Below are 72089 nucleotides of genomic sequence, written 5' to 3' on the forward strand. Positions count from 1 at the left end.
TACAAATTCACAGTTTGCACTGGGGTGTCATTAACACTGTATTGACACCTGCAGCGGTTCAGAGGGCAGTGTGAAATGCCTGCGGGAGAGATTTGATGCGTAAACCGGCTACATCGCTACAGTGTGAACCTAGGCTAATGGTGGGAAAAGTTCTGAAATTATTTAAAATTATTTACTTTTTTTGTCTCATATATAGATATTATGCTAGGTTTGATCTAGGAGAGTTTGGGTCAAGTAAGGGTCAAAGGTCACAGTCAGTATATTTTGGGCAGGATTATTTTTTTCTAAAAGCATTTTTTAAATTAGCATTACTGTCAGTGTGTTTTTAGGTAGGGGTAAAAAAAAAAAAAAGCAAATTGCACACATGTGGCATCCCTGCAATAGCTTGAAACAGGAGAACTTATTTTGGGTTGTTTGATAGGTTATAGTAGTAACAAAAAATAATACAGCTACATTTTTTATTTTTTTACTATTTTGGGCCAGTCTTCCTTTGATAATAAAGAAAACAGGAGATATCCATTACCATTTATCACCAAATGAAAGCCCAATTTTTCCTGAAAAAAACAAGGTACAATCCAACTTGATGCACAGAGGGTGTGATGACATGTACAGTTTAACGGACACGTCAAAGTTGCTAAATTCTGCCTTAAGCATTTACATTTGTTTTTAACCCTTAAATGTTATGGGGCTACATTTTGTAAATTCATCATTAATTTGTTACACACAATATAGAGAATACCTATAATATACAGTCTTACTTTTTAATGAAGTGTAAAGTTTTTTTTGTTTTTTTTTTTTTTAACTATTGGGCCCGATTTATAACAAGGAGCGAATATTTCTCTGTTATAAATCAGTTTTGGAGCCTGCTGTGTCCCACAAAGTTCTCTCTGCGACAGAGTGCCGATCTTTGTGAATAGACTGTCATTTGAGTTTAGTCAGGTGACCCAGACTCTTCTCCTGGCTTTTTTCCCCCCTACTCTGCCATTCATTTTTTATTGCTGTGCACCGACTTTGGACTCTAAATGCAGTATACTTCACAAATGTGCTTCGCACTCTGCTGGCTTTGGCAATGCAGTAATTTTTTTTCTATTTTATAGCAGCAGTATTGGACCCCTTAGTTTTAAATTTCTAATTCATTGGTGTGCATTTGAAGGTTTGCTGTTTTTAGGCTGTGTTGCTGTACATTTAATTAGTCTTCATAACCAAGGCTACACACACACACACACACACACACACACACACACACACACAATGGCTCTGCTGCTGCACAAGTGCCACAATTGACAGGGCACCCCAGAAAAGGTACTAATGTTTGATCACTGCAGACTGCTGAGATTTCAGGTGTAAAAGGAAAGCCTGTTGTGAGACTTGTCATTTGGAATACGTCATCAAGAATCTCTAAAAGTTTAGGGAATGTAGGGGTTGACTTACTAAAACTGGAGTCTCCAAAATCTGGTGCAGCTGTGCATGGTAGCCAATCGGCTTCTAACTTAAGCTTGTTCAATTAACCACTTGCCCATTACCCATTTCCAGGATTTACCCATTTCCTGACCGCCCACTTCTGGTCAGGTCCTGCGACGTTGTACCCAAATAAAATTTACGTCCTTTTTTTTCCCACACATAGAGCTTTCTTTTTCTTCTTTCAAATACCACATTTGATCACCTCTGTGGGGGTTTTTTTTGCGCTATAAACTAAAAGAGCGTCAATTTTTTAAACTTTTTTTTTCTTTTTGCTATAATATCCACAAAAATGTTTTTAAAAAACATATTCATTGGTTTGTGCAAAAGTTATAGCGTCTACAAACTATGGGAAAGATTCTTGGCATTTTTATTATAATTTTTTTTTTATACTAATAATGGCGGTGATCTGCGATTTGTGGCGGTACTGCAACATTGCGTCAGACAGATCGGACACACTTGACACATTTTTGGGACCATTGACATTTATACAGCGATCAGTACTATAAAAATGCACTGATTATGGTGTAAATGTCACTGGCAGGGAAGGGGTTTACACTTGGGGACGATCAAGGGGTTAAATGTGTTTTCTCTCATGAGTGTGCCTTACTGAGGGGGGATGGGACTGACTGGGGGAGGAGACATATCGCTGTTCGTAATTATTGCAAACAGCAGATGTGTGTCTTCCTGTCAGAACAGGGATTTGTGTGTTTACGCACACAAATCCCCATTCTGGCTCTCGTGCCGGTGACCGCGGGTGGCCGGCGGCGATCTCGCTCCCCTGGCCATGCGTAGCGGGTCCCCTGCCATGCAGCAGGTGTGCCCCTGCTATGGCTCTTAAAGGGGCAGACGTACCAGTACATCGATTTGCGGTGACAAACTACTTTGCAGACGTAAATGTGCGTGAGACAGTCGACAAGTGGTTAAGGTTTGACAAAAAAAAACCTGGAAGCTGATTGGTTCACCTTTAAAATAAATAATGGCACATTTTTTTGCAGATTTTTTTTTTTTAGTAGCCTGGAAAGCAATCCACATAACACCATTTATAGAGTAGAGCATGGAGGTGGTAATAGCCTTTTATGGGGGTGTTTCTCTGCAGCAAGCACTGGAACACTTTTCAGGATAGAAGAAAAATGGATCGGGCAAAATACCGTCAAATTCTTGAGGAAAATCCGCCCTCTGCCAGAAAGTCACCAATGGGAAGAAGGTTTACTTTCCAACATAAAGAGCCAAAGCACACAGCAAAAATGACCACACAGTGGTTGAAGAACAAAAAGGTGAATGTCCTTGTATGACCTAGGCAGAGCCCAGACTTGAACCCTATTAAAAATCTGTGGAATGACTTGAAAACTGCGGTACTCAAACAGTCGCCATCAAATTTAATTGAACTTGAGCAGTTCTGCAAAGATGAGTGGGTAAATATTGCAAAGTTAGTAGAGACATATCCCAATAGACTAAAGGCTATCATTAAAGCAAAAGGTGGCCCAACAAAATACTGACATAAGGGGGTGATCCTTTTTCCAACTCAATGATTCTTTTTTTTTTTTTTTTTTCTGACTTGGTGTTATACTGGGCTTTTTTCAGCCCAAATGTGCCAGAACAGCATTTCGGCACCTCTGGCAGCCCTCTCCTCTCCACCCTGTCATTTGACACAGAAGCCAGTAAAGGAAGTTTTCTGTACAGCTCACTTCCTCTGCTGGCTTCCAGCACTGGGCACCCAGGGCTGCTGCCGTCAAGTTCCCCAGGTCCCAGCTGCCTGTGTTGATTAAGAAGGCGGCTTCTATCCCCACCTCCCGCCACTACTCACATTGTAGCACAGAGCTGAGGAGCCCTGAAACTCTGCCCTGGTCTCAGCTACAGCTCTTTGATTGACTGAAAAAAAAAAAGCCCAAGCATTGCATATGGAGCGGTGACAATGGAAGAGGTGAGGGAGCTGTGAATGAATGAAAAAGGGAAGGGGGAGAGAGTTTAACAGATTGCGTTCACGGAGAGAGGAAAACTATGAAAGAGTGTGTGTGGTGTGGGGAATTCTGCAGAGAGGAGAGCTGGGCTGGGGTGGATTTGTGCAGAGAGGAAAGCTGGGAAAGTGTGTGTGTGTGGGGGGGGGGTTGTGCACAGAAGAGAGATGGGAAAGTGTGGGGGGGGGGATTTCTGCAGAGGAGAGACCTGGGAATGTGTGTGCTGGGGGGGGGGGGGGAATTTGTGCAAAGAGGGGAGCTGGGAAGGGGAGGATTTGTGCAGAGAGGAGAGATGGCAAAGTGGGGGGGTTGTGCAGAGAGGAGAGCTGGAAAAGTGTGTGGGGGGGATTTGTGCAGAGAGGAGAGCTGAGAAAGTGGGGGGGGGGGTTTGTGCAGAGAGGAGATCTGGAAAGGTTGTGGGGGGTTTCTGCAGAGAGGAGGGCTGAGAAAGTGGGGTGGGGGGGGGGTTGTGCAGAGGAGAGCTGGGGAAGTGGAATGGAATTTGTGTAGAGAGGAGAGTTGAGGGGAATTTTAGCAGAGGACAACTGAGGGTGGAAATTTGTGCAAAGGAGAACTGGTAAGGGGGGAGCTTTGTGCAGAGGTGAGAGCTGCAGAAGGCAGGTTGTGCAAAGTGAGAGCTGTGGAGGGTGGTGGGTTGTGCAGAGGTGAGAGCTGTAGGGTGGAAGCTGGGGGTGTGGAGATGAAACATGGGAGGTGGCAAAGGTGAGAGCTGTGGATTGGGGTGAGCTTTAGAGGGGGGGGGGGGCAGAGATAATATGGATGGGGATGCAGGGGTGAGTTGTGGACTGGGGGTATAAGCTGTAGTTGGAGGGGTGCAGGGGTGAGATGTTGATGGAGGGGTGCTATGGTGAAATGTGGACAGGGGAAATAACAGGTGAGCTATGGATTAGGGTTGCAGGGGTTAGGTGTGGATGAACACAGTGGTAAGCAAAGAGATAAACAGAGGTGAGGATTTGATGGTTATTTTTTGGGGGGGATACTTGAGGGAAGGGGGAAGACCAGGGAAAATTGCTGGGACAGTAAAGCACACAGAGTTGGTGACCAAAAGTATGTAATGTATGGCACAGCATACTCAGAACCACTATACTCTGTGCTGTATGTTGCATATTAAAGGACTCTGGATGGTACTCCTTAATTCTGTACTCTGTTCAATGGGTTTTGTGTTGCATACTCCTGAACCCTGCACTCTGTATGCTGGACTGTATATTACATATGCTTTACCGCTGCTCTCCATGTGCTGGGCTCTGTTACATATTCCTGACTCCTGCACTCTGGAAACAGGGCTATATGCTGCATATTCCCGAATACAAGGGATGCTTCGCATTGAATGTGTAAGTACTATCATTTTTGCCGATTTTTTTCTTTTTTTCTGCGCCTTGTGTCACGCACTGCTCACAACTGCACAATAAACACTCCTGAGCCCTGTGTGTTAGTTATGAAGTCCTGTACTTTGTGTTACACATTCCTGAACCATGCACTTTGTGTGATATGAAGTTCTAAGACTTAACTTATTAAAGTTTATATGGCGCTGCTGTACTTCTCTTCTCTAATGAGGTTGGGGGTGGAGTTTGGGTGTGGTTGGGGCGGGGCTTGGGTGGGGTTTGGGCGTGGTTGGGGGCGGGGAGTTGGGCAGGGAGGGTGAGTTTCTGCGCCTATTTTCTGAGAGAGAAAAAAAGCCCTGGTGTTACATCTTTCACTTAGATGTTCTACGTTGCACTTGTAAATACAGCTGGATAAACCAAAAACTGAGTCTGTCTTCATTTCAGGCTGCAAAGCAACAAAATGGCATTAATTTATAAAGGGGGGGGGGGGGGCGATTATTTTCAATACCCACTAGACATTACCTGGCACAAAAACACCAAAAGTCTCATGGGTGGCCAAAAACATGCAAAATGTGCAGACTAGGCATTCGCTTCCAGGTGCATTTTGGGAGATTGATGTCAGGTTTTCTCATCTAAGCTGTACAGCCCTCTTTCACATTACAGAAAAAATTCTCCTAAAACTCTGCATCCCCTAAATCACCCATGTCCAACTTTTTTGTGATATTTCCACTACTGAAATCCATCTGGAAAGCAGTCAGGTCCCTAGGCTGCATGTGACCAGGAACTGATCTTCATAATGTAAGAATTCTGTGTACCATAGGTTACAATTGTTTATCATGTTGGAATGTAAGTAGATGGGTATGTGGGTCTAGTATATTTCATGACAAGTAGTGTACTTAAAGGGCCTTTCAAATATTACCTTATTTTCTATGCATTTACTGTATAGTGAAAGCATTTTAAATTTTCCATAGCTATAATTTTTTTGGAAGCTACCATTTTCTGCTTGGGTAGACTCCATATCATTCCCCTAAAATAGCATGCAGTCCAAAATTCAGTGATAAGAGAGAAGGAAATATGGAATGTAGAGGTAAGCTGTGGTTTACTTTCAGTGGTCCTTATATATTGGGCAATAAGGTGGCATAAACTGTTACCATTACAGGAAACTTTTGCAAAGGAAATAATAAAAGCTTCCTTTCCTTCTAAAAAAAAAAAAAAAAACGTGAGCTGCCTGAATGTTATACTCCCCCAATAGTTTTGAGTCACAAATACCGAAGTGTACTGACCAGGAAATCTAACCTAATCTACTACATGCTCTATCCAGGCTTGTAACTAAGGCTCCCTTTACACTTGTAGAACTCCAAAGTTGCGCCGACTTTGGAGTGCAACTTTGACATAACTTTGGATGGGTGCAACATGGCTTTGGCTAGTGATAGTGGATAACTGTTGCACACAAGTTGCATTGTATAACATTCAGGTATGACTTTCATGCAACTGTTGTAGAAATGTTATTAAGTCTTCTTCAATATGTATTGTCACAGTGTCTCCCAGTGTTAGTTCTGCTGCAGCCCAGTCTAAGAGCCCTTTCACACCGGGCCGCCCACAGCGTCGGCGGTAAAACGCCGCTATTTTTAGCTGCGTTTTACCGTTGGATTAGCGGCGCATTTCGGCCGCTAGCAGGGCGCTTTTACCCCCCTGCTAGTGGCCGAGAAAGGGTTAAAACCGCCCGCAATGCGCCACAATAGCGGCGTTTTGCCGGCGGTATCCCAGCGCTGCCCTATTGATTTCAATGGGGAGGAGCGGTAAACACACCGCTCCAAAGAAGCTTCTGGCAGGACTTTTCCTGACGTCCTGTCAGCGCAGCGCTCCGGTGTGAAAGCCCTCTGGCTTTCACACTGGAGACAATGCTGCAGCTGTTTGAGGGTGGATTGCAGGCGCTATTTTTAACGCTATAGTGCCTGCAAAACGCCTTCAGTATGAAAGAGGTCTAAAGAGCAAGTTGGGGCAGACTGATGTCGGTTTAAGGCCCATTTGTTAGTGGAAAACTTCCTGTAAGATGTAGAGAAGTGTTTGCAGAGTGAGGATATGTCCCCCAACAAAGGGCCCCAGTGCAATGCACAGATGATCGTCTAGGGTGAGTGTGTTCACTCTGCGAAGACATTACTGGTTATGGGGGGGATGTATGCTCTTGTCTCTCTGTGTCTGATCAGTACATGGAGGGGCTGTGGCGTGTCCCTGCAGATATACTCCCATTTATAGGAATGGTAGAATAATCCGGGTATGTGGTGTTATCTTAACAATGCAGAATAATGATTCACGCCAATTAAAACGGGAGTCTTTGAGTGCGTTTTGTTCAGGGACAGCGTTCATGATTTCTAAGGCCAGTCATGTGGCGTACTTTGTCTAGCTGAAGAGCATGGCTTAAAGGGACAGGGGGAGGGAAATCATGCACAGACATGCCCAGACACTCCCCTAGTCATTTTTAATTGGTTGAGATATGTATAACTCTTCCTGTTTGCCTGTGCTTGGTTGGCCTATTGTGAAGCCATCAAGCTCTATTGTCATCGCTATTATATATAAACAAAAACGCAGGCTTTTCAGACAAGTCTGCCTGTGGAGCTAAGGATGAAAGGATGGTGGTTATGTCTGTTTTACTCGGAAAACAGGGTTGTACTAAGATACATTATACCAAAAGGCTGAAAGGGTGCTTATTAGCGCAGGAGACATGGATTACGAATAGCGTATAGAGAAATCTCCACGTCAGCAACTTCTGAGGGTTAACATTGAAGTCTATGGCCCTCAAGTTGCATGAAAGTCAGACCAAAGTAGTACATGAACTACTTTGACGTTGCTGCAACATTAAGTCGCGCATATATGAATGGGTATCATTGGAAAATATAGGGAATGACTTGTCATGCAACTTAGTCGCACAAGTGTAAATGGAGCCTTAGTGTTGGTGCGAGACAATTAGTATTCTCTGGAGGTCAGCAATGGAAGTGTACATATTTCTCAGTACTATGTGTTATCTTCAGTCAGGTCAGACCAGAAATGGAGAGGTGAGTAATGAATCACAAGCATGGTGTAGGACACAGTTTTATATATATAATAAACCAATATGGCTGCCCCAAAGTACATATATATTTACAAACTATACAGAGAAAAAAAGAAAAACATTAACACTGATAAGATTTACATAGAAGTGAACCTGTGATCTCCTAAAAAGTGCTAATCGGGCAGCAGACATTGAAAGAAACGTGGTGGTGCCCACATATATGTACTATTTTATCTCCAAGCTACCTGGCAACCCAGAAACCAAGAATGTGCTAACATACAATTGTCAGACAGCCCATGTTTCTGCCTTTGCCCTATCCCTCACTCCTCTCTGTCTAGCCAGCCATCTTAGAAGTCTATATAAACGCAATTTTTTTTCCCATTGTGGACAGAGAAGGGGAAAACTAAAACCACTACCGGGCAGCCCAAAATTTTTGCTGTTCGCCCACTTTCATTCCTGGCAATACTGCTTATCAAGATAATAAGGGATAGAGTGAATCTCTTAGTCCATGTTCACATTAATGCTGCAGCATAATCCTGCTTTTTTCATGGTTGTAACATGTTTGTGTAGTGCTGATCAGATGGTGGTTTTCCAGCATGTCCCTTCTACAAAAGCTGGTCCTTAGACACGCTTCTGGTGGATTCACAGCTGTACATGCGTGCCGAATATTGGCCAGTTCCTGCTGAACTGGCCGTTATTCAGACTGTGTGTACTCAGCTTAAAGTGGATGTAAAGGTAAAGAACAAGTTACAGCCAGTTGCTCTCTTCTTTTAATCTCTCCTACACTGTGTAATTGCTTTTTTAAAACGATGCCTGTAAATACCTTATCTTTGCTCTTTTATGACTGATCACGTAATCTCCGGCTCCTCTATTCCTCCGATCTATAGGTTGCAAAGGGAGGGGCTGAGTTCCCCCTCCGATGTCAGCTTGGAAGCTTGGAAGGTCATGTGACCGGCAAGAAGAGATCAAAGATGAGGTATTTTCAGGCTTCGTTTTACAAAAACATTTACACCGTGTAGGAGAGATTAGTTTAACAGAGGAACTGGCTGTAATTGTTCTTTACTTTTACTGCCAGCTAATAATAGCGGCAGGAGGGGGGTGGTTTTGAGAGGGGGAGAGATGCACAGGAGCTAACAGGCAGGGAGGGAGAGAGAAGAGCTGCAGATGATGGAGGCACGTAAACTGACCACGGTAATCAGGAATCAGCAGCCATGACTACTGTGGTCAGCACACAGAGGGGGACACAGGAAGTGGCAGGATCAGCCAGGTTTTTTTACAGCTTAGAGAGGTGCAGCTAAGGTAGCACAAGCATTGTGCTGTTTAATCTGCTATAAGCGAACAGGAACTCCCTTTTTTTCTTTCTTTTTTTTTTTTTTTTTTTAGGGTTACAACCACTTTAATATGATTTCTCCTGTGGTGCAGATGCATGACAACTTACACCAGTATGAGCAGGGTCACCACTCTATCCAAATCTAAAATGAGGTTTACCTTCATACTTTAAATTTTGGACAGCAGTGAGATGGGGAATGTTTTGCATGATGGTGTCCCCTGAGAGTTCCAGGGCTGCTTTGCTAAGTATGTAGGGTGCATGCTACACATGATTACTGTCCAGTTGACACTTTTTAGGTGACCCATTGTTTAAGTTGATCACGTTCACATATATCATGAAGTCTGTAAAAAGACTACAGTTTACAGTGTTACAGAGCTGCAAATTTCAAATAGCTGGAATCTACTGTAAGGCTTTACAGGAATAATGTTGAAGTGGAACACTTGGCAAAAATGAAATGCCCAGTTGCAATACATATTTGCTTGTTTACCTGCAGCAAGTTTAGAATTTTGTCCAGACATTCTTGCAATATGCACAAATCTCTGCTGGTCAGCCTGCTGCTTCCAGAGTCAGCTCATGCTTGCTAGACATAGGTGATGATGTAGATTCTCTGCCCAGAGAAAGGGCTGGAGATGGACAGATAACACAGCTGCATTACTGAACCAGGAAGATGAATTACTTAATTTGTAACTACATTTTTTTTCCGGTTTGGCTGGGCAGGGTAAAAAATGTGCATAAATTACAAGACTGGCTGAATTACTAATACTACAGAATTACTATAGGTAAAACTGTAAACAAATATGTATTTCAACATTTAGCAGTTTGAGGTTTTGCCAAAAGAAAAGATTTACCTTTTATCTAAACAAATGTCAACCCCCCCAGCCATGAGCTAAACTGCACTAATACCTCTGCACCTGTTGCAGCCCACTCCAGAGTTTACTACTTCTGCAAAGAGGCTTGCGTCTTCACACCTATTACCAATAGATTTGAATGAGACCATACACCAGTCTCAGTGTATGGTCCTATTCAACTTTTTGTGGCCAGGGCTGAAAAAGAAGGCAGACACCGGCGTGGGCCACAACTCAACAAAAAAATTTTAAAAGTTTTTGTCTAGGGGTGTTGGTGTTAGACCCCATACACACTATTAGATTTTCTTCAGATTTACCAAAACCATATAAAATAGGGTCAAACCTTAAGAGTTTCAATTTGTATGCAATCAGGCAGGCCCTTGCACTACATAGTTTTGGTAAATCTGAAGACAAAAATCTACAGAAAATCTAATGGTGTGTATGGGGCCTTAGTTTAGCTCAGGAGGACTGGAGGGATGTTGGTTCGTATAAAGGTAAACCTGTAGTGTACCTGGATACGTGAACTTGTATTGACTCCATGCTTTCCTATTCTCCTGTTTGCCACAGCTTAGATCTTCGCGATGCCTCACCTGACACAACACATTCTCCCACATGACATTTTTCAAATTATGGATACGTTGCTATACTCATATACTGTATCCATGTCTTAGACTCTATTCAATCCATTGGTAAGCGCATTGATGGGCTACTCTGTTGAAGTGGAATCTGCAGCTTGTATACTCTGAGATTGTGAAGATGAATCTGGAAAATGATGGGATAAAGGCTGTGAGGTCCCAGGTTGGACAAGGTGAGGGTCTTAGAGAAGCAGATCCATACATGTCTTGCCCTGAAGAAAGCCAAGCCGTGGTGTTCAGTTTATTCAACACTTACTGAACATGCTTCTATATGCTGCTATTATGCATGTACATTTTATTGAGCTTTTAGTGTCATTTGTCATTTAGTGAACTTACTACTAGCAGTCCATTCATTTCTGGTCACAATTGACATTTATGAAAGATATAATATATTACATATTGTCATTCTTCATTTGTGGGATGAAGCCAGTCTAGTCTCATTTTTCTGACAGCATTGTCACACAATGTAGTTTAGTCCAAAACAACAGTAATTTTCTTTGCGCAGAAATGCTTCACAGCTCACCAGTCCCTCTTACTGCCGGAAATCAGGACAGGTTTTGTTTGAGTTTCCATCTGCCTGTAGTGGGTAAGAGAAGTATTGTGTGGAGACCAGAAAGGTAGACGATGGATTCAGATGGATGGAGTGTGCGGAAGAGTATGGAGGAGGTGGTGAAGTTACAAGGCAGCCAGGGTCTGTCCTGGAAGACGAGAGTCTGCGTACTGATCCTCCAGTAGATGTGGAGCTAGTGGCAGTGCTAGACTGTCTTGATGGAGTCCGTAAACCAGTACCAGTGAGAATCATAGGAAGAGACTCTGGGGGGTAAGTCCGCAAGGTGAACCTCATTGGCTGCTGAGAGCTCTGTTTTGGCCTCAGGCATGTGCAGCAGTAGACGGCCACCAAAGAGCCCACAATGATGAAGGCAATAAATATGGACCCAACGATGAGGAATGGAACATAAACTGGTTCTGCAAAGCAAAATGTAAAAAGGTTAGTAGGATTCTCAAGTAAAATCTTTACAGGTCTCCTAGATCTATTTAACTGTTATCCCAAAATGCCAGCCCCCCAAAAAAATAACGATTAGTTCAAAATATACCTTAACTTTGGTACACAAATGTGTTATTTTTTTGTGGTTCAATAAAAAGATAGAAAAAAAAAACCTTAATGCAAAAGCTAAGCATGCGAACATGTCTTTTTGGTGGATGTAAAACCGATTCATGAAATTTGACCTAGGCACATATATCTGTAGTGTTTTCTTGTCTCTCTCCAAAGCCCTAAGTCCCGTGTCTTTCTGCTGCTCTGTTCTGTTATCAGCATGATAACTTCTGACATGTTCTCCTAGATGGGAAATAAAAGCAGCTGAAAAATTGTGTTGAGATAGGTTGCTATAAATAGATTAGCAGAAAGCTTGTCTTGTCACAGCACAGCTCTGAAAGTATCTTTGTTCTGCCAATATGGAGGGGTGGTGTGTGCCTTTCCTCTAATCAGCTGTCTCCCAGTGTAAGCCAAGACTACACTGCTACTGCTGAATGAGGAATTGAAAATTCTAACCCGTTGTAAGAATTCTAAAGAATATAGCAAGCTGAAGAGCACAGATATACGTATAAAACTTATGGAGGGAGATTTGTTTCATCTCTGTGTATCATCTGAGGCTGTTCACTGCACTGGGTATATGAGGTTTACATGCACTTTAAAGAAAAAAAAAAGATTGTCTTTCAGGGTCTGTTCACACATTTACTGGTGTTTTACACTGAAAGAATAACAGTCACTGCTAGGGCACATAGAAAACCATTGCTTTCTATGTGTCCCATTCGCACTGCAATGCAGAGTGGAGGTGTGATGCAATGAGCTGCGATAAAATGCAGGCGTGCTGTATTTTTCTGTAGGGAACTGGGTACTACCACATAGCAAAGTACTGCGCTGCTGTGTGGTGACATGAATAAAGTGTCATTTTGAATACTTCAAATAAAGTTGAGAAAGAAAAAAAAACTGTGTGATGCGCCGAAACCCGCATCACACTGCCCCCTCACCGTTTCTTACTACAGCCAAAACAAACCGTTTGGTTTAGTGTGCAGGCAACGAAAATGGGCCCTTAAACTTTGACCTAAAAGCCAGCTTCTCTCATGTCTATGGCGAACGCTGTATATTGAGCTCACATTGATAATAGCAGGAATTAAGGCATCTATTTGGTGTGGCATTTTTACCATTACCAATTCCACGCCAACATTTACCAGGCACACGCAGTGACTTAAAGTTGTTGTAAACCTTTACATATACCCAGAGAAGTGACCTCGGGTGATAAACCGAGATGAAACAAATCCCCCTACAGAAGTTGTACCTGTTTATCTGCAGTTTTCTCTTCTCTACATCTGTTGAAAAGCCAAAATTGATCAAGCTTGTCTGAGATGTCAGAAAAAAGGGAGCTGGGAGCTGAAGTCAATCTGCAGAGCTCAGTGAGAAGAGCTCTGAGAGCTGATTGGGGGGAAGGGACACCCACCTTCACACAGGAACAGAGCTGAGGCTCTCAATCAGATGGCGCTCCTTCCCTGCCACCATTTTTCTCTTGGTGTCAGGAAAACTTGACACTAAGTACTCCTAATTGAGACAAGTGCACACTATAGAGGGGATATGTTTTGTTCATATTTCATGTCTGAGGTTTACAACCACTTTAAGGAACCTTTCCTAAAAGAAACATGGGGACTGCCCTTGCTAACTTTTCATTCTGAAAAAAGCTAGATACCTGTACCTTTGACTTTACCTACTGACTTTCCTGCCTCAATCTTTTGAGTTGCTAACCCAGAAAAAGTATGTGGCTAAAGACTGACTTCTCTGAATCTGCTGCTTCAGCGACTGATAAAATACTGAAGCCAGAGGGTCTGTAAAGCAGCCAGGTAACTAGCACTTTTAGGAGATCAGCAACAGCAACCCCGTATTTCTCCTAGGAAAAGTTTTCTTAAAGTTTACCATACTCTGAAAATAAAATAAAAAAAATGCTATTAGGTAGAATTTTTGCCAGAAGAGACATACAAAATATTTTCTAAAAATAAAAGCTTCTTCCCCTTTCCTTAGCATTTTTGTTATCGATCTATACTTCATTACATAGGTGCTGCGTGCATGAATGCTGTCCATTAGGTGCCATAATGTTCAAGAGCCACCCAGTATAAAGCAGTTTTATTCCCCTTTAATATGTACTGACTGAAATATGTAGGCTTACATTTCTGAACCACTTTTAAGGCCTCTTGCACACTGCAGCTTGAAAAAGCTCAGTACAGCCCATTAATTGTAACATGCCTATGCACACAGGCACATAAACAAGAGCCGTGCATTCTACAGTAAAAAAAATAATGGATTTTGCATTTTTGGTCAGTAATTTACACCTCATGCGTGCAAATGCCCATTTACATATCGTGTAGAACCTAAAACGTGAAAATAAGTTTTCACGCGTGCACGAATTTGCATGAAAATTGCATGAATGCATATGCATGCAAATACAAAAAAAAAGTCTGAAAAAGTAGATGTTCAAACAGGAGTATCGTATGCAAGATGCCAATAAATGCAGGATGCCCTAGGCCAGTGATGGTGAACCTTGGCACCCCAGATGTTTTGGAACTACATTTCCCATGATGCTCAACTACACTGCAGAGTGCATGAGCATAATGGGAAATGTAGTTCCAAAACATCTGGGGTGCCAAGGTTCGCCATCACTGCCCTAGGCCCCTTTCACACAAGCAGTCCGATTTGGGTCTGCCTGTCCATTTTTCAGGCGGGACCCTATCGGACCTTCCATTCTCAATGGGCAGTTGGATGTAAATGGACTTGTGTCACACCCAGCTACCTCCAATCTGGTCTGGTTTGGCAAAAACAAGCGGAATGGTATCCATTCCTTTCCATCTGGCTGGATCATAGTGGAGGTCAGTTGGGTGTACATGGACAGCCGGTCTGTTTACATCCAACCACCCGCAGAGCAGACTGGGTCCGCTCTAAATAAGCAGAGCAGACACACAGCGGTCATCCACCTGCTCCACTATGCTCAGTGGGGGACCAGAAGACAGATCCCTGCTGAGCAAGCCTGAAAAAAAACAGATTCCGCCCCTTATGAAAGGGGTCTGTCAGCCTTGTCCAGTAGTTTGACTGACCAGGAGCATATAGATCAGATGTTCTGCTCATTCTAATGGCCCGTATACACGATCCGAATATCGCATGGAAACAGTCGTCCGAGGAAGGATCGTACGATATTCGGATTCTGTGTACACTACTTTCGACAGCTGATCACGACCGTTCATCCAATATTATTCGATCGGAAATACACGAAAATTTTCCTCGTACGATTCCAGATCGTACGATTTTCGTTTAGTCAGTATAGTTTTCGTCCGAAAATACAATACAAATACATTACAACACATGACATCACTTCCGATTTTTTTTGTCTGTCGTACAAGACTTTATTTAGCTATTCAATTTCTACTTGCGACTATTAAGCGAGAACGGTCGTACGATATTTGGAACGTGTGTACGAGGCATTATTCAGTGATCTAAAAAATGTAAACCTAAATACGTTCAGGTAAGAAGCATTTTCAAAAGACCAGCAATGGCAGCTTACATATTTCTATCAGTACAGTTTTCCTTGAACTCTTCATACTTCAGTTGCGTTACCACACACTTATTGGCATTCAGGATTTTATGTTTATCATTCATTTTGAAAGGGCTGCTAACGTATGGCAATGAAAGCAAAAACACCCCCTGCAGCATCTTTTTTTTTTTTTTTTTTTTTTTAAATGCAGTGCACTACAACACTTGACATGTACATATTGGGGTTTATTTACGAAAGGCAAATCCACTTTGCACTGCAAGTGCACTTGGAAGTGCAGTCGATCTGAAATGAGTGGAAGCTCTGCTGATTTTATCATCCAATCATGTGCAAGCTAAAATGCTGTTGTTTATTTTTCTTGCATGTCCCCCTCGGATCTACAGTGACACTTTCAGTGCAAAGTGGATTTTCCTTTAGTAAATAACCCCCACTTTGTGTTGCAGACTACTGCAGTGATGCTTTGTGATGCCTTTCAATTACAAAGACATTCTAACATATTGCATATCTTATTCTGCAGCGATGTGCTTTCCTGTACTATCTTTGTACACATGTTGCTGCAATGCATGGGTGTAAATCCAGATTTAATTATAGTGTACACAGTGAGTGCATCTTAATCTTACTATATTACTGTATTAATATATAATGTTCATATTCTCTTGGATTGCACTAAAACCAGAAATAGAATTCTCTAACAGAGCAAGTCTTGCCTACTGCAGAGCAATGAAATTAGAAGTGCCTACTCTGACCAATCAGCTCAGTGATAAACTACGTTTCTGGGCTATCGCCAAAATTTGGAAGACTGAGAAGAAGCTGTCAAGTCCTCAGTCTTTGTAGCATTTAAAGTAGTTCTAAAGGCTGATTTTTTTTTTTTACCTTTGCTCTCTCCCTTCCCATTGGCTCAGACACAGCAGCATGAGCCATTGGCACCTGTTGCTACAATCGCAGACAGTAGGGAGTAAATGGGGAAGTTGGATTCAAGATAAGCTCTGTGTGTCAGTGGAGACATAGAGCAGGGCTCGGGAGCCAGAAGGCATACGTGCCCCCATAACAAATGGCATGCTACGGAGGCACGCAGCGGGGACCCCCAGATCCCGCCCCGTATGAATGGGTATTGGGTACATACTACCCCTACCCATTCACCAAAAAGTCAGTGAAATGTAAAAGAAAAACAAGTTGGTTTTTGACAATTCCTTTCATAATAGCTCTGTCTTCTCCCAGTGCCGTCCTCTCCGCCGCCGTCTTCTCCTGCCGGCTCACCCAGTGCTTTCTCTCCCATCGCTGTCTTCTCCTCCTGCTGCCGTCTTCCCCTATGCCTTCTCTCCTGCCGTCTTCTTCCTTGCCGCCAGTTGCTTGCAAAAAAGAATTAAAAACCTGCAGTTCTTCTCTTGCCTTCTTTCTCTGTTGTGTTGTCCTCTGACTGGCATCTGTTATATAGCCATGGGGCGTGGCTATCTGATGACATCACAGGGGGTAAACTCTCCAGGTGACGTTATCTGATGGCCACGGCCCATGGCTATATAACAGGCGCCAGACAGCGCATGACAACACAACAGAGGAAGACGGCAACAGAAGAGCAACGGCTTTTTATTTTTTTTAGCGGGTAACCGGCGGTGGGAGGAGAAGACGGTGGCGGGAGAGACGGCAGGAGAAGACAGCGGCAAAGAGGACGCCACTGGGAGAAGACAGAGCTTTTAAGAAAGAAATTGTCAAAAACCAGCTCTTGTTTTTGTTTTTTTACATTTCACTGTCTTTTTGGTGAATGGGTAGGGGGTAGTACAGTGCCTTGCAAAAGTATTCACCCCCTTAGCTTTTTACCTATTTTGTTACATTACAGCCTTTAGTTCAATTTTTTTTTAATCTGAATTATATGTGATGGATCAGAACACAATAGTCTAAGTTGGTGGAGGTAAATTAGAAAAATATATACATAAAACAATTTTTCAGAAATAAAAAGATAATTGGCATGTGCGTATGTATTCACCCCCTTTGTTATGAAGCCCATAAAAAGCTCTGGTGCAACCAATTACCTTCAGAAGTCACATAATTGGTGAAATGATGTCCACCTGTGTGCAATCTAAGTGTCACATGATCTGTCATTACATCAGTGGCGGCCCGGGCACTGTGGGCACACGGGCGCCGCCCCCCCAAACATGCATCCGGCCCCTTTTAAGACACCGGACGTTCGGATTCCTATGGTGGGGGCGGAAGGGGTTGGTACTTTTTGAACCACCTGATTAGAGCCAGAGGCTCTAATAGGCTTCAAAATAGGGTGGGCTCGGGGCGCAGAGAGTGCGTCCTGATCCCACCCATTTGTGTGACGATAGCGAATTAATTTTCACTATTTTCACACTAGCCTTCCCCCCCACCAATCAGGAGGCAGGGCGTCAGACCTGTTTTCTGATTGGCCAAAGCGCTAGGCCACCCTATTGGATGCCTGGCACACTTAGGAAGAGGAGCGGAGGTCGTGGTAAGTGCCACAATGTCAGAGTCAGGGGGTTGGGGTTGGAGTTGGATTGGGCTGCCAGAGCCGCGAGCCCCGCAGGTGGGGGCGGGGTCGGTGGGCATAGTGGCTGCATATGATGGGCACAACAGTGGCTGCATTTGACGGGCACAAGTGGCTGCATTTGACGGGCACGTGTTGCTGCATATGACGGGCACAAGTGGCTGCGTTTGGACACAATGGCTGCATATGATGGGCACAAGTGGCTGTGTTTGGGCACAAGTGGCTGCATAAGACGAGCACACGTGGCTGCATATGACGGGCACAGTGGCTGCATTTGATGGGCACAGTGAGGATGCAATTGATGGGGGGTTCAGTATTTTTCAGTTTGTTTGCGCCCCCCAAAAAATTTTGAGTACCAGCCGCCTCTGCATTACATATACACACCTTTTTGGACGGCCCCAGAGGCTGCAACACCTAAGCAAGAGGCACCACTAACCAAACACTGCCATGAAGACCAAGGAACTCTCTAAACAAGTAAGGGACAATGTTGTTGAGAAGTACAAGTCAGGGTTAGGTTATAAAAAAATATCCAAATCTTTGATGATCCCTAGGAGCACCATCAAATCTATCATAACCAAATGGAAAGAACACGGACCGGGCAAGGAGGGCATTCATCAGGGAGGCAGCACAAAGACCTGAAGTAACCCTGGAGGAGCTGCAGAGTTCTACAGCAGAGACTGGAGTATCTGTACATAGGATGATAATAAGCTGTACGCTCCATAGAGTTGGGCTTTATGGCAGAGTGGCCAGAAGAAAGCCATTACTTTCAGCAAAAAACAAAATGGCACGTTTTGAGTTTGCGAAAAGGCATGTGGGAGACTCCCAAAATGTATGGAGGAACGTGCTCTGGTCTGATGAGACTAAAATTGAACTTTTTGGCCATCAAAGAAAACGCTATGTCTGGTGCAAACCCAACACATCACATCACCCAAAGAACACCAGTGTAACATGGTGGTGGCAGCATCATGCGGTGGGGATGTTTTTCAGTAGTCTGGACTGGTAAACTGGTCAGAGTTAAGGGAAAGATGGATGGTGCTAAATACAGGGATATTCTTGAGCAAAACCTGTACCACTCTGTGTGAGATTTGAGGCTAGGACGGAGGTTCACCTTCCAGCAGGACAATGACCCCAAACACACTGCTAAAGCAACACTTGAGTGGTTTAAGGGGAAACGTGTAAATGTGTTTGAATGGCCTAGTCAAAGCCCAGACCTCAATCCAATAAAAAATCGGTGGACAGACTTAAAGATTGCTGTTCACAAGCGCAAACCATCCAACTTGAAGGAGCTGGAGCAGTTTTGCAATGAGGAATGGGCAAAAATCCCAGTGATAAGATGTGGCAAGCTCATAGAGACTTATCCAAAGCGACTTGGAGCTGTGATAGCTGCAAAAGGTGGCACTACAAGGTATTGACTTTAGGGGGGTGAATAGTTATGCACATTGACTTTTTCTGTTATTTGGTCCTATTTGTTGTTTGCTTCACAATAAAAAAAAAAACATCTTCAAAGTTGTGGGCATGTTTTGTAAATTAAATGATGCAAATCCTCAAACAATCAATGTTAATTCCAGGTTGTGATTCAACAAAACACAAAAAATGGCAAGGGGGGTGGATACTTTTGCAAGACGCTGTATGTACCCGATATTTATTCACATAAGGGGGGTGCTGGGGGCCCCCCAGATTCTGATAACCCCCCCACCCACAGACCCTGACAATCACCGGCCAGGGATGTCGGGACGAGGCTCTTGTCCCCATCACCAGGGGGGGAAAGGTGCTTTGGGGTGGGGGTATGAGGGCATGCGGCCTAATATGGTTCAGGAGGTGGGGGCGCTCGCTCGTCCCCTCCCTTTCCTGACCTGCCAAGCTGCATGAACGGATAAGGGTCTGGTATAGATTTTGGGGGGCCCCACACCTTTTTTTTTTTTTCTTTTTTTTTTTACATTTTGTCATGGGGGGAGCCCCGTCCGAATCCATACTGACTCGAAGGGCCTGGTATGGACCTGGGGGGGGGGGCCCCATGCCGTTTTTGTTTTTTTTTACATTCAGGGTTCAAAGGTTCAAAAACGGATGTCAGAGGATCGGATGTAAGCAGATCGTCTGCTAACATCCGATTGTTTGTTAGTTCCGTTCTTTGTACAGATGAAAAAATAGGGTTCTCTTCCGTTATAAAAATGGAGCTTAGAGGAGACGGATGTCAGCGGATAATCATCCGCTAATGTCCGCTATCCCATAGAGATACATGTATGTCTGTTTTTCATCCGTCAACGGATGGATAAAAAAATGGACATACAGAAAAGCCGTGTGAAAAGGGCCTAATACTGATGGGTTAGGGGATTTGAAATGACATGATGACCATCAAAACTTAATAGCTTGTAGGGCAAGATAATTGCAAGTTAGCTACTGCTGAGGAATGGATGAGGCCTGAGACTCCTGTTATCTGTAACCTGTTATCAGTTAAGTATTTTTTTTATTTTTTAAAGGGTCAGAGGAGTGCAATTCATTTTGACAGTAATTAGCGGTCTGAAGTCCGCTCTCCACTGACGTCACTGCCATCAGTCGAGGCAGCATGTTATCCCGACTTCCCAAGTCTGGATCCACCAGCTGCCTTGATTGATGAAAAAAGGTGCGCGAATTAACTACTAAGAACCAAAAATAGTGATGAATATTTGGTGCAAAACAAAAAACAAACCTCAACATAACATATGACAAATTATTAATAAATATGTGTATCACAGCACACAAAGAATGTCCATGTAATATCTGAAAATAAAATAAATTGAAATAAAAAGTCCTTAAATCAATCTCCAGGAAACAGGGCACATAATCTTCAATCCATGCTCTGAGGAAGCCTGGGATCAGGTGAAACGCGTAAGAATCGTGCCACCGTGTTATCGGTGACAGGGACCTCTGGATGTCCGCCCATACCTTGAACCATCTCCACACATCTCCATATCGTGCCATTGCTAGCAGCCGTATAGCTTGAAGCAATTCTGAAGGGATTTTCCCTATTTACTGATCATCCATCAAATCTGGATATTGCTCTCCATACTACGCTCCAAACAGCCCCTGAACACTGCTTGATCTAAAGGGCATGAACTCTGTTGCTCACCGTATGCTGTGAGTTGGAACCAATTAACACAGACGCAAGTGCAGTGCCTTCCAGCGTGTATTCCTTCCGAGTGAGGAGACCGCAAACAGACGGGAGTCTGCATGAGTGAGAACCAACTACTACTGGATCCCTTAAGGGTGAGCGTTCAGTACATTCCATTATTTGGGAATAAATTCATCAGAATCAGTGACATTTAATCGCATTGGGGATACCTGAATTTTCAGATCACAATTGCTTTATTCCTGTAATCATCGGTGCCGCACTGTACATACACTAAGCTGGGAAAATTACTTGTAAATGGACTTTTGGTTCATCTCATAAACCCAACTTATGCAGGCAATTGCTTTAACCATAAGCCCATTAATGTCTTAACTATGTCCGCTTGAATCTGAGCTGCTCTGGACTACTTAATATGCATTGGACCCAGGTCTAAGATCTTTGTCTGTATGTGTATGGTAGATGATTGTGTGAGATGTATGTATTAGGTTCGGTGGCCACCTAAGTCCCCTATAAGACGTCAGTCTTATTTTAATCACATGTTGTAGGTAGTTGTAATCTGATGTGGAGGAGTTATCTGTGCACAATTTGCCTTTTTATCTTTGTTTAATTTTTGATAACTAATAAAGATTTGTAATTAATTATGTTAGTTGGTCCTTGTTGAAGAACTGCTTTGCGGAACCTTTTCTGCTTTTTTTGTTTAATCTTCAATCCAACCATCCGAAATGCGGTGTAATGCCCCGTACACACGGTCGGACTTTGTTCGGACATTCCGACAACAAAATCCTAGGATTTTTTCCGACGGATGTTGGCTCAAACTTGTCTTGCATACACACGGTCACACAAAGTTGTCAGAAAATCCGATCGTTCTAAACGCGGTGACGTAAAACACGTACGTCGGGACTATAAACGGGGCAGTGGCCAATAGCTTTCATCTCTTTATTTATTCTGAGCATGCGTGGCACTTTGTCCGTCGGATTTGTGTACACCCGATCGGAATTTCCGACAACGGATTTTGTTGTCGGAAAATTTTATCTCCTGCTCTCCAACTTTGTGTGTCGGAAAATCCGATGGAAAATGTCCGATGGAGCCCACACACGGTCGGAATTTCCGACAACACGCTCCGATCGGACATTTTCCATCGGAAAATCCGACCGTGTGTACGGGGCATTAGAGATCTCTATCAGTTGAGATCCAACTTATCTGGTAAGCAGCTTGTATTTTTACATACTGTATATTCAAATTAATAGATAAGACAAGGTCTTTGCAATATAGCATACACATATGGAATGTTTATTACATAGACAATTGCCAAGTTATCAAATCGTGGGAGACAAATGAGATGGGAGATCTAATTACAGACTGTTTGCAGGAATAAGTGCAAAATAATATAGCAAAGCCTAATTAGTAATTAAAATGCAATTGGTTGGTAATTACAATTCAATTGGTTGAAAAACTATGAAAACCTAACCCAACAGACTCTCATTCTTTTTAATTGTATGTGTGGGCATTATTTCACTGGTACCATGGCAAGAGACCTACATTTCATATCTAATTTCAGGGATCATTGCAAATTAATTTAAAACGAACAGTGCCAGGCAACTGGAGATCTCTTTACAATCCGATCATTAAATTTAAGAGTCAACATGGTAAGCACCACAAATGGTGGTCCTGCCGAGAGGTTCTTTATTTCAGGTCATGAAATCAAGCGCCAAGCTCTACACTTAAGGGGCTCCCAGAATTTCCAGTGTTGCCCATGTAGCGGTTCCTCTACACTAACACATCACTGCAGGAGATGCTTACCACTTATGAATTCCAGCCTGTGCATGTGACCCCATGGCAGCTTTATGGCTGCTCTTTCATCACACCTTTAATGCTGATACATTAAATGTGTTAAATATTTGTATTTATGAATGTTAAATGTGAGTCTTGCAAAGAATTTTATCTTTTGATGGCCCTCAGGACTCCACTAGCCCCACACCTAGGGTTAATACATGGGAATGCTGCAGAGGAGTCGAGGAACAGAGCATTTGATTCTTGCGGGCCTTTGAGACTTTGCAGCATGTTTTATACATGTGTTTTCCCCCCTGCCTGTCTTGGAGTGTGTTGATGTTGGAACAGGGTGCTGCCTCATTATTTATGGTGTGAAAGTGCTCGCTTCCTGCTCACAGGCTCAGGTAGCTTAGCAGCTAGCAGTGAGTACATGGGACATGTGAGTCAGACAGCCGGCAAAATGTAGACCGCTGAGAGCACATATAACCTACCAGAACTTTTATTACATGGCAGGGGCCTGCTCCATGCTACTGCTTACACAGCATATGTGGGGTACACATTTATACATCTACTCAACAGGACTGCAAAGAAGCATATTATTCTTACTTATAACAAAATATAAAACCAAGACCTCTGGGAGTATGTAATTTGCCATGAATAATCTGAAAATCAGCTCCCTTCTGATTCACAAGTGTGGCAATCAGGGCTATCCTGGTAGAATACTGATCCAGATATAATAGAAAGGTGGACATAATCAGACATTTAAATATCTACTGATTATAACTGGCACCTGGTTGTCCTTTTTTTTTTTTTTTTTTTTTTTTCTTGTTTCTCTCTTTTAGGCCTCATTCACACGAGGCAGACTCCGTTTCCACGGAGCCCTCCTCAGTCCGCCGGCTCAGCGGGAGATCTCTCCGTTGATCTCCGCTGAGCCGGCAGATGACAGGTCCCTCTTGCTCACTGAGTGGGGAGGGGCTTGTCAGGCGCCCCTGCCGCCTATGGAGGGATTGGATGAAAATGGACAGCATGTCCGTTTTCGTCAGATCTCACCCGATCCGATTCGCCAGCGACGGATCTGGATGTAGGGCCATCCGTCTGCTTTTAGCGGATCGGACGGGGTCGGATGTCAGTGGACATGTCTCTGCTGACATCTGTCGCTCCATAGGCTAACATGGAGCGCCCGTTCAGGTCCGCCGTCAAAACTGACAGGCGGACCTGAACGGTCCGATCGTGTGAAAGGAGCCTTATGCTCATCCTTAGAGCTCGGGCTGTCTTATAACTTTCCCCTACTCTATACCTATGCAGTAATACCTTGGATTACGAGCATAATTCATTCCAGAAGAATGCTTGTAATCCAAAGCACTCGTATATCAAAGCGAGTTTCCCCATAGAAAATAATGGAAACTCAGATAATCCGTTCCACAGCCACTGCTTGTCTATGCAGTACCGCATGTGGCCAGAGGTGCAGGGGCATCAGAGACCACTCGGGAACGGCGCCCCCCACGCCTCTGGCTAAATGCGGTACTGCACACCCCATCGGCTTGAATCTTGCTCGTCTTGCGAGACAACGCTCCCAAAGCAAGTCGGGTTTATTCTTTTAAAAAAAGCTTGTATTGCGAAAAGCTCGTAAACCGCGTTACTCACAATCTGAGGTTCCACTGTAGTTGTTGCCTTCCATTATAATAATGCTGAATAGTAAACTGAATAGTGTTTAAATATAATTGTGCTAAAACAAAATAGTATTAACCACTTCATCCCTGCAAAGGTTTTACCCCCTTTATGACCATGCCATTTTTTGCAATATGGCACTGCCTTATTTTAACCGACAATTGTGTGGTTGTGCGACACTGTACCCAAATAAAATTGATGTTCTTTTTTTTCCCTACAAATAGAGCTTTCTTTTGGTGATATTTGATTACCGATGCGGTTTTTATTTTTTGCGATATAAACAAAAAAAAGACCAACCATTTTGAAAAAAAAAAAAAAACATTTTTACTTTATGCTATAAAACATATGCAATAAAAAAAATTAAAAAATCCAATTTATTCATCAATTTAGGCCACTTTGTATTCTGCTACATGTTTTTGGTAAAACAAATCCCAATAAGCGTATATGGATTGGCTTGTGCAAAAGTTATAGCGTCTACAAACTACGGGATATATTTATGGAATTTTTTTTTTTTTTACTAATAATGGCGGCGATCATCGATTTTTAGTGGGACTGTGACATTGTGGCGGACAATTCTGACACTAAGGGGTTGATTTACTAAAGACAAATAGGCTGTGCAGTTGCTCCAGAGCTTAGTAAATAAGGTAAATCTTCACTTTGCAAAGAGTACCCAATCACATGCATGGAAAATTTTAAAAAATGCATTTTTGCTTGCACATGATTGGATGATGAAAGTCAGCAACCTTCTGCTCATTTACTAAGTCCGGAGTAACTGCACTTGCAGAGTTCAACTGCACTTTGCAAAGTGCACTGTCTATTTGCCTTTAGTAAATCAACCCAAGTGACACTTTTTGGGGCCAAGTGACACTAATACGGTGATCAGTGCTAAAAAAAAAAAAAAAAAAAAAAAAAAAGCACTGTCACGGTACTAATGACTGGCAGGGAAGGGGTTAACATTAGGGGTGATTAAAGGGTTAAATGTGCTCCTGAGGAGTGCTTTCTGTGTGGGGGGTGCTATGACTGGGGGAAGACAGAGATTTGTGTTCCTGCTTAGCAGAAACACAAGATCTCCATCTTCCCCTCTCACAGAATAGCGGTCTGCCTTGTTTACATACGCAGACCGCCATTCTGCCTCTTCTGAGAATGATCGCTGGGTGCCAGCGAACATCAGGTCCACATATAGTATTATATTTTATTATTATTATACAGGATTTATATAGCGACAACAGTTTACGCAGCGCTTTGTAATGTAGAGGGGGACAGCACAATTACAGTACAGTTCAATACAGAAGGGACAGGAGGGCCCTGCTCGTAGAGCTTACATTCTAAAGGAAGGGGGTGGTGGAACAAAAGGTAATAGATGCGGGGAATGATTTGATGGGGGTGGTACAGCTTCTATGAATTTGGGGGGGGGGGGGGGGCAGGCATATTTGGCACTCTTGACAAGTGTCTATGACAAGTCTAGTGGCTCGTAGTAACATCCACAGCACTGGAATATTAGCCCTGTGGTCAGAAAATTGAAGACAGCAGCCACCAGCACACATCCCACTCAAAGTATCGTCCCGTGTGCTGACTAAAAAAAAAAAAATAACAAAACCTATGCTTTAATATTTTGCAGCTTACCAGTCCTTAGATGTGGTGGGTGCTTTAGTTTCCTGTTTTCAGGCTTTTTTCTTTTATTTCCACCTGGTGATTCAGTAACACACTTTGGGGTGCATTTACTGAAGGCACATAGTCTGTGCACTTTGCAAATGCAGTTGCTCCAGAGCGTGGTAAATGAAGTGAAGCTTCACTTTGCTAAGAATAACCAATTGCATGCAAGGAAAAAAAAAAAAACAGCATTTTTGCTTGTACATGATTGGATGATGGAAGTCAGCAAAGTTTCTGCTCGTTTACTAAGTCTGGAGCAACTGCACATTGCAAAGTGCACAGTCTGTTTTTCATTTAGTAAACCAACCCCTTTGTGTCCAAGGGCAGCATTGCCACCCTAGGTGCTGGTCTCCTGATTTGGATTGCAAATATCCCCCTCCTCCACTTCTTCTCACCTCCAGTACTTAAGGAAGGGTGGTTGTAGAATATAACTGAGAAGGCTGATATCACTGTCTGAGATTTCAGTTCTATGCACAGGGTGTTACAAAGATACTGGATTTCTGGCATTTTTCTGTACAGGAAATGTACCTATCTTTAGGTACAAATGCTGGCAGCTCATCTAAGGACTGGTAGGCTGCAATATGTAATTTTTTTTTATTCTTGGGTTTAATTATATTTTAACCCCCAATATTATTAATTATAGAAAATTTAAGATCTAAACTTCTTTGTAGTCTTCAGCTGGCTATAGTTCAGCAGGGACCGGCTGAATTTCAATCCATATATGGGCGTCCTAGTTGTACACTAGTGGATGGATATATCGACTTGTGTGCAACATGCCTGTCTGGTTTTTCCCGAATGATTACTACCGCTGGCTATAGCTGGTAATACTAATCACTGTGTTCTGCTGACCAGAAAAGCTCCCTGGCGGCAGAATACAATAGCACTGTGGGAGGGGGATCAAGCAATTTTCTTTCCTCCCATCTCTGACAGATTAAACACTTGACTTCCGGAAGACTTACCCCCCTTCATGACCAGGCCATTTTTTGCAATACGGCACTGCGTTATGGTAACAATTGTGCAGTTATGCAATGCTGTACCCAAATAAAATGTATGTCATTTTTTCCTCACAAGTAGCGCTTTCTTTTGGTGGTATTTGATTACCACTGCATTTTTAATTTTTTGCGCTATAACACATATCTGCCCTGCAGGTGGAGGTGCAGAATCACATATACAGTATATATCTGATCCTGCACAGAAGAGCCGCCCTGTAGCAGTAAATCCGATATGGGGCGGACGGCAAGTGGTTAAAGTGTTATTAAACATAAATTAAATACTCTTTCACAAAGCCACATTTTTTTTTAACCAGAAAAAAACAAGTTTATTAAGATGCAAACAAGGTATACCTACGCACATTTAGCTGAATCAAGATAAGCCAAAGGAATACATTTCAACAAGAAAAATTCCATCATTAGAAAACATAAAAAAAACATATACTAGGATGCAGGAAAATATACTATACGGCTATACGGCTAGGACCAATACTCCTAGGAGCGGGGTCACATGCAAGTCTCGCCATCCTCCAGCCATCTATCCCACACACTAGAAAATTTCTGTGGGCATATATAATTTTTCTGTACAGACGGGTATCATTAATTTCCTTTTTCCATCTCTGTAGTGTCAGGGGTATTGCCGCATCCAAACCTTAGCGACAACTTTCCTTGCCAGAAATAGGGTTTCATATATAAATATAGCTTGATATTTATCTACATCAATGTCAGGCAATAAACCCAGGAGACATGATTTCGGGTCAATACCCACTGGAGAGCCCATATTATGTAGAAACTGAATCACCTGTAGCCAGTAAGTCTGTATGTTAGGGCAACTCCATATCAAGTGGTAGAATGTGTCCCGGGAGCCAGTGAGCACATGGGACCACAAAGCCACATTTACTTACAGTATGTTATGTTCATTAATGTTGCTGCCACTGTCATCTGCTTTCTAGAGATTGAAATGAAGTATACCCCAAGCTCACTGCCAATTTTGGCTCCATTCACTATTGGGGTTGCTATTGCCCTCCGGGACAAACGTTAAGTTGCTCTGTGTGCAGGCACAGGTGCCACATTGAGTCTCACTGTGAAGAGAAATAATTTGCCCACCTCTTCTGCAGTGTACAAAAAATGCTATTAAAAAAAAAAAGTGCCATAATTAGAGTAAAACAAATACATTTTTGCCATCCCTGCTCCCGGTAATATTAGGGAGGAGGGACCAGGAGAAACTCTTTGAAACAGCATTACACATGTGCTTGATTGATGCACATGCAGTTCATAATAAGATATGCGGCCCCATATCTTTACAAGGGTTTAATACTATTTTAAGGGAGTGAAGTTGTCAGTGGAGGACTACAGAAGAACTTGTTGCTATAGAACACTTGTTTCAGTATCAGTTGTTTAAGAGGGGAGACTATCTCACTGTGGAGGGATTTTCTCTTCTTGTAGGAAGGTACAAACAAAAAAAACAAAAAAAAACTTTTAGCTTTAGATATTTTCAATACAATAAAACCTAAAGAGAATACAAACATTTGGTCCTCTTTCAAGACTAAAAGGTCATACTCTTAAAAACAATACTTCTCTGACAATGACTTTACTTCTTTAGAACCATTTCCCCATCTGTATAGCCATTCTAAAACAAAAGTAAACTTTTTTTTTTACCGTTACATATTGCAAATTGTGTTGGGAGGCCATAAAAGTAGAGTAGACCAGCCTTTTTTAACCAGGGTGCTATGGTACACTGGTGTGTGTCTTTTGTGTTCATCAGGGGTGCCTTTGCAAATGCCTAAAAATTGTCACAAAATGGCCAGCAAGGCAGCCTTTTTGTTACTCAAAGCCACAGGTTTTATTGTGCAGCTTTATAATTTTGGGTACCATGCGGACCTGCCACTGGCATCCTAACAACAACATCATATGATAAGGGTGGACATAGGGAACCTGTACAGCATCGTTGATTGCCCCTCTTTGTCAGCACTGTGGTCATGTTAGCAAAGAGAAGGAGAGAAAGTGAGGGAGAAGATAAGTGCTAGAATACTAGCCAGTACCAGTGTGTAAAGGTGGAGGAGTAAATCTTCTCTAATGTTGGGTGGCCCAGGTGTGCAGATGCTGTGATATGTAAAACTATTAGTTTAGTTTTTTTTTACATTTTAGAATGATTGGAAGGTCTGTCGATAGGCAGAAGAGTGGGAGGCCCACATCCCTAATTTAGTATACCAAAATAGAAAAAAACCCTCTAAATGGGACTTCTTAGGGCATCAATCACTACAGTATTTATATAAAAGAGTAAATTTTACTATACAAAATTAAAAATGTATTCCATAGCACAATACAATAAAAAATGAGATGCAGTTGACATGACAAATAATCATCTGATCAACACATTGGTTTGATGAAGATCGTATTAGCCCAACGTGTTTCGAATTTACACAAATGTTAACCTTTTCTTCTTCAGGGGAAATTAAATATCAAAAGATAGTTATCAGTTAAGGTAAAAGGGATTGCATGTAGAACCGCATCATCAATATTTAAAAGAGGAAAGCTTATCCTTTGCTTCTGTGATTCTCAGGAGGCATGACGGACCAGGGAGGACCCCGCAAGAGTACCCACTCCCCCAGCTACTGAGGGATAGATGATCCCCAACACATTGTGCCTGTTGTTTAAAGTCAGGCCCGTTTGAATATCTTAAAGATGTAGGAAGGCACTGAAGTGTCCTAGTGAGAGGACAACAAGCCCGTTGGATTGCATAACCGGATTTGCTAAGGTAGCAATATTGCTTTTGAATGCCAATTGGAATTTGGACTATTCATCAGGAAAAAATAAAGATATCAGCAAGATAAATCCTAGTATTCAAGGAGTATCAAGTGGTGTCTCAAGGAGTCCCCAATTGCAATGCCTTAGAAGTCCAGACCTGCTTGGTGTCAGTGGAGCAGCAATTTTTTTTACCAAAAAAAAGAATTTACAATCACTTTAAGCACCATTATGTGGCCAATTAGTGTATAGTTTAAAGTCAGATCACTGAAACTCAAACCATAGCAAGAGCTAGACCATTAATATTTTGACCAAATGCCTTACCTTCTCTCTCTGACCATAAACCTTTACACCCCAACCCATCTTCCCAAGTAATTACAAAGACCTGAACAATATGGGGCCAGGTGGCTTTAAAAATAATAGGCAACCACTGAGACAAGCTAGAGAGTCCTTGTCTATTCCTGGTGTCATGCTGCTGCCAGCTCCATACACTCCACTCTATGAAAAGACTTCTGTTGATATCATAAAGCTGCCAACGAACTATTTGCACATTTTGGAAAGTTGCATTTCACATAATGAGGAAAATCTCAGTTTCTGTCCCATGTATTCATTGGGAAAGAATGTTAAAATATGCAATAATATACTATAATAAACTTGCTGTGCTGATTCCATTAACATTAAAGTGGAACTCTGAACAAAACTTTGGTTTGGGTTACAGTGGGGAAGAAATTGGCTACTTAATGCTTCCTAGGAATCCGAACCAAGAAAATCTTGAGAAAGTGTCATTCATTTTCTTTGTATCTTTTCATGAGTTTTTTTTGTTTTATCTTTAAAGATAGCCTGCAGTTTATTTTGTGTCTTATTCAATAACACAATGCATTAATTTGTGGCAACAAATAAGCAATCAAATCTGTTTACTTCAGCTTTTAGAAACTCATATTTGATTGGTCATAGTAAGTTTTACTGCACAATACTGCTTTGTATGTCAATATGCAAGTACTAAAGCACGAACACAAGACAATATACAGTACATATCCCATACAGTATACAGAGGGGAAAAAAGTATTTGATCCCCTGCAGATTTTGTAGTTTGCCCACTTACAAAGAAATGAAGGCTCTATCATTTTTATCATAGGTGTATTTTAAATGATAGAGACAGAATATCAACGTTTTCATATCCGGACAGGTTTTGGGGGCAATGCAAGAAGGGGAGGATCAGAAAAGACAGGATCAAACAGCCTACACAATGCAGAGGATTAACCCCTTAGGTTCCACAGTGAGTATAACAAGCATGCTTTACTGCATATACAGACTGATTTTACTGTTGTGGGTTTAGTAACACTTTAATGTGTCCAATCATGTACAATCCTGGATTTTTACATTGAGCTGCACATGATTGGCTAAACCCAGCTTCTTTTGACTCACATACCATCTCTCCTCTCTTGGCTCATCTCACCTGCCGAGTGTCCCCATAGTGAGACGTTTGCTATGGGGACACTCGTGTGTTTGCTCCTGAGTCCATTAAAACACAGAGTCAGCTCGGCCCCCTCCCTCATTTTCTCCTTAGTGGCTGTGCTTGACATCAACAGGAGCCAATGGCTCCCACTGCTGCTTCTCAGTCCAATTAGGATGGGGAGAGCCAGTGCTCTTGTGCATATTACTGGATCGAGATCGGGCTCAGGTAAGTATAAGGGAGAGCTGCTTGCCGAAGGTTTTTTACCTTAATGCATAGAATGCATTTTACATGTTTTAAATTTTTATGCTTTATATAAAACCAAGAGGTCCCAGGGTAAGCTTTTATCACTAAATGGAGAATGTAGACGTCAGCGTGCTGCACTGCCTATGAAATACAGGAGGTCCCGGTATAATATTACAACCCTCACTCAGCACTACAGAAGAGCCCCCCAATGCATTGCATAAATGATTTTACTGAAATGTATTGCTAGCCATGACTGTGCCAAGGACAAACAAAGAAAATATATATTTTCTTTACCTCAAGATGATTTTAGATTTAGATCAAGATATAAAAATATACTGCTGCTTGTATAAATGCAGTCTAGGGAGCTATATAGGGAAATTCACACTGTAGAATGATGAATTTGCCAAATAAATCTTGCAGCTTCTGATTATAGGTCTACAGGGCAGTTGTTGGAGCTTTGGAGTATTTGCCCAGAATGACATAAGAGCTGGTATTGTGTCATTGCTTCATAGTTCTGTTCCCTAGAAAGGAATCTTTACAGCTGAGAAAAATATACATTCTTGATCCAACAAATTATTACAAATAGCTTCAATTACCCAAACATAGGTACATTTGGCAGATACTTTGATTCTGAATCAGCCACTGGCTACAACGGTATGATCTTTCCACTTGGCTATAATCCCCATCCCATTTTGAAGTCCTATCTTGAAGCATAATGCTACCTACAAGCATTGGCCTGCAGATGACTGCATGCACAACCCGGACGCTGAACAATCTAACACAAAGTAATTCTGCAAACTCACATAAGGAAATTCATATTTGTTCCTAATAAATTGGTATCAAACCCATTAGTTTCCTTTTTTTGGGGCTTTTTTTCCCACTGTTTTCACCTTGTAATCTGGCCAATAACACACCTGTGTTAGAATGCCTCCATTCTGGATAAAGGACCACAGGGGCACCGTTGGACAGCAGAATTCTCAATCCAGGGGGAATTGTTAGATGTACTACCAGATTTAGCCCAGATTCACACTGAGCTGCGGGAATGAAGCCGTGCTAGTTCAGCTGAACTCCCGCAATTTCACTCCCGCATGTTAGTCCCGATTTCGGCTGCGATTTCAGAGACATCTGTGCAGGTTTCTGCGCAGATGTCAATGGAAATCGCCCCCCGAATTTTGCAAAAAGTAGTACAGAAACTACTTTTTGAAATCGGTGCGGCGCCGCAAGTGGTGCCATTGCCGGCAATTGCCACCGATTTGACATGTCCAAAAGCACCAGTGTGAACCAGAGCTCAGACACATTAACAAACTGAAGCCAAACTCCAGCTACAGCATTCAGTTATAGCAAACAGTTTTTTCCTTAAAAATCAGAACGACTGATTGGGCATGTGATTGCCATCATCCCTTATAAAAGTATGGAGAACCTCTATTGTGGGATTTTCAAGGCAATAAAAAAGGTATTTTTGAAAAAATTCATTTATTATATAAATAAAAAAAATTCCATAGAAATTTCAAACATATTACATGTGAATGTTAAAACGTTGTATATTAAAAAAGGAGATAAAGTGATACTTTAATCCAATGCGTTTCAATGGGTAATGGTCATTAAAATCTTCACCAGGGATATTGTATATTTTTCAATACATAATTAATCAAATATCTGTCTAGACAGCTGAAGGAGTCAAACCACCACTGGAGTCCAAGACCCTTCAGTGCCAGGGGACTTAAACTCGGTTCTATTTGCAGACACCCGGATTGTATGTTTCCAAGTGCCAAAAAAATGTTTTTTGATTTACTACATCCGGCCTTCCTGTAGAAAATAAGGGTATACTATACTGGTTTTTGGACCTTCCTTGCTGATATCATGGGGAATGCACCTGCTATTTTATTAATTATGTATTAAAAAATAGTGATACAATATCCCTGATGAAGATTTTATGGACCAATACCCATTGAAACGCATTGGATTAAAGTATCACTTTATCTCCTTTTTCAATGTTTTAACATTCACATGTAATATGTTTTAAATTTCTATGGAATTTTTTCTATTTATATAATAAATTAAATTTTTCAAAAATACCTTTTTATTGCCTTGAAAATTACACAATAGAGGTTCTCCATACTTTTTCACCGTTTTTTTGCTCTTTGCAATAAAGGTTTTATATAAATATTTAAAAGCTGATCATTGTAAGCACAGTAACAAATAGTTTGTCTCAACCCTCTAACTACTACATATGCAGAGCAGCGTGTTCCGTTGAAAAACAACCGACTTGCTGGCCAGATCACCAGGTGAAAATAAAGGAAAGAGGCCCTAAAAAAGAAAACCAATGCAGCCACCACATCTAAGAATTGTTAAGTTGCAATATAATGAATGTGTGCTTTTGGGTTTAATACTGCTTTCGGCCCCTTTCACACGATCGGACCGTTCAGGTCCTCCTGACAGTTTTGACGGCGGACCTGAACGGGCGCTCCATGCTAGTCTATGGAGCGACGGATGTCAGCGGAGACATGTTCGCTGACATCCGTCACGGTCCGATCCGCTAAAAGCAGACGGATGCCCCTACGTTCACATCCGTCGCTGGCGGATTGGGTGAGATCTGATGAAAACGGACATGCTTTCCGTCTTCGTCCGATCTCTCCATAGGCAGCAGCGGCGCTGGACAAGCCCCTCCCCGCTCAGTGAGCAGAGAGGGACCTGTCATCCGCCAGCTCAGTGGAGATCAACAGAGAGATCTCCCGCTGAGCTGGCAGATAGAGGTGGACTCCGAGGCAGCGGATCCGCCTCGTGAGAATGATGCCTTAGTGTCACAAGCAAGCTGTGAATTTGTTAAAAAAGAGACGGCAAGGTGGCCCCGCAGTAAGGTTACGTGTAATAACAATCTGCTGAAGTATCTTTATCCCCACCCTGCACGATCATATACAATATATGCATATATACAGTATTTCACAAAAGTGAGTACACCCCTCACACCCCTCTTTTCATGTGACAACACTGAAGAAATTACACTTTGCTACAATGTTTAGTGAGTGTACAGCTTGTAAAACAGTGTAAATGTGCTGTCCCCTCAAAATAACTCAACACACAGCCAATAATGTCTAAGCCGCTGGCAACAAAAGTGAGTACACCCCTAAGTGAAAATGTCCAAACTGGGCCCAAAGTGTCAATATTTTGTGTGGCCACCATTATTTTCCAGCACTGCCTTAACCCTCTTGGGCATGGAGTTCACCAGAGCTTCACAGGTTGCCACTGGAGTCCTCTTCCACTCCTCCATGACGACATCACAGAGCTGGTGGATGTTAGAGACCTTGCGCTCCTCCACCTTCCATTTGAGGATGCCCCACAGATGCTCAATAGGGTTTAGGTCTGGAGACCTGCAGCCCAGTCCCTGAAAGGAGGGGATCATGCTCTGCTTCAGTATGTCACAGTACATGTTGACATTCATGGTTCCCTCAATGAACTGTAGCTCCCCGGTGCTGATAGCACTCATGCAGCCCCAGACCATGACACTCCCACCACCAGACTTGACTGTAGACACACTTGTCTTTGTACTGCTCACCTGGTTGCCTCCACACATGCTTGACACCATCTGAACCAAATAAGTTTGTCTTGGTCTCATCAGATCACAGGACATGGTTCCAGTAATCCAAGTCCTTAGTCTGCTTGTCTTCAGCAAACTGTTTGCAGGCTTTCTTGTGCATCATCTTTAGAAGAGGCTTCCTTCTGGGACAACAGCCATGCAGACCAATTTGATGCAGTGTGCGGTGTATGGTCTGAGCACTGACAGGCTGACCCCCACTCCTTCAACCTCTGCAGCAATGCTGGCAGCACTCATACATCTATTTCCCAAAGACAACCTCTGGATTTGACGCTGAGCATGTGCACTCAACGTCTTTGGTCGACCATGGCGAGGCCTGTTCTGAGTGGAACCTGTCCTGTTAAACTGCTGTATGGTCTTGGCCACTGTGCTGCAGCTCAGTTTCAGGGTCTTGGCAATCTTCTTATAGCCTAGGCCATCTTTATGTAGAGCAACAATTCTTTTTTTTCAGATCCTCAGAGAGTTCTTTGCCATGAGGTGCCATGTTGATCTTCCAGTGACCAGTATGAGAGAGTGAGAGCAATAACACCAAATTTAACACACCTGCTCCCCATTCACACCTGAGACCTTGTAACACTAATGAGTCACATGACACTGAGGAGGGAAAATGGCTAATTGAGCCCAATTTGGACATTTTCACTTAGGGGTGTATTCACTTTTGTTGCCAGCGGTTTAGACATTAATGGCTGTGTGTTGAGTTATTTTGAGGTGACAGCAAATTTACACTGTTATACAAGTTGTACAATCACTACTTTACATTGTAGCAAAGTGTCATTTCTTCGGTGTTGTCACATGAAAAAATATAATAAAATATTTACAAAAATGTGAGGGATGTACTCACTTTTGTAAGATACTGTAGGTATCCTTTGTGTAGCCATTTGTAGAAAGATGCCTTAACTTATGATTATTTTATTATTTTCCCTATAGTTTCATTGAGGTTATGAGGTAATTATGGTCATAGGTGCACCAAGGAATGCCTAACTGTCATGGGAACATGTCAAATTCTCAGGTATCAGAAAAATAGCATCTGAAATATCTATCTACCTTCAAACTGCTGTACCTTTATAATAAAAATGGCAAACTGGTGTGTCTGGGCGGTGTCCCTGTAACTGCTACCTTCAGGGCAACTCTTACAAACTGTAGAAAATTTGTGCTGTTCACGTTGCCTGAAGCCCAGTCTAAAGCTCTCACAGGAAAGATGTGAGGAGTTGGCCATTACTTTGCCACCAAAGACATTTCATTCAGAGATGGAAATATTTCTGGAAAATCAGCAGACCTCTCAGAGCCCAATAGTACAGTCTCTGAAGCACTATTCCTGCCACTGACAACAATGATGGGGTATATTTTTTCTATCGACAAGCCTTTCGACAACATTTTATAGTATTGATGTTGAGGAATCTATGCTATATCAAAGGGCTTTATCCAACCACATATGACCTTGACTCAGGTCCAACAGGCTCACTATTAGCATGCGTTAGCCACAGTAATCTAGTGGTCCAAAAATGTACAGTGCTCTTTCAATACAGGGATCTTTCCACACCAGCTGAAAGTGACATTAAGCATTATCCTTATTCTCCAAAAAGAATCAATACACATCCACTACTTAGTAGCCTTGTAATCATAGTATTTTCATAGTTTTTTTTTTCAAATCTTTTATTTAGTCAAAAGGCATGGTCCGAGGACACACAACATTGTATGAACACTTTGGCATATAATACAGCACTACATATAGTCATATCAAAAAACCTACAAGGATATTATGTCCATTAATCGCTCATGATATCATTAATACTCTTGGCTAAACGTAGGAAAGAGATAACCACGAAACTAGACAGGGTTAGAGTATATCATAGCCAAGAATTAAATTATGTAGGTAAGGTGGGACCATGGAACCAGCCCAAATCATTTTCCAATTTTGTATAAAAGAAAAAGGATAACATAGAGCCATAGAAACACGACTCTAATGCCCTGTACACACGACCGGACTTTTGGCAGACTAGGTCCGACGGTCTTCCCGACGGACTTCCGACGGACTTTCCGAACGAACGGACTTGCCTACACACGACCGGACTTTCCGGCAGACTAGGTCCGCCGGTCTTCCTGACGGACTTTCGACTGAGTTACGGCGGACTTCTGAATGAACGGACTTGCCCACACACGGACTAAAGTCTGTTCATATTGAACGTGATGAGGTACGACGGGACTAGAAAAGGAAGTCAATCTCACCGCTTTTATCGGTGTGATTGACACCTTGCAAGCCCCGTCGCAGAGCATACCAGGCCCTTAGGTCTAGTATGAATTTTAAGGGGAACCCCCTACGTCGAAAAAACGGTGTGGGGGTCCCCCCAAAATCCATACCAGACCCTTATCTGAGCATGTAGCCCAGCCGGTCAGGAAAGAGGGTGGGGACGAGCGAGCGCCCCTGCGGCCCCCACCCCAAAGCACCTTGTCCCCATGTTGATGAGGACAAGGGCCTCTTCCCGACAACCCTGGCCGTTGGTGGTCGGGGTCTGTGGGCGGGGGCTTTAATAAGGGGGTCCCCCAGATCCTGGCCCCCCACCCTATGTGAATGAGTATGGGGTTCATCGTACCCCTACCCATTCACCTGGGGGAAAAAAGTCCCAGGGCATGATGGGACTGTGACGTCATAAGGGGCGGGGTCACCGGGTGACATCACCTGGTGCCAACGCCCCATGCCTATATAAGTCATTGCGCACCGCTCACACAGCACTACAGCGGGAGAGAGCGTCGTGTCAACATTGGAAGAAGAGAAGAGGGAACAAGACGACGGAGAAGACCGGGCCACCGCTAGCAAAAGAGCAGCAGATAGCGAAGGAGCCCAGCAGAAGAACCGGACACCTGGAGAAGAGGCCAGAGAGCGGGAAAAGAACCGGAGAGCGGGAGAAGAACCAGAGAGAGCGGTGAAGTCGGAAGAGACCCCCAAAGTCGGAAGAAGACCCCCAGAGCTGCCTAATAAATTACTTTAAAAACCTGTGATAGTGTGCTTTTTTATTGACACTTTTTCCCCCAGGTGAATGGGTAGGGGTACGATGTACCCCATACTCATTCACATAGGGTGGGGGCTGGGATCTGGGGGCCCCCTTATTAAAGGTCTGCAGACCCCGACAACCAATGACCAGGGTTGTCGGAAAGAGGCCCTTGTCCTCATCAACATGGGGACAAGGTGCTTTGGGGTGGGGGGGGCCGCAGGGCACCCCCCTCCCCCAAAGCACCCACCCCCCTATGTTGAGGGCATGCGGCCTGGTACGGTTCGGGGGGGGGGCGCTCGCTCGTCCCCACCCCCTTTCCTGACCGGCTGGGCTGCATGCTCGGATAAGGGTCTGGTATGGATTATGGGGGGACCCCCACGCCGTTTTTTCAGTGTGGGGGTTTCCCTTAAAATCCATACCAGACCTAAGGGACATTGTCACCTCCCGCTCGCTGCAATAGGAAAATGTGTTTTTCCTATTGCAGCGAGCGTGATATGTATAGTACCCTGTCACCGAGAACCAGCGCGAGAGGATCGCGCTGGAAACATTCTCGCAGGCAGGTGCTGTAGCTGCCGCGTCGCATTTGGTCCGTCGGACCAGCATACAGATGAACAGGCTTCCCGATAGGAACTGGGTCAGCGGAGTTCCGGCGGGAAGATTTTAAACATTTTTCAAATCTAAAGTCCGTCGGATTTTCAACCGAAAAGGTCAGTCGGAAGTCCGATGAAGCCCACACACGGTTTATCCGCCGGACTCAGTCAGTCGGACCAGTCCGGTCGAAAAGTCCACTCGTGTGTACGCGGCATTAGAAGAACGAAAAAGATGTTGGAGTATAAGAGAAAGGAAGGAAACAAGCAGAAGAAACACCTAGTGAAAGGAGGGGAAGGGAAGAAGACAGGGGGAGAGAGCATGGAGAGACATGAAATGTGAAGTCGCGGTCCATGTATACATTGTTCAGATTGCGAATTTGATATCTCCGCAGTACCAAAGATATTCGGAATCATAATAGGGTAAGTTTAGTCAACAGAGTCGCTGTTAAAAAGAGTTTGTCCCTCATCAGAGAAGACGATCATGTTCCATAGCGAAAACAAACTGAGCCTGAGGCTGAAGTGGGACTTTAGATGAGGCAGTGAACTAAACATACACCTCCATCCCCGTCTCATTGAGAAAAAAAAAGAAACTAGGTGGTGGGACTTTAAATGAAGCAAATCACTAAGTTATATACGCCAATCAGTATACACAATGTTTATTAGTTGCAGGGTTTATACATAACCTATAAAGTATTACATAGTAAATTGATATAACAATGCACTAAGTCTCAATGAGTGGATCTGAGCAATCCATAGTAATACATGGTAAATTCATTATCGAAAATATGATACATTAATGTATATCGATTTGCAGGATCAAAACATTCCATATCAATACATAATTAATTCAATAGTATACTGTATTTATTGGCGTATAACACTCACTTTTTCACCATGAAAATCGGGTGCAAATAGCATGTGCGTGTTATACGCCAATACTTAAATTTTAGCTGTCTTGGAGGGGACAGGGAGTGGGGCGGGACGAGCGCCGTCAGATTACATGCAGTGAGAATCTCCTGTTTACTTGGCGGCCTCTGTAATTGGAAGTCCCGTCTCCTGGGCCACCATTGGACCACTGTTCTGTCTATCATAGGATTCTCACTGCATGTAATCTGTCGGCACTCATTCCGCCCCCCTCCCTGTCCCCTCTTGCTGCAGATGGGCATCGATCAGGCTGCACTGATGGCAATGGTGAAGCTGCTGCATTGAAGGCAATGGTGAAGCTGCTGCATTGAAGGCAATGGTGAGGCTGCTGCATTGAAGGCAATGGCAAGGCTGCTGCATTGATGGCAATGGCGAAGCTGTACTGATGGCACTTGTGAGGCTGCAGATGGGCATTGATCAGGCTGCATTGATGGCAATGGTGAGGCTGCAGATAGGCACTGACCCTTATTTTGGTTCAAAGTTCCTTATTTAAAATTTAAGTTTTTTTCCTGAAATTTCCCTCTTAAAATGAATGTGCGTGTTATACGCCGATAAATACGGTACATAGTTTTAACTTAGGTATGTAAACCCCAATGAGAAGCAACATAAGGGTATAAAAAAAAAAAAAAAACAATGGTGGATTGGTTCATTAAAATAAAATATGGTATAGTACAAAATATTGGACATAAATACTGTGACAACGCATCATAGGAAAGCTCTACGCATTTCATGGTTATATTACCACTCATCAGGAGCAGATGCAGAGTTGAGGGGTATCTATAATGAAATACAATTACCAAATGAGTATAGTAATAAAAATGTAAAAGCATAAAGGGAAAAGGGGGTACACAGAAAGTCCCGAGCATTCTCACCTATTTGTAGTATAAGGGTACGAGTGTGGATGGTATCCCCAGTATTGGGAATATGGGCAAGGTCGGGAAGGAGAGGGGTGTTTGCGCAAGTAAGGATGAGCAGATCCGTGCGGTCCGGCCGATTAGGGGATGATTTTTCACGTCCCTCTGCAGGGAGCTATAATACCAGGGTGCTCTACAGAGAGGTATAGCACTTTGAGCCTGTTCCAATTGGACCCACAACTTGATGTTACAATGTCTATTCCAATCAATGAGTCTATTTAGGTGTACTGCCTGGTAGTATTTACGTATGTCTGGCACCTCTAGTCCCCCCACATTGTTTGGGTAGCATGAGCTGGCAGCACTTTAATCATGGACGTTTGTGGGCCCTGTCACGAATTTGCACGCCCACGGCGACTAACTAACCACGACGTGCGTTCCGTGACTGGGGTATATGAGGAACTAAGGGAATAAGGGGGAACTTATACTGAGCATGTAAGACTGGCTGTGGTACTTTCACAGCCTGCACTACCTTTGGCCACCACTAGAGGGAGACTCCACTCCAATCCAGCTAGCTGACCACACACAGGCAGATACGGATCTTACATACAATCTGGTGCACTCTAAGGGTTGAGGAGCAATCTAGCAATTACTACACACTTCTAGGGTTCCTCCAACTATCCTGCAAGCTTGAAGCCCTGTGTTAATCACTCTTCCCACTGTCCCCACACACCAGACACACAATAAACGATAGCCGCAGACTGGTCTGCTGAGCCACCACACACACAGATCTCCGTCTGGCAGATCTGTTAGCGTACAATCTGCATGCAATCTGCCAACACACAGTGCAATTGCATACCGATTGGTACGTAACTTAGACCGAGTACTTAGGCACTAAAATACAACAACCTCTCCAGAGATATGAGTTCTAGCTTAGTACATAGAAGTCACTTATTAATTTTATCATTAAGGCTCCTTTCACACTAGGGCGGTGGGGGCGTCGGCGGTACAACAGCGCTATTTTTAGCGCTGCTGTACCGTCGTTCTTGCGGCGGTATTCGGCCGCTAGCGGTGTGGTTTTAACCCCCGCTGGCGGCCGAAAAAGGGTTAAAATCCCTCATACAGCGCGGCTATAGCCGCGGTATTGCCGCGGTATTGCCGCGGTATAGCCGCGCTGTCCCATTGATTTCAATGGGCAGGAGCGGTGAAGGAGCGGTGAATACACCGCTCCTTCATTGCTCCAAAAAAGCGGTTTGCAGGACTTTTTTTTACCGTCCTGCCTGCGCACCGCTTCAGTGTGAAAGCCCTCGGGCTTTCACACTGAACAAACAGCGGAGGCTGTTTAGGGGCGGTATGCAGGCGGTATTTTTAGCGCAATACCGCCTGCAAACCGCCCCAGTGTGAAAGGGGTCCTAATATCTCGAAAGTGGGCAGTGCATATAAGATATACAAAGAAAAAGGATTTACCAAAAAAGATACAAAAAATGCAGAAAGACACACAATTGGCAATTTGCTATGAAAATAAAATGGGATAAAAACAGAAATAAACTTTACCGAAGTCTATCCGTTAGTAGAAGCATACTGGAATATGTAGGAACTCCCCAGTTTCGAACTGGCTTCGTGGAAGAACAATGTCCATATCTCAGGCTACCCGATTTATTGAAATATGGATATGGGCTGGACTTTAGCCCTTGGCCAATCAACCCTGGGGGGTGTTCCTGTCTCAGCCCACAAATGTTTTGTGTTCTGAAATGACCAGAGTCAAATTGGCCCAGAACGGCGCTGATTGCTGGGTCATGGATAGGATTTCCGATACCAGCGCATCAGTCCAATCGCAACAGTACCAATCACTGCCTGCCTACTGCAATCAGACGCCATATAACGGTTTCGTGTGGTTCTCTAGGATTCCGCACCTGCTAAACATACACATGTACACCTCACCCATCAGATGTACGATCAAAAGGAATTATTTTCATCTCTCTGACGCTAATATTTTAGCTTTTATGAGAGATAAACTAGGTTCCTTAGATCTGTTGGTATTAATCAAAGTTTACAGACTGTCTGGAGTCTTGGGAATGCCCCCTGCGGATCAATGTAGCCAAAATGACTAGCAGTTTTCTTTGAGACCTCAGGATGGTGGCAATCTGTTTACTCTAATGGAAACTTTTATTGGCATCTAGGTGTCACTTCGATCCTAGAAAAACTGTCTCTGTCCTTTTCAAATGCTAATGAAAAAACATATGTGCATGACTGACATTGAATACTATAGTTTTAATAACCCAGAATTAAACTACATCTACAATTATACTACTTCTACAGATCACACCACATCTTGTTAAGGCAAAACTATCCTACGCTTACGTTTTCGTCAGAGGCCCAAATAAATGTGAAGAATATTTCTTGAACCTGTTTGAAATAATTAGATGTGATATAGATTGGTAAGGCTTGTAGGAGATATAGAAAATTAGCAAGGATACTAATCTTGAGAATATTGCAGCGACCAAACCACGAGTGGAGTCCGGTAATCCATTTGTCCAAAAGAGCACAGACTTTTTTCAATAACGGGGGGAAATTCAGTTCAAATGTCTTGGACATGTTGGAAGGAATGAGTGTGCCTAGGTATGTCAGCGCCCCACCATTCATTTTAATTTAAAGTTTATCTGAAGTTGTGAGAGAATTGGCTGCGGGACTATTAATTCCCATTGCTTCAGATTTGGTGAAATTGATTTTGAGGCTAGAGAGGGCCCCATACTTCTCAAATTCTTTAAGGAGGTTTGGAAGCGAGAGTTAGGGGTTTGTAAGGGAGGACAACAGGTTGTCCATGTAGGCCGAAACCTTTTGTTGGGTGTTCCCAACTTTTATTCCAGTGATGTCTGGATTCAGACGTTTGGTATTTAAGAAAGGTTCCAGTGACAGGGCGAAGAGGAGTGGACAGCCCTGCTTTGTCCCGTTTGTAATTTTGAAGGGCTCCGATATGACCCCATTAGCACGAACACGAACCGTGGGAATAAATTGTGGCGATCCATTGGAGCATGTTGGTGCTGACTCCTATATGCTTTAGAACTGAAAGCATGAAACCCCAATTCACCCTGTCAAAGGCCTTTTCCGCGTCAGTGCCCAGGAACACACATTGGGCCCGGGATTTGTTTGCTACCTGTAATAAGTTTAGGACCTTGGTGGTGTTGTCTTTAGCTTCTCGGGTTGGGACGAATCCCACTTGGTCTAAATGGATCAGATGGGGCAGATGGTGATGGACTCTAGTCACTAAGACTTTGGTGAAAAGTTTTAGGTCCAGATTGAGCAGCAAAATCGGCCTGTAACTTCCACAGGAGGCTGGATCCTTGTCCTCTTCAGGAATCACTGATATATGGGCTTGCAAGGTGTCTACAGACTGACCATGAATGGGCCAAGAGAGGGTAAAAGTGCTTTACAATATTGCACGGTGAAGCCATCTGGGCCCGGCGCTTTGCCTGGTTTAGTTGCCCCTATGGCTCCCTGAAGTTCTTCTATAGTGATGGGATCTTCTAGTGCTTCACTATCCGCAGACGATAATTGGCACATGAGAGAGGAAGACAGGTGGGAATCTATACGTTCCTGTGATGAGGACACAGTTTTCATATTATACAAAGAATCATAAAAGCTCATAAATTCCCTCGCAATGTCGTGGGGCATTGTAACTTTGGGTTCATGCGGTGGCGTTGGGTATGGGACATACGCCGCCAATTTCTGTTCCCTAAGGGATCTAGCCAGCATTCTGCCACACTTATTACCGGATTCATACAATACTTTCCGGCAAATCTGCAGTGCCGCTGTGGCCTTAAAGTGTAGGAGGTCTGTAATTTGTGTGCGTCGCGTGAGAAGGTCTTTCTCTAAAGAGGGTGATGGTGCATGTTTATGACGGGCTTCTAAGATCCGCAAGTCCTCTAATAATGATGTTAACTGTTTAGTACGCTGTTTTTAAGCCTCCACCCATGCTTGATAAGCACACCACGAACAACTGCTTTGTGCGCCTCCCAAACAATGCCAAGGTCGCACTCAGACGTGTCATTGGTTCAGAAATAAAAATCCAATTCACTAGTGACATCAGCAAGCACCTCTTTTTGTTGCAGGAGACTTTCATTCAGTCTCCAGCATTTGGTTCTAGACGTCACAGCATCAGAGAGGGCATAGGATAGGAACACTGGGCAATGGTCTTACCATGTAATGGAGCCTATGGTAGAGGTGCGTACTGCGTGTAGTTGTGCGTGAGGTACCAAAAAGTAGTCAATATGTGAGTTTACCTTGTGAGGTAGAGAGTAAAAAGTAAAGTCCCTCTCTGAAGGATGGAGAAGGCGCCACACATCAACTAGTTGGTTTTTATGTAGCGAATGGGCAATGTGTTTACAGGAGCTCGGGGGAAACGGAGGACGGTCCCGAAGAGGTGTCTTCAGACGGGATCAAGGGGACATTAAAGTCTCTGCCTATAATCAGCTGCCCCTCAGTGAAATCTGCTAGGCGATCGAGGGTCCTGATTAAAAAGACATCTTGATGGCTGTTGAGGACATAGAGGTTCGCCATCGTTACCCTGTCACCGCCAACCATACCCTTCAGAAACAAAAAGTGGCCCCCAGGGTCCATAATGGAATCCAGGTAAGACCACAGCACTCGGCTCAAGAGGAGGATAGATACTCCTCGTGATTTCACTGTTGAATTAGTTGAATGATAAGCCATTGGGAAGGCGCTATTCTTGAGTATGCAAAAAATAATAAAAGAGTATGGGACTTTAAATGAGGCAGGCTCAAGCCCAACGTGAGAGTAAGAATTTATTATACATGAATGTCAAATTGCGTAAAGTATATGATAAAATTGCTCAATGCATATGCAGACGTCTTGGAAAATACATAGCATACATATAAACAGGATGTAAAACATGATTACCATAATAGGGGAACAATTGCACATATTTCATAGGTATGATAAAAAATAGAACTAGTATTATATAAAAATATTGTAAAAATAGTGATGGGAGTGTGAGGGGTTACATCCTCAAAAGCTTGACGCATTTCATCGGTAAAACGACTCATCAGGAGCGGATGCTGAATGTCCATATTCATCTCATCGCCGCCACTATCTCCACTCTGCTGTTCGGGCATGGAACATCTAAGCTTCCAATGTACTTGGCCTCGAAGCAGATGCCGTGCTGGAAAGCCTCCTCATTATGTAGAGGGATCCGCAGGTCTTGGCCGTCATCCACCAGGTTGTACCGCCTCTTGGTCGGCATTGTGCGGATCTCGAGATCGTCCACCCGGATCCCATCCAGAGGGAGCCCCGTCCGAGCTCGAGGATGTAACCCCTCACACTCCCATCAATATTTTTACAATATTTTTATAAATTTACTGTATACTACTAGTTCTATTTCATCATACCTATGAAATATGTGCAATTGTTCCCCTATTATGGTAATCATGTTTTACATCCTGTTTATATGTATGCTATGTATTTTCCAAGATGTCTGCATATGCATTGAGCAAATATTTGTCATATACAAAGTTACGCAATTTGACATTCATGTATAATAAATTCTTATGTCCTGTACACACGGTCAGACATTGATCGGACATTACGACAACAAAATCCATGTATTTTTTCCGACGAATGTTGGCTCAAACTTGTCTTGCATACACACGGTCACACAAAGTTGTCGTGAAATCCGATTGTTCTGAACGTGGTGACGTAAAACGCGTACATCGGGACTATAAACGGGGCAGTAGCCAATAGCTTTCGTCTCTTAATTAATTCTGAGCATGCGTGGCACTTTGTGCGTCGGATTTGTGTACACACGATCGGAATTTCCGACAACGGATTTTGTTGTCGGAAAATTTTATAGCAAGCTCTCAAACTTTGTGTATCGGAAATTCCGATGGAAAATGTGTGATGGAGCCCACACACGGTCGGAATTTCCGACAACAAGGTCCTATCACACATTTTCCGTCGGAAAATCCGACCGTGTGTACAGGGCATTACTCTCACGTTGTGCTTGAGCCTGCCTCATTTAAAGTCCCATACTCTTTTATTATTTTTTGAATTTAGATTAGGGATGGAGGCGCACTACCCTCTTTCCTTGTGCGCTTCATTTAAAGTCCCAGTATATGGAGATATACATCCCCCCCCTTTTTTGCATATTCTTGAGTATGGGTAATTTATCATCTTTAAAGTGGGTTTCCTGTACAAAAGCTACATCTGATTTGAGACGATGTAAGTCTTGCAAGAGCATTGGTCTTTTCTCTGGAACATTAAGTCCCTTAGAATTAAGCAAAATCACATTAATAATCTCCATGTTTAAGGATGGGGCGGGAAAGGAAACGGGGGAAGGAGGGGGGGGAAAACGGATAAAGCGAGAAAGAAGAGTTAGTAAGGACAGAACAAGCTAAAAGAATACTAAGGGCTCTTTCACACGGGGCGGATCAGTGATGATCCGCCCCGTGAACACCCGCTGGCTCAGCGGGGATCGCTCCGCCGATCCCCGCTGAGCAGAAAGATAGCAGGTCCATCGCTGCACGCTGTGCAGCTACGGACCTGTCAGAGCGCCGCTCTCCCCTATGGGGGATCGGATGATGACGGACCGTAGTGTCCGTCGTCACCCGATCCGATCCGAAAACGGAGGGAAAAGTAGGTTTTTCCTCCGTTACACTTTTCGGATCGGAGCGGCGTCGGATGTCAGCGGACATGTCACCGCTGACATCCGACGCTCCATAGGGATACATGTATGTCCGTTTTTCATCCGAAAACGGAAGGATGAAAAACGGACATACGGATCCCCCGTGTGAAAGAGCCCTAAGATGGTAGCAAACTATTGCTAATACTCTCACCAGTATGAGACTGGAGGATGAACGCTGGCCTAAGTGGGGGTTTGGATAGACACAACCGGGAGGAGAACTCCGGTTGCCCCTACCCATCCCGACCTTGTCAGATAGTGAAAATGGTAGGACAGAGTATTTAATACATGTAATTCAACGTGCACAAAAAACATGTAACATCTGTAAAGGAAGCAACAAAAAAAACAAAACAAACATATTAAACAGTGCCTCTAATAATGCAGCAGATGGTAAAATGGATTGTAACGTCAAGTCATACCCTGCATGTAAGTGGAGGTTCACAGAGGCCAGGGGAGCGCCAGCTCCGCAAGCTCTGGAATGGATAGATTACAGATATAAGAGCACCCCATTTCTCACAAGGGGGAGCGGACACTTCCGGCCTCCCCTAGATTGGTCTTCTTGGTATAAAGTAAGTACATGTCACCCTCCAATTTGTCAACAGAACCCATTACAACCTTGAGACACTCGGGGGGGGGGGGGGGGGTTTGCTGGAGGGAAAGGAAGGGTGGGAGGGAAAGGAGGGGAAAGGGGGATGGAGCATCCAGTGGGGATAATCTCTGTCATAAAGAATGGGTACAGCAATAAAAAGGCAGTAATGGTAAGTAAGAATATCATTATATGCAGCAACCATTGATCATACCAAGGGCTCCCAGTCAACATCACCTGTGGTCCGGGCCTGATGTGGTCTCATAGAGGAGACACAGGACAGACGCTAGGGCCTGCAAAACTGTGAAGGCTAAAAGGTCAGGCCCAGAAGCACTTAGCAGGAGCACGTAGAATATGGGAGTAGGCGGACCAATACATTCGGTGTCCCCGCAGTGCACGCCCACTATATGCCAAGCAATCCACACATCAGAGGTGACAGGGATAATGTAGATACAACTCGGACATCGACATCAGGCGAGCACACGGGGGGCTCGGGAAGACTTCATTGGCATGTACAAAGCAATATTGCATTTAGCAGGGAAACATTTAGGGTCAAAGACCTTGGCTAAGAGGTATAGGGAAGTCTTTTAATTACTGCTAATCGTAGACTGAGAAGCAGAAAAAACTTTGAGGCACAAAGACCTTGTGTCTATAGTAGGTGTATCATGATATAAACATGTGCCTCTAGGGACAGGGTCTCTCCAGTATGCAATAAAGGACAGAGCCAGACATTGGCATGCTGGCCCCCACTCCAGGGAATGCCCCCTGGAGGGCGCACGGGATCTCCTCCGTGGCTGTTGACGAGCCTGAGGAAGAGTCTAGGGTCCGGAAAGGCCAGGGCGACCCACCGGACGTGGAAGGAGCTGGAGCCAATTTGGAACCTGGATGGGTTCCGCATCTATAGAGGTAAATAGCTCCGGTAGGTCCACCGGTGGATGAAGGAGGCAGAAGCTTTCCGGAAGGTGACTGTCAGCGGGTAGCCCCATCTATTCGTGCAGTCTTGTTCCCTTGCCAGATCCAGGATAGGACGCAGGCGGGCCCTGCGCTGGAGAGTTGCCCTAGAGAGACCCGGGAGCATCCTGATGGGGGGCACCATCAAAGTCTACTTCCCCAGCCTCCCTCACCTCACAGAGAATTAGATCCTTTTGAGGGTAGCGATGCAGGTGGCACCCCACGTCCCAGGATCTGTTGTGGTCAGTAGATCTAGGGCCCAGGGCTCTATGGACTCGATCCATTTCTACAATGGTCTGAGGGGATTTTAGAACCTTCTGGAATATGGCACTCACCGTTGCATGGAGATTCTCAGTGTCCGTAGCTTCCCGGAGTCCCCACAGCCGCAGATTATTCCTGTGGCTCCTGTCTTCCCAATCCTCCAAATGGAGCTGAAGGTCCACCGCGGTATCAGCTTGGGAGGCGTGGGATTGCTCCAGGGCTGCCACACAGTGTTCCAGTGAGGATATCGCTGTCTCTCCATTGTCCACCCTTTCCGAGAGCTCGTGGACCTCCACCCTGACCGTTTGGATGTCCCGACGGTACGCCTCCTCTACCCGGAGGATCAGGGCCTCGATGTCTTGCTTGGTGGGTAGGGCCTGCAGGAGAATCCTAATGTCACCGTCCAGACAGCTCGTCTCCCACCTTAATGGTGAGTTAGTGCCCGCTGACATGTCCGGGCAGAAGATTGCAGGGGTCTCTGGCAAGGAGTCTGGTATGGAGGATGAGCCAGGCGATGCAGGCAGGTCCAGCATGATGGAAATGTTAAGGCCTGAGACATGAGGTGCCGCCACTATGGCGTCCGGAGAGGTGCGATGAGCCCCCTGAAAGAAACGCCCTGGGATGCGTGGGAGCAGGTTGCTCGAGTAGATGATCTGGTTCTATACCTTTTTGCTGCTAGGATGCTGGTATAGCTGGTAGTGTAACTCGGTACTTGTCAGGATAGGCAGGGGGAAGCCCGGAGCTCACAGACAACACAGGGTTCCTCTGTACTGAAAAGGTTGAAAGAGGCTGCTTTAAAGCAGTTATCCTAAGTAACCAGTTTTTTTCAGTTGGGTAGGATATGCTTGTTCTATATGATATACCAATATCTCAATGAAGGAATAAAATAAATTCTAAATTATTTTAATAAAAAACGCACAGTTATGCCCCGTACACACGGTCGGACTTTGTTCGGACATTCCGACAACAAAATCCTAGGATTTTTTCCGATGGATGTTGGCTCAACCTTGTCTTGCATACACACGGTCATACAAAGTTGTCGGAAAATCCGATCGTTCTCAACGCGGTGACGTAAAACACATAAGTCGGGACTATAAACGGGGCAGAGGCCAATAGCTTTCATCTCTTTATTTATTCTGAGCATGCGTGGCACTTTGTCCGTCGGATTTGTGTACACACGATCGGAATTTCCGACAACGGATTTTGTTGTCAGAAAATTTTATATCCTGCTCTCAAACTTTGTGTGTCGGAAAATCCGATGGAAAATGTCCGATGGAGCCCACACACGGTCGGGATTTCCGACAACACGCTCCGATCGGACATTTTCCATCGGAAAATCCGACCGTGTGTACGGGGCATTAGTCATCTGGTAGAAAATGATTACCATACACAAATGCAATGGGAATAACATTAAAGTGGTTCTAAAGGCTCAAGGTTCTTTACTAGAGATGAGCTTCGAGTTCGAGTCGAACTCATGTTCGACTCGAACATCGGCTGTTCGCCAGTTCGCCGAACAGCGAACAATTTGGGGTGTTCGCGGCAAATTCGAATGCCGCGGAACACCCCTTAAAAGTCTATGGGAGAAATCAAAAGTGCTAATTTTAAAGGCTTATATTCATGGTAGTGTCATAAAAAGTGTTTGGGGACCTGGGTCCTGTCCCAGGGGACATGGATCAATGCAAAAAAAAGTTTTAAAAACAGCCATTTTTTTGGGAGCAGTGATTTTAATAATGCTTAAAGTGAAACAATAAAAGTGTAATATCCCTTTAAATTTCGTACCTGGGGGGTGTCTATAGTATGCCTGTAAAGGGGCGCATGTTTCCCCTTGGCCGGTAGTTGTGGGGGTCTGCGGGCGGGGGGCTTATCGGAATCTGGAAGCCCCCTTTAACAAAGGGACCCCCAGATCCGGGCCCTCCCCCCTGTGTGAAATGGTAAGGGGTACCCCTACCATTTCACAAAAAAACTGTCAAAAATGTTAAAAATGACAAGAGACAGTTTTTGACAATTCCTTTATTTAAATGCTTCTTCTTTCTTCTTTCTTCCTTCAGTTTCTTCCTCCATCTTCTTCTTCTTCTGGTTCTTCTGGTTCTTCCTCCGGTGTTCTCGTCCGGCATCTTACTCCGCGGCATCGGCGTCTTATTCCCTTCTTCTCCTCGGGCTGCTCCGCATCCATGATGGCATGGAGGGAGGCTCCCGCTGTGTGACGCTTCTCTCTTCATCTTTTTCTCTTCATCTTCTTGTCTTCGTCTTCTTTTCGGGCTGCTCCGCATCCATGATGGCATGGAGGGAGGCTACCGCTGTGTGACGCTTCTCCTCTTCTGACGGTTCTTAAATAATGGGGGGGGGGGGCCACCCGGTGACTCCGCCCCCCTCTGACGCACAAGGACTTGACGGGGACTTCCCTGTGGCATTCCCCGTGATGTCAGAAGGGGGCGGGGTTACGTAACGGGTGACCCCGCCCCTCTGACATCACGGGGAATGCCACAGGGAAGTCCCGTCAAGTCCCTGTGCGTCAGAGGGGGGCGGGGTCACCGGGTGGCTCCGCCCCCGTTATTTAAGAACCATCAGAAGAGGAGAAGTGTCACACAGCGGAAGCCTCCCTCCATGCCATCATGGATGCGGAGCTGCCCGAAAAGAAGATAAAGACAAGAAGATGAAGAGAAGAAGATGAAGAGAGAAGCGTCACACAGCGGGAGCCTCCCTCCATGCCATCATGGATGCGGAGCGGCCCGAGGAGAAGAAGGGAAGAAGACGCAGACACCGCGGAGGAAGATGCCGGACGAGAACACCGGAGGAAGAACCAGAAGAAGAGGAAGATGGAGGAAGAAACCGAAGGAAGATAGAAGAAAGAAGAAGCATTTAAATAAAGGAATTGTCAAAAACTGTCTCTTGTCATTTTTAACATTTTTGACAGTTTTTTTGTGAAATGGTAGGGGTACTTTTGTACCCCCTTACCATTTCACACAGGGGGGAGGGCCGGGATCTGGGGGTCCCCTTGTTAAAGGGGGCTTCCAGATTCCGATAAGCCCCCCCGCCCACAGACCCCCACAACCACTGGCCAAGGGTTGTGGGGATGAGGCCCTTGTCCTCATCAACATAGGGACAAGGTGTTTTGGGGGGCTACCTTAAAGCACCCTCCCAATGTTGAGGTCATGTGGCCTGGTACGGTTCAGGAGGGAGAGCGCTCTCTCGCCCCCCCTCTTTTCCTGTGGCCTGCCAGGTTGCGTGCTCGGATAAGTGTTTGGTATGGATTTTTGGGGGGACCCCACGCTGTTTTTTTTATTTTGGCGCGGGGTTCCCCTTACAATCCATACCAGACCTTTTTGGCCGGGGTTCCCCTTAATATCCATACGAGACCTGAAGGGCCTGGTATGAAATTTAGGGGGACCCCCCATGTCATTTTTTTTTTTTAATTTTGGTTCGGGGATCCCCTCTGGGGAATTCCCATGCCGTTTTTATCAATGAACTTTTATGTGTATTGTCGGACCGACAATTCATTAATAGCCGCGAGTAGTTTTAAATGACTTTTTTTCCTTTGAAATGTCATTTTGCTGTCAGACTGTTCTAAAAATGAGAAACATGTGCCCCTTTACAGGCATACTATAGACAACCCCCAGGTACGAAATTTAAAGGGACATTACACTTTTATTGTTTCACTTTAAGCATTATTAAAATCACTGCTCCCCAAAAAACAGCTGTTTTTAAAACTTTTTTTTGCATTGATACATGTCCCCTGGGGCAGGACCCAGGTCACCAAACACTTTTTATGACAATAACTTGCATATAAGCTTTTAGAATTAGCACTTTTGATTATTCATGTTCGTGTCCCATAGACTTTAACGGTGTTCGCGTGTTCGAACAAATTTTTTGCCTGTTCGCAAGTTCTGGTGCGAACCGAACAGGGGGGTGTTCGGCTCATCCCTATTCTTTACCTTCATGCATGAAGGTAAAAAACCTCCTCTGTGCAGCAGCCCCCCAAGCCCCTCCATACTTACTGATCTTCCTCGGCTCTCTGGGGACTCTCCCTCCTCACTGGCTGAGACAACAGCAGGCACCATGTCTGAATGGCCAGAGCCGTGGCTTGTGATTGAGCCTCCTCGGGTGCCCCCATTGCAAGCTGCTTGCTGTAGAGGCAGGAGGGAGGGACCAAGAGCGCCGGCGAGGGACCCAAGGAGAGGAAGATCAGGGCTGCTCTGTGCACAGAGCAGGTAAGTATGGCATTTTTTTTTTGTTTTGTTTTTTAAAGAGAGCCTTTAATATCACTTTAATTCTTTAGTAAACTATAGAGATCACACAGGAATTCTACCATCTTTTTTGATTTATATGACACAAACTTTCATTGGAATCAGTGTCCACATGCAATTTACTTTGACAACAATTAATTTTATATCAAAAGCCAATGTAAGTCATAGTATAAGTTCCATGTTTCTACAGTACTGAGAACACTGATCTTCAGATACAGCTCACCTTTTACCTGTATACTTCCCATGTTATATTGTAAAATATTAAGACTGTTATGTTCCAGATATGTTCTATTTTAAGGGGTGACAACACAGCTCCCCAAAACTAAAATGTATAATTTACAGTTGTGACATAATTTCTCTTCAAATACAAGTTGTATCTGAGAGCAGTGACATCAACACTTGTGCCACATATACTGGGGCAAACCTGGCTACTAATACTGGAGACGATGCAACGTGAAGAACAATAGCTTGCAAGTCAATATAGGAGAATTCAGTAATGCAGTACTGATAGTTTTCTGCTAGAAGTTTCCTTTAGAGACTCACGCAAGCATTTGCATCAGTTTCAGCAACATTACTGTCATGGGAGAAAAATCCAGGTACTGTAGTTCTAACTTCCACCACATTAGAAGAAGTAGAACTAAACCACTGAATATGTGCTGCTGGTGTTTTTCAGGTATCTAGGGCCTGGCAGACACTGGCAGCGCATAAGTGAAAGATTTGTAGATTGCCACTATACCGCCTGGCGGTGTTTGTGCGCACAAACTCAAATTTACTGGACGAAAGCTAAAAGTAAAAAAGAAGAGGCCAAGATAGTGGCGATGCCATTACCCAAATACAGCAATGGACATATTTTCGAAATGACTTGTAATTAGGTGGGTAGAGCCTAATGGTTAACTAGAGACTAGTTCCCCATCAGGTCCTCTTTACTTCTGATGGACAGCACACAGCAGTGGATAGATTTCAATGCCGCTATTGGACCGAATAGTAGCTATGGATCTGCCCACTACTGTGTGCTGTCAAACAACAGCAGGATGGGCCCAATTATGAACTAGTTTTGCTACTACAAAACTTCTCGGCCATCTAGCTCTCAGTGTAAAGGCCACAGTGGCCAAGGTGTAAGGCGTGTCCAGTATCCATGAATTGGCTGCAAGTACAATTCCAGTGTGGGGGATGACAGATTTCTAAAGGGTGTCTATGACAGTGAATTCTCTACAAAGTAGTTTTATAATGAGATTGCCTTTTAAGCCTATTACACTCGGATCGGGCAGCATCAGCCGATTCAATAGAAACCGGCCGACATTCGTCCAGTGTGTACTGAAGTTCAGCCGGCTTCTGTTGATAGATCTTAAAAAAGGTCTGCCAATCTTCTCCCTATAAGTGCTCTCAGCCAATGGCTGAGAGCGCTGACCGGGGTGTTCTGGCGGGGAGGCCACCCCCCTTTCAGAACACAATAGCACAGCAGGGGCGATCGCTGTACTAACATCAGACTGTTGGTACAACGGCTCCTCCTGAGCTGTCAGTTTTTTTTAATGCAGCCCTGCTGGGTTGAATGGAAAAAAAACTACCAATGTGTACCAGGCTTTAGGCTACATGCACAACAAGCACCTGAGTCTCGTTTATCTAAATGCAGATAAAAACACAGTGTGGGTTGTACTATTTAAACTTGTTGCATGCATCTACTGAATATGTGCTAAGAACTGGCCTATAAACATATATAATGCTTGTAAGTCATTGCCAATGTAAAAGTGGCCGTAACATTATGACCACCCACTATAACATTATGGCAACCCACCTAATATTGACTAGGTCCCCCTTTTACCACCAAAACAGCCCTGACCCATTAAGACATAGACTCCACTAGACAAAGCATTACACTGCCTTGGCCAGCTTGCCTTCCCATTGTGTATCCTGGTGCCATCTCTACCCCAGGTAAGTGACGCTCACACACCTGTCCATCCCCATGATGTAAAAGAAAACATGATTCATCAGACCAGGCCACCTAATTCCACTGCTCAGTGGTCCAGTTCTGATGCTCACGTGTCCATTGTAGGTGCTTTTGGCTGTGGACATGGGCCAGCATGGGCACCCTGACCGGTTTGCTGCTACCCAGCCTTATACACAACTAACTGCAATGCATTGTGTGTTTTGACACCTTTCTAATGGAACCAGCATTAACTTTTTTAGCAATTTGAGCTAGAGTAGTTCTTTGATTGGATCGGACTACACAGGCCAGCCTTTGCTCCCCATGTGCATTAATGAGCCACCCATGACCCTGTCACCATTTTACAGCTTTTCCACTCTTGGACCACTTTTGGTAGGTCCTGACCATTGCAGACCAGGAACATCCCACAAGACCTGCAGTTTTGAAGTTGCTCTGACCCAGTCATTTAACCATTACAATTTGTCCCTCGTCAAAGTCACTCAAATCCTTACGCTTGCCCATTATTTTGTCTTTCAACTTCAGGGACAACATGTTCACTTGCTATCCAATATATCCCATCCACTTTCAGGTGCTATTTTCACGTGATAATCAACTTTACCTGTCATAATATTATGACTTATCGGTGTAATATAACAATGCAATGAAGTACATTTTACAAATTGCCAAGTGAACCTGTGTGAACAGCCAATTATGTGCAGAGGAATTTTAGAAATAGAAATTTGCCTTGCACATGATTGGATGATTGTAGCACACACCGCTTTACTAAGTGAAGAGTCTGCTTCTTTAGTAAATTAAAGCATGTATAAAGCAATGTAAGGTTGATGTCAGATGCACATTTTTTTTTTTGCAGCAGCAGCAATTAACCCCCAATGCTAAGAAATGCATGATTTCTATGGGATCACTACTCTAATAGGGCGTACACACGGTCGGACTTTGTTCGGACATTCCGACAACAAAATCCATGGATTTTTTCCGACGGATGTTGGCTCAAACTTGTCTTGCATACACACGGTCACACAAAGTTGTCAGAAAATCCGATCGTTCTGAACGCGGTGACGTAAAACACGTACGTCGGGACTATAAATGGGGCAGTAGCCAATAGCTTTCATCTCTTTATTTATTCTGAGCATGCGTGGCACTTTGTCCGTCGGATTTGTGTACACACGATCGGAATTTCCGACAACGGATTTTGTTGTCGGAAAATTTTATCTCCTGCTCTCCAACTTTGTGTGTCGGAAAATCCGATGGAAAATGTCCGATGGAGCCCACACACGGTCGGAATTTCCGACAACACGCTCCGATCGGACATTTTCCATCGGAAAATCCGACCGTGTGTATGGGGCATCATGCCGCGTACACACGGCCGGACTTGCCAACGAACTAAACTCCGTCGGCATTGCCGACTGAGAGATTTAGAACATGTTCTATATCTGAGTCCATCAGAAATGCCGACAGAAAAAGTCTGATGGGGCATACACACGGTCGGAATGTCTGACCAAAAGCTCACATCAGACTTTTTCTGTCGGGAAGTCCAACCGTGTGTATGCGGCATTACAGTGTGTTGCTGCTCTGATGCTCAGTGATCAAAATTAAGCAGTGTTTTGTGTCAGTGGGAAAATTGCCAGTGACAGCCGATCTTAATGCATCTCTATGGAATGTTGCTCAGATCGCTGAAGGAGAGTGATGTGTAGCAGAACACTATTCAATGCTGTAGCATGATTGTCAGTGACTCGTGATTTCTACAAAATGGCTCAACATCTCTACTACAAAATCCCTGATCTGACATCAGCCTAAAAATACATCTGATGCATTTGATCCTGGGCTGGTGCATATTATTTCAGCCATATGCCATACATGTATAGATAGTGTTCCAACAGATTCCTCCATTCATGCTAACACTACGCATAGACAAATCCCCCCTGCCGGGCTATTATATTGTGACAAGCTGTACAGTGTCTGATTCTGATTGGATGCAGGCACTGTTTGGTTGAAAATTTTACAACAAGCTCCCTCCACAAAAGTTGACTGAACAATCGACTTTTGCTAAATGGAGCGGTGCCTGCAAGCCCATACACTGCTTGAGCTTTGGCTGAGTCAGCAGGAATCGACTGAATTTTCAAGCAGTCTACGGCCAACTTAATTTGATTATTAATGTATTTTTTATTTATTTTATATTTCCACAGCACTTTTCTCCCTGCCTCAGTGTGCTTTATCTGCTGTTGGGGAGGATGGTGGAGAAGCCATCTTGGCCGCACTCAGTAGAACATCACACTAGCACCAATGTAGACATGAGCCAAATATCCTACCAGGATGTCTTTGGAGTGTCGGCGGAAACTGGAGAACCCGCGGAAACCCACACAAGCTTAGGGAGGGCATGCCGTGTCCTGACCAGGAATTGAACCAAGAATTGCAGGGCAGACGTATGGACTGCTACATTCTCTATCATTTCTCATTGTTTATAAAATAATATTTTTCTTGAAAAAAATATATTTGAAAACCTATTAAGAAGTTTTTAGAATGTAAAAAGACATGCACTAAGCAGTAAGGAAAGGATTTCTTGCATTTGTGTAAAAAGCCAGGAACCAGTAACAAGCCAGTAACAAATAAGTGATGGTTATATCAGGGGCAGGTGATAGTAAGTTTAATGGAGAAGTCTTGGGTACAGCTGGCAGAAAATGCAATGATGGTAAAATCAGAGGTACAGTTGGCAGTATGTGCAGTGAAAGTGAAAGGCTGGTACAAGTGGCAGTAGACACATTGATGGGAACATATGGGGAACAGTTGGTAGTAGGTGCAGTGATGATGTAAAGGGGTACAACTGGCAGTGGGTGTACTAATGGGGAAGTTGGAGGTACAATTGGCAGTGGGGGGGCAGCGATGGGTGTTGTGGGTATAGCTGGCAGTTGGTTCAGTGATTGGTAAGACAGGGTACAATTGACAGAAGGCACATTGGTAAAAAAATGTGAATGAGGGGTTAAATTGATTGGTGTTGGGGATACATTTTACAGTTGTTTCAGTGATGGGTAAGTTGGAGTACAGTTGACAGTAGGTGCAGCAATGGGTACGTTGGGCGTATAGTTGACAGGAGGTTCAGTAATGGGTAAGGCAGGGGTTCAGCTGGCAGTAGGATAAGTGATGGGGAAGTTGGCATGAAGTTGGCAGTAGGTTTAGTGATGGGTAAGTGAAGGTCCAGTTGACAGCAGGCTCCGTGATGGCGAAGTCGAGTTACAGTTGACAATAGGTTAGGTAATGGGTAAGTCAGGGTACAGCTAGCAGTACAATCAGTGATTGGGAAGTTGGGGCACAGTTGGCAGTAAGATTAGTGACAGGGATAGCAGGGTACACTTGGCAGTAGGATCAGTAATAGGGAAGTTGGGGGTACAGTTGGCAGTAAGATCAGTGATGGGGAAGTTGGGGAACAGTTGGCAGTAGGATCAGTGATAGGGAAGTTGGGGGGTACAGTTGGCAGTAGGATCAGTGATGGGGAAGTGTGGGAACAGTTGGCAGCAGTAGGTTCAGTGATGGGTAAATGAAGGTTCAGTTGACAGCAGGTTCAGTTATGGGGAAGTGGAGATACAGTTGGAAGTTGGTTCAATGATGTGTAAGTTGGGGTACAGCTGGCAGTGTGATCAGTGTTTGAGAAGTTGGGGCAGAGTTGGCAGTAGGATCAGTGATGGGGAAGTTGGGCGATACAGTTGCCAGTAGGTTCAGTGATAGGGAATTGAATGTCCAGTTAGCAGTAGGCTCAGTGGTGGGGAAATTGGGGATACAATTGGTAGTAGGATCAGTGAAGGGCAAATACAGGATACAGTTGGCAGTAGAATGGGTGATGAAGAAGTTGAGCTACAGTTGGCAGTGGGATCAGTGATGGAGAAGTTGGGGTACAGTTGGCAGTAGGATCAATGATGGAGAAGTCGGGGTACAGTTGGCAGTGGGATCATTGATGGTGAAGTCCGGGGAACAGTAGGTGCCAGGCTTACTCACGTGCAGTGACCCCGGTGTCCTCCAGCTCCCGATCATTGGTACAGCCGCCTTGCTCCAGCCTGGCATCAGACGCCGCACAGCAGTAGCGCAGTACACACGATCCGCAGCAGATGGTGGCATCCACCGTATCGAAGTCCTCCGGACACTGGAATCCCGCCTGGTAATTACCGGCAGCGTCCACCCAGCCGTGACAGTACTCCCCCTGAGCCCTGGCACTGCCCCAGGTCAGCACGGCGAGCACCAAGTAAGCTGCTAGTAAACCCATAGTAGTGCCCGGTGCAGACCCCCCGGAGCCAAGTGTCGGCTTCCTCTAGAGCAGAGAGCGGCTTCTCACCCGTCCCCGGCCGGCATCCACCTCTTGGGAAGCATGGTGTGCGCCCCGACACCGGGGAGCCTAGGCACAGCTCTGATCGGGGAGTCTAGGCACAGCTCTGACCGGCACCGCTCTGATCGGGGAGTCTAGGCACAGCTCTGATCGGGGAGTCTAGGCACAGCTCTGACCGGGGAGTCTAGGCACAGCTCTGACCGGCACAGCTCTGACCGGGGAGCCTAGGCACAGCTCTGACCGGCACCGCTCTGATCGGGGAGTCTAGGCACAGCTCTGACCGGGGAGCCTAGGCACAAGCTCAGCCTGGAGGAGAGCGGTCACCATGCGATCCTGTGCGCTGACATCTCCCAGCCTGGAATCCCGGGGCTGCTGCTTTCTCTCAGCCTCTGGTGGTCTCCCCCCTGTCTGGCAGCCAGCTAGAGCCCCCCGGCTGTCACTCCCAGCCCCCGGGGTCACAAGGCAGCTAATGAGAGCAGCTCCCTGCCACTCACTGGCCTCCATTGTCACCAGCACACAGGCACTTCTCATCTTCCCCCTGGGAGCTGCCAGCACAATGCAATCCAGAGCACAAGCCCCCCTCATTACTCACTATTTATTTTTAAATGCAGGCTAATTTCAAGTGGATTTTTTTGGGGGCTGAAAAGAAAAAGCCATCTCATTCATCCCAAGCAGGGGCCACTCTATCCTTTGCAGCCTTTGCATCAGATTTTTTGTTATAAAAGTATAATAACATTTATCTGCTGCTGGCTGATGTCATTGGATGTGCGCCCCCCTGCTATGAATGTTTTACTAATCCTTCACATGCATTTATTAGGGCTTTTCATAAATTACAACATGCACAGGTTGGTGCCGGGGGGGGCTAAATAATTAATTGCGGTAATGTATTAAAGTTTGAATGACCACCTGGTACCAGATTATCACTGGGGGTCCTGCCAGGTTGGATTTTATGCTTTTCATTCCAATAGATTTTATTTATTTTTTTCCCTCTCTTGTTAGGACGCGGTCAGTTTTCTGACTTGCAGGGTTGTAATTAAACATTAGAAATTTCCATGGAATTTTTTAAAGTTGTTTAATGAGGATCCACTGTTATCACATTCATTAGAAAGTTGCACCCTTCTCTATATAAGAGGACTTCACCTATTCCTTATTTTTGTACAAAGAACATAAAAATTATTAATTACAACTATTGCCTTGTATTGTCTACTCACTGGGGGGAAGTCAATAAAGCATTTATGACACTTTTCCGGCCCCTTTGTCCCTTTAAGTTGACCTGCGCCTTCTTCATGAAAGCCATGTGACAGTTTCGGTAACAGTTCCGACACATACGACAGATTTAGGTAGTTCTTATATTTGCGTCACTTTTACAAGTCATTAAAAAAAGAAAAAAAAAACCACCAGTTCATAGATAACAAAACCGGAGGCAATCAACACCAACTCAAAGCTAACACTGATGAGGCAGCACTGATAGGCTGCACTGATGGGCACTGATGATCAGTGCCCTGATTACCTGTGCTGGTCTCCCCTGTGAGGAGATGATCGGCTCTCCTCGACACACGCTCTGTCAGTGTGAGGCAGGAAGAGCCAATAGACAGCACTTTTGCATTTACATGTGACTGGCTGTGATTGGACACAGCCAATCACATGGGTAAAGAGCCGCGTTATCAGCTCTTTACCAAGATCGGGGGCGCGCCGTGTTTCTAGGACACGGCGCGACCCCGATCTTGGTACCTCTGGGTTTTTTATTTTTTGTTGAAAATATATTAAATTAATATTATAATATTATTTAATTAAAAAGACCGAAATATTTTGTTAATACATTTTGAAAACAGGTAATTTTTCTCCTTAATTGATGTACGCTGATGAGGCTGCACTGATGGGCACTGATAGGCTGCACTGACGGGCACTGATAAGGCAGCACTGATGGGCACTAATAAGTGGCACTGGTGGGCAATGATGAGGCGGCACTGATGGGCGGCACTGAAGGGCACTAATAGGTGGCACTGATAGCTGGCAGTGATGTGCACTGATGAGTGGCAGTGATGAGCACTGAACGGCACTGGTAGGTGACCCTGGTAAAGCAGCACTGCTAGGTGGCACTGATTGGCACCACTGGTGGACAATGATAGGTGGCACTCGTGGGCATTGATAGGTGGCACTGATTGCTGGCACTGTTATGTACTGGTGGGCACTGATTCATGGCATTGGTAGGTGGCACTGGCAGGTGGTACTGGTGGGCACAGATGAGGCGACTGTGCCTCTTCCTCTTCGGGACCGATGTGCCTTCAACAGAAGCTGGTGATTGGCTTTTTTTCTCCTCATGCTGTCAGCATGAGAAGAAAAAACAAACTATTATCGATCTTCTGTTTACATCACGTGATCGGCTGTCATTGGCTGACGTGGTAAGGGGCCGGGATCGACCCCTTACTCTGATCTGTGATCACCCGAGTCTCATTGACTTGGCAATCACAGCGCACGTCCTGCAGGGGGCATGCGGGAAGCGTGCAAAGGGGAGGACATCTATTGATGGACTCCCAGCAAGGTAGTTCTGTGCTGTAACCGTCATTCGACTATAGCGTAGATCTGAAGGGGTTAATGTGTTTCATATTTATTTAATTGCCTGCTAGAATGCTCCTTCAATTTTGTAATTTTATCGCTTCATAACCGCCCACCGCATCTATACACCCTGCAGAGCTGGATCACGTACATGTACCTGATTTTGTAGTTTGGGGTAGGGGGTGCGCACACGGCTTCCACCCTAGCTGTGCTGTCATTTGCTCCTGCACATACTGATAAGTGGGACCTTGCCAATGATTTATGGCTGGGACCTGCTGATTGGTTGGCTGAGCGAATGACAGAAGAGAGCCCTGTGTTGGTAAACAACACAGGTACTCTCTACAGACAGCAACAATGTGCTGTTTTTTTTCTCCCTGCAAAAACTGGCATGTTGCTTAGTAAAAACAGAATGCAGTAAACATTGTTAGGCATACAGTTAACCCTTTGATTGTATCAAAATGTTAACACATTCTCAGCCAGTGTCATTAGTAAAGTGATAGTGTATATTATAAGCACTGATCACTGTATAGTGTCACTGGTGATGTCAGTGACAGTACAGAAAGGTCCAACTCATCTGAAAGTAGTGAAGTCCATCCAGCAATCTCTTGCTGTATGCGGTTCTGCTGGGCAATAATAGCTTCATCATATGTGAGGCAATTCGCACCGTCAGCACAGTCAAACTGCTGCCAGTCAGGTTCCTTGGCCGCCATCTTTTCTCTGGTCCACCTCCTCCTACACCACTTCCGGCATGTCACTAACACAGTCCCACTATAAAGCTGATCACCACCATTACTAGTATAAAAATAAATAAACATTCCAGTATATAAACTATCGTTTGTAGACCTTTTAACTTTCACACAAACCAATATACACTCAGGCTACTTTCACTCTGAGGCACTTTACAGGCGCTATAGCGCTAAAAATAATGATTGTAAAGCACTTCTCCTTTCACTCCAGTGTGAAAGCCCGAGGGACGCCCAAAGAACGCTAAAAAAAGTCCTGCAGCATCTTTGAGACACTGTAGGAGCAGTGTATACACCGCTCCTAAAGAGCCCTGCCCAATGAAATCAATGGGCAGCGACGGCATTTTTTCGGCCACTAGTGGGGGTTAAAAGCTCCCTGCAAGCGGCCAAAAAGCGATGCTTCAGTGTGAAAAGTGCCCTTAATGGGATTTTTTTTTACCAAAGGCATGTAGCAGAATACATATTGGCCTAAATTTATGAAGAAATTTGTCTTTGTTTAATTTTTTTATTGGATATGTTTTATAGCAGAGTAAATAATTTTTTTTTTTTTCAAAATTTTCAGTCTCTTTTCATTTACAGCACAAAAAATAAAAAACCCAGTGGTAATCAAATACCACCAAAAGAAAGCTCTATTTGAGTGAAAAAAAATGATAGAAATTTCATTTGGATACAGCGTTGAATGACCGTGCAATTACCAGTTAAAATAGCGCAGTGCTGAATAGTAGAAAATGGCTTAGTCATGAACGGGCTAAAATCTTCCAGGAAAGTGTTGGTCAAGCTGGGTGGTCAAGCAGGGCACAGCTCATATTTCAACCAATTCAGCAGTGATCAGCCAATAATTGTTCCGTATATGGCCAGCCTTAGACCTGATCTTATTTATAAGCTTGATAGAAAACAACTGATATTTATATCAATTATTTGCATTGCTTCTACTGTATATGAGTGGATTCACACATACACAAGATCACTATTTATACATACTGTATACATTACTATCAAATATCCTTCAATGCATATGAGAATATGTTTAGCGCTGATGCCAATGCATGGTCCCCAAAAAGCACTGGCAGTTGTACCCACTATATGTTTGAAATAAAACTATATTTTGGACTCTAATACTTTGAGGTGTTGCTTCAAACTTCAGATTCACGTTTGGATGTTACTTGCAGACATCTGTCACCTGCAGCTGTCAGAATACCTGAGCAGTGACTACATCTGGTTGGAATTTTTCACCTGGATCCTTCAGTTTTCAGATCAAACTATGTCAGGCGGAGGGTGCTGAAGGGGCTAACCACAGCTTTCATTTTGACTGGTTCATCTGAGATAAAAATAATCCCCTCTGGGTGATCAATGTACCTTGTAGCAATTTTAATAAACTTTGTAGCAGATTCCTAGCTGTTCTGGTTTGAAGGAATAGCTGTTTGCTCCACTATGTCTTTGGACAGTGATTCTCAATGGGAGTGACTAATTCATTTTAATCAGCCGGTGCACTTTTTTATATTCTGATGAGAAAATCTGCAGTGTCTGCATCCCTTTAGAAGTGATTAACCCTCAGGGAGCATCTCACCAATAATGACATTTTTGTTGCAGAGGATGCCTAAAACCTGATTTGTATCTTAGTGCAGAGCCCAAGCAGAAAAGGAGATTTCTGGGGGTGCTTTATACACCAACTATGTACTGAGCTCATAATATTTTCTCCCCCACGTGCCTCTTCCCCTGATTTCCTTGCTAAGATTGATGGCACAACTATCAACCCATCCTTGTATGCCAAGGTTCTAGGTGTAATCCTGGACTCTGGCCCCACATCCAATCATTGTCCAAATCTTGCCGCCTCAACCTCCGCAACATCTCCAAAATATGCCCCTTCCTAACCAATGACACAACAAAGCTCCTAATCCACTCCCTTGTTATCTCCAACCAAAACATTCTCTACGTTACTCCCAAGACCTCCTGCTCTCTAGCCCCCTCGTCACCTCCTCCCTTGCTCACCTCCAGGGCTTTTCCCGAACCTCTCCCATGATATGGAACTCCCTACCCCAATCTATCTGACTGTCTCCTACTCTGTTTGCTTTTAGACGATCCCTGAAAACTCATCTTTTCCGAGAAGCCTTTTCTACCCCACCTACCAACTATACATTTATTTTCTCCATCAGTTCATCCCCCACAGTTATTACCTTTTGTATCACTTCACTCTTCCTTTTAGATTGTAAGCTCTAACGAGCAGGGCCCTCTGATTCCTCCTGTATTGAATTGTATTGTAACTCTACTGTCTGCACTCATGTTGTATAGCGCTGCACAAAATTGTCAGCACTATATAAATCCTGTATAATAATAATTATGTACAGAATGCCTCCAAGTTTTCCATAATGCATTGAATTTTACAGAAAATGATAGTGCTGCTGTTTATAAAGGAAAGATACATTTTAATAACAATAAATTGCAATATGGCTTGTGTAGCAATTCTATACGCTATATTATTTTTTTTTATTTGCTATATTAAAATTAAAAGCGGAGTATGTTTTGTATATATAAGTGAAGTTACCCTTTAAGGGTGATTGCTATGAGCTGGTTGTAATCTGCAACGAGTTCCATAAATGTTGTTCATATGATAAAAGTTATGTATATGTACTTTACCTGATGCATCCATGTATGAACAGGGTGCAGTACATCAGTAGGCTAATCAAAAACTTTCTCTTAGTTTAGCAGACATTGAGCAATATATTTAGCCAGCATGGTCTTATTGTGGTCATACACAAATTGTTAGCAACTTTAACCACTTTACATCATAAAAGTGATCAAAAGGATATAAGCACCCTAGGTTATATGTTGCCTGGGTCAGTTCATTTTTTGTTTTATTTAGAATGTGAATAAAAGTGGTTGATATGGCTAGAAAATTGTCCATGTGTTTGGCCAGCATTAGCTATGGATCTGCTCATAATCAAGGCAAAAACTGCACAGCACACACTGCTTACATATAGTAGAATGTGTGTACAAAGGAAAAGACTATAAAATGGAGTGTATAGTGAAATTCTATATATTTTATTTACTTATTCAATATGGCCAGAGCAAAAATATGACATTTTAAAACATACTTTTTTTTAATAGCTATAGTAGTAGTAAACGCAACTTCTATAATTACCTCTATTGAAATCAATATTTAAGTGATTGTAATCTATCACTTTGTAAACAACCCATTCGGTTTAAAATTGAAATGAAGGGCAAAACATTTGTGTATAAATAAAAAAAAACAAAAAAACGTTTTGAATACCCTTTTTCTTTTTTTATAACTGATAACATTCCCTCTGTTCTCAGCTGCATGAGACCTAGGGGAGGATAAACAACAGCACACTGAACTTTCCAGGGAATAGCTGTGCAAGGGTCAGGACGAGTCTGATCATTGGAGAAAAGCACACTGAGTTCCCAGCACAGCTAGAGAACTGACCACGTTGTGTTCTCCTGCTTAGTGTGGTCAGTTTCTACTAGGAAAGAAGAGCGACTGGCAGGAATACCAGGTATTTCACATAAAGGAAGCAATACAAAGAGAACAGGATACTTTTCATACAAGTAAATGGTACAGCAGGCACATATCAGGAATATGAAATGCTGGGGTAACAAACACTTTAATACAATGTACATGGTGCTGGTTTTAAAATCTGGAAAACCTGTGCTGTTTAGCTGAAACTGAGTGATCTTAAATCCAATGACATCACTAACGCATGCACATTGTTAAAATGGATTAAGGATCATCTGAGTTGCTGGCTCTATCTTCTGAAAGCATGTGCATTGTTACTGCGATTCACGGCATGCTCTGTGTGCCGTTGGTCCTTTCCGTAGGCTCCCGTCCCCGCATCACCCACTCTCAGCAGCTTTTCCGGGAGAGTACTTTCCCATTCATAAATTTTAATACACCCCATGTGTCTTGCTACGTCATAAGGGGGTGTACACATCGGCAGCCCCCATCTTTCTCTTCTGGGGTCCCTATGACTTCTCCTTCCTTCAAGTACACAACCCCCCCTCCCCGTAGGCTTGCTTGTTTGGGGCACTTGTGTAGACTCAATTCCGATCAACACTGTGTGCATCTATTGACACACACAGTACGGCTCGACCCCACCCCCCTTCCCTCATCACTGGATTTGATAGACAGCAGCAGGAGCCAATGGCTCCCGCTGCTCTCACTGAGTCCAGTGAGGAGGGAGAGAGAGAGCAGCGTCGATGGACCGTGATGGGGCTCAGATAAGTATTTGGGAGGGGAGCTGCACCTAAAAAGTTTTTTTTACCATTAAGGTAAAAACCTTTAGCTTTTACAACCACTTTAAACATGCAAATTGATTACTTTTTGCAGTGACTCATCGTTTATCAAGTGGCCTGGATTACAGCCAGCCAGTCTTCCATAAGTAATGTATCAAAAAGTAGCAGCGCCGCAGATATATGTGCCGTGCCTTGAAGACGGCACACGACGAAACGTACGCAGGGTGGAGCGGGGATGCCAAAGACATTGCGAAGGCTGGTTCACACTCGCGGTCTATGGCTTGTCTGCCTTCTCTTTGTTTCCCACATTACAGGCTGTGACCTGTGAGATGGAAGTCTGACTGAGAGACCAGTAAGGAAAGAGAGTTGCAGTCGGGGATTCGTGGAGAAAGACTGTGTTTTGTTTGCTGATTTATAATCTTACCAGCATATTCATCTGGTGAGTCCATTTTAGTGCGAGTGGTGAAGGAGTTGGGGACTCTACTACAGAACAGTTTGGAGTACACATTCTAATACCGCGTACACGCGATCAGAAATGCTGCCAGCAAAACTCAGATAAGAGCTTTTTGTCGGAAAATGCGACCGTGTGTATGCTCCATCGGTCTTTTGCTGACGGAATTCCAGCCAGCAAAAGATTGAGAGCATGTTCTCTATTTTTTGGTCGGGAAAAGTTCCTATCCGAAAATGCGTTTGTCTGTATGCAATTTGGATGCGCAAAAAATCACGCATGCTCAGAAACAATTTGACATACTCGGAAGCATTGAACTTCATTTTCTCGGCTCGTCATAGTGTTGTACGTCACCGCGTTCTTGACGGCCGAAAGTTCAGAGAACTTTTGTGTGACCGTCTGTATGCAAGGCAAGCTTGAATGGAATTCCGTCGGAAAAACCATCCAAGTTTTTTCTGAAGGAAATTTCGATCGTGTGTACGCGGCATTAGTTGAAAATAATTTTGTGTTTTTTGAACAATTTTTGTATGAGATTTCATTTTCCAATTTTTTGGGGAACCCTTATGGACTTACTACACAAGCACTTTAATGATATATTGTTGCACGTTCAATGATATATTGTTGCACATTGCTGCACCAATTGACGCACTAGCACTTTATTATATTGCACTTAGTTGTTTATGAGGTTTTTGTATGTATTGTTAGACACATTGTATAGCATTATTTGCACATTGTATTGAGGAGATTGGATATTTTCGCGCAGAGCAGCGCTGCTCTTATCACTTCATAGTGTTCTATAAGTGACGTTCACACAGGGGTGAGTCCAAAAAGCCCTGTACTTGCTGTAGATTCTCAGACTTCTGGATTGAATGACAAACAGCATCATAAAAACCTGAAACACCAAGAAAATCTTATGATGAAGAAGAAGTAATTTGAGGGATAGCACCAGAAAGGAGATGAGTGTTGCAGCGAGAATGTTTTTACTTGTTATTGTTTTGCCTTACAGAATTTCTTTTTCTTTTTTTAATATGTGCTGCAAGGCAGCTCCTATGAGTTTCCAGCCTAGGCTGGGCTCTGCTGCCTCCTGGGATTGCTATGTCACAGCTATCCCAGTGTATTACTAATTGCAAGTTTGAGGAACATGTACGCATGTGCGGCGGATTGCCACATATGCGCAAAAATGCTGTGGTGCACTATAGTACCCATCCACCATAGCTGGTGCTATGTGTGTGCCAAAATCCACTGCACACAGGTGAGCCGCTGGTCTCTGCTAGCTCCCAAATGCCAAGAAAAGACCAGCAGAACATCAATGTACACGCCATTAAAAAAAAAAAAAAACGGCAGCATGGAAAGGGGGCGGGAGAAGGTCTTTTAGAAGCGGTCAGGTTCCATTTTAAAGTGATATTGAAGTATTACATTTTATTTAATTAAAATAATTTTTAGGAAAAAACAAAAATCCTAGGTATGTCCGCACGTTGACAGCTGAGAAGTTGTTATTGTAAAGGGTTTTTTTTTTTCGTTCTTGGATTTTCCCCTTTCATCGCTGAAGCTGTAGTCCCCTTCTTATCTCTCCCTGGATTTTAATTTGTGACTGAATACATACACTTGGATTAACAAAAAACAAGAACATTTAGGTCCTACCTAGAATACAGAAAGTGTGTGGGAGGAGAGGTCTGAGGAATGGTGACATCTGTTCCCATGCGCTTTCTGACCTGTTCTCAGTTGTCAGTATAATAGGCAGCTACTTAGGAGCCGGAATTGCTCATTAACAGAACGGCATACAAAGGCTACTCATATACTTCTATGTATGGGAAATTGGTCTGCATTAACTTGAAAAATAATACACTAACCTTCTTACTTGTATTTAGGATTCAGGAGCTCTTTGGCATCCCTATTTGGCTCTTTGGCATCCCTAGTTTGTCAAAAGTTAGAAAGTTTAGGTCTTTAATTCAGCACAATGCTACTGAAAGAAGAAAAACACAAAGCCACTTATGGGTGGCATAAATGTGCATCTTAGGGCCCAAAAGGTCTTCTTCCTGTCACTTCACAAAGTCTAGATTAAAGTGTATGTCAAGCTAAACACTTTTTTTTTTTTTATAGCGTTGGGTAGGGAGGGGAAACTCTTGTCCTGTCCTAACTGGGGCTTCTTATTATTAAAGTAAATCTTTACCTACTGCAAAGTGCTCAGGCTGGCAATATATATTCATTTTATGTTTTTGCACATCTCTTCTCAAGCCCTTTGGCTCCTCTAAACTCAAAACTGCATGCCATGCAAATAGTGACTTTGAAAGGTAAGAAGGGTTTGGGAGGCAGGATGGAGTGGAGACAAGCACCAGCTGCCTAGAGCGATAATCTATTTTTATAATGGGCTCCTGGGACTCTGGAAGAATTGTGCTGGCATCTCTGGGTGTCGGCAATTAATTTTATATTACCAATGTAGGGAGAAGACAGGTTTGCCTTGCAAGTATTACATTGAATGACCAAATTCCCTATAAAAACAACGTGTCACCAATGGTCATCTGTATTAAGACAGAACTAAATCTAAAATGTTAAAAATTAGGAGCAGGCTACTCTTTATTGCAGAAGAGACATTCTATGTCTCTTCTGCAATAAGACACACTTACCTATCTGCTCACAATCTTTTATTGAATTCATACCGAGCTGCCCATACGCAGCTCAGCATGCTTTCCCGGCACTCTCCGGCTCTGCCAGAATGACTGACTTCTGTGCACTAACATGGGATGATGTCATCCCCGGCTAGCCATTCCAGAGACCAAGAACTCAGCCCCTGGCAGTAGCCTGGAGAGAAGGTGGTAGCGGCTGGCAAGGGATGTAACCATTTCATTGCTGGAAGGAGGTGGTCAGTTTCATTCCTTTTTAATATGAATCTTCAGCTTCTGTATAGGTTTTTTTTATCTTTTCATTTTTCACTATGTTGAGCAGTACAAAGCAAAACATTTTTATTTGTATATATGTATTTTTTTTTTTGTAAGGTACGGTGCCTTGAAAAAGTATTCACACCCCTTGAAATTTTCCACATTTTGTCAAGTTAGAACCAAAAAGGTAAACGTATATTATTGGGATTTTATGTGATAGATCAACACAAAGTGGCACATAATTGTGAAGTGGAAGTAAAATGATAAATTGTTTTCAACAGTTTTTACAAATAAATATCTGAAAAGTGTGGCGCGCATTTGTATTCACCCCCCCCCCCCCCCCTTTTACTCTGATACCCCTAATTAAAATCTAGTGGAACCACTTGCCTTCAGAAGTCACCTAATTAATAGAGTCCACCTGTGTGTCATTTAATCTCAGAATAAATACAGCTATTCTGTGAAGCCCTCAGAGGTTTGTTAGAACACCTTAGTGAACAAACAGCATGAAGGCCAAGGAACACACCAGACAGGTCAGGGATAAAGTTGTGGAGAAGTTTAAAGCAGGGTTAGGTTATAAAAATATATCCCAAGCTTTTGAACATCTCACGGAGGACTGTTCAATCCATCATCCGAAAATGGAAAGAGTATGGCACAACTGCAAACCTACCAAGACATGGCTGTCCACCTAAACTGACAGGCCGGGCAAGGAGAGCATTATTCAGAGAAGCAGCCAAGAGGCCCATGGTAACTCTGGAGGAGCTGCAGAGATCCACAGCTCAGGTGGGAGAATCTGTCCACAGGACAACTATTAGTCGTGCACTCCACAAATCTGGCCACTCTGCGGTGTGTTTGTGACACCTGGATGACCTTGCTGTTCCTATTGGATGCGGTGCGGCGGTTCAGGGGTCCAGCGCATGCGCAGTGGCTTATGGCCAGGTTGGTTATCGTCATTTCTGGTTGCGCCGATCTGACATCACTACCGGGACAGGTGTACAAAGAGATGCCCATTACTGGCGTCTCACACAGCTACCTGTACCACCATTCATGTGTATTTCTTCTTGTGATAATATTAATCCTGTGCTTGAGTACAATCAAATATTTAGCGGAGTTCCACCCAAAAATTGAACTTCTGCTTTAAGGGAAGGTGACCCCCTGACATGCTCACATTTGGCATGTCATTTTTTGGGGGGGGGGGGAGCGGATACCCTCTTTTTAGAGGGATCCAGCTCCCACTTTCTCCCGGGGCATCGCGGCGCAAGTTCACCTCTCCCCCCTCCCTCCCTCCCTCTCGAACTGTGAAGCCAAGGCTGGGCGCCCACAGTGACAATGCTGGCGCCACAGAGAGGAGCGGGGCTTCGTATGCCTGCATTGCTGGACTGTGGGACAGGTGAGTGTCCGATTAATAAAAGTCAGCAGCTACACTTTCTATTTTATATGGGTGGAACTCCGCTTTAATGAAAATGTCTGTAAAAAGTTGTAACCTGATGAGTCACGAGACCCTGTGATGTAACGCAGGAGGGGCAGATTTGTTTGGCAAGAGGCTTTTGCATCTCTCATGGAGAGGTACAAAGTAGCTGCAACATCGTGGTTTTATTTGATATACGCTGTATACAGTTGGTGCACTGGAGCACCTTTTAAATGTGAGTTCTATGCACATTTTTTTAAAAATTGAATATTGTTTAAAAACTATATAAGCACTATTTGGAGCTCTTTTTCTCTCATATATATCAAGTCATAATGGAGGCACATAAATGGATCAACGAGGAGGAAAGCATGATCTGTTAGTTCGAGGTAACTAAAAAGCTTTATTTGACCAAACTTAAGTGTGAGGTCACACTTTGTGAGGTGAGCATATTTCTTATGGGGGAGCATTGAGGTGAATAGATACAAAGCACGGATTTTTGAGGATTTGTGAAGACTCAACAAGTTAAAACTTTTTACAGACATTTT

General features: G+C 43.9%; 1 protein-coding gene across 1 annotated transcript; it reads right to left on the reverse strand.

Moving 5' to 3' along the window:
- Positions 1 to 7855: 7855 nt before the first annotated feature.
- SHISA3 (shisa family member 3) lies at positions 7856 to 59830 on the reverse strand. The gene is made up of 2 exons (XM_073608507.1): positions 58944 to 59830; positions 7856 to 11584 (listed from the first exon to the last, which is right to left on the reverse strand). Exons 1-2 carry the CDS (start codon positions 59206 to 59208, stop codon positions 11151 to 11153), a joined length of 699 nt encoding a protein of 232 aa, XP_073464608.1. The 5' UTR covers positions 59209 to 59830; the 3' UTR covers positions 7856 to 11150.
- Positions 59831 to 72089: the final 12259 nt, after the last annotated feature.

This window comes from Aquarana catesbeiana, linkage group LG01, assembly GCF_042186555.1.
Source record: "Aquarana catesbeiana isolate 2022-GZ linkage group LG01, ASM4218655v1, whole genome shotgun sequence".
Taxonomy (NCBI): domain Eukaryota; kingdom Metazoa; phylum Chordata; class Amphibia; order Anura; family Ranidae; genus Aquarana; species Aquarana catesbeiana.

Bases quoted from the DNA above. Each gene is read 5' to 3' on its own strand.
- SHISA3 (XM_073608507.1), bottom strand. From the start codon at position 59,208: ATGGGTTTACTAGCAGCTTACTTGGTGCTCGCCGTGCTGACCTGGGGC. The intron at 11,585-58,943 runs GTGAGTAAGCCT...TTTGCTTTGCAG, and splicing joins GGACACCGGGGTCACTGCAC to AACCAGTTTATGTTCCATTC.